This window comes from Lathamus discolor, unplaced genomic scaffold, assembly GCF_037157495.1.
Source record: "Lathamus discolor isolate bLatDis1 unplaced genomic scaffold, bLatDis1.hap1 Scaffold_204, whole genome shotgun sequence".
Classification (NCBI taxonomy): domain Eukaryota; kingdom Metazoa; phylum Chordata; class Aves; order Psittaciformes; family Psittacidae; genus Lathamus; species Lathamus discolor.
Window position 1 is genome coordinate 771 of NW_027069233.1, and position 70447 is coordinate 71217.

Sequence of the window (70447 nt, forward strand, 5' to 3'; positions counted from 1 at the left end):
AGGGTCTAGGGGGGATAAGAGGTTATATGGGGGGGTTATGGGGCGATAAAGAGGGGTTATGGGGTGATATGGGGGGGTTATGGGGTGATTGGGTTTAGAGGGGATATGGGATAATATAGGGGGGTTATGGGGCGATATAGGGGGGTTTGGGGGGATATAGGGGGGTTATGGGGTGATAGAGTTTAGGGGGGATATGGGGGGAGTTGGGGGTGATATAGGGGTGTTATGGGGCAATATAGAGTGCTTAGAGGGGATATGGGGTGATATAGGGGGTTTTGGAGGGGTTATAGGGTGATGTAGAGGGGTTTAGGGGGGATATGGGGGGGTTATGGGGTGATACGGAGGGGCTTAAGGGGGGGATATGGGGTGATATAGGGTGGTTTGGGGCAGATATGGGGGGGTTATGGGGCAACATAGAGGGGTTTATGGGGGATATGAGGTTATATGGGAGGGTTTGGGGAGGATATGGGGGGGGTTATGGGGCAATCTGGAGGGGTTTGGAGGGATATGGGGTGATATGGGGGGTTTGGGGTGGATATTGGGGGGGTTTGGGGTAATATGGGGGGGTCGGGGCAGATATAGGGGGGTTTTGGGGCAGATATAGGGGGTGTTGGGGCAGATATGGGGGGGTTTGGGGCAGATATAGGGGGGTTGGGGGCAGATATAGGGGGGTTATGGGGCAGATACAAGGGGGTTTGGGGCAGATATAGGGGGGTTGTGATGGATATAGGGGGGTTTGGGGCAGATATAGGGGGGTTGGGGCAGATATAGGGGGGTTGGGGCAGATATAGGGGGGTTGGGTCAGATATAGGGGTCTGGGATAGATATAGGGGGGTTTGGGACAGATATGGGGGGGTTGGGGCAGATATAGGGGGGTTATGGGGCAGATATAAGGGGGTTTAGGGCAGATATAGGGGGGTTATGGGGCAGATATAGGGGGGTTATAGGGCAGATATAGGGGGTTGGGGCAGATATAGGAGGGGTTGGGGCAGATATAGGGGGGTTATGGGGCAGATATAGGGGGTTTGGGACGGATATAGGGGGGGTTATGGGGCAGATATAGGGGGGTTTGGGGCAGATATAGGGGGTTATGGGGCAGATATAGGGGGTTATGGGGCAGACATAGGGGGGTTTGGGGTAATACAGGGGGGTTTGGGGCCATTGTAAGTGTGTTTTGGGGGGACGCAGGTGGGCATTAAAGAGATTTTGGGGGAAATTTGGGTGATTTTGGGACATTTTGGGGGGACTTTGAGGTTGTTTCGGGCTCAATTGGAGGTGTCGGTTTGTGGGGCGGGGGGGGGTCACTTCCCCCCCCCATCCCAATGGAGACACAGCCCAACTCCCTCGGCGGGGAGGGGCAGAATTCCCCTTTCCATGGAAAACCCGGGACCAACCTCAGGATTGGGGGGGGTGCGAAGGCGTCGATTCGGGGCTCGGCTCACGGCATTCCCATTGGATTCGGTGAGTTGGGGGGGGGATGTGGGGGTGTTAAACTCACCGGTTCAGGAAAGCATTCCCGAATGGATTGAGCTTCCGGAAGGGTTTGTTGGGATCCACGACGAGGGCGTTGCCGGGCGTGATTCCCTCTGTATCCCCGTGCATGATGGCCACGAAGGAATCGGTGGTGGGCTCGGGTCCGATGCGGCTTCCCGGGATATCCTGCTCCAGCAGGTAACGGATGAAGGTGGTTTTCCCGGTGGAATACTGCCCCATCACCAGCACCATGGGCTTGGTGTCGAAATCCGCCTCTTCCAAAGCCGGCGAATGGAAATCATGGAAGCGGCAGGCTTCTTCCATCGGGAATAACTTCTTCTTGTAAAGCCTCTTCAGGCCGGCCGCACGGTCCCCACCGCCTCCGGGCTCTTCTTGGCGTGTTTCTTCATCCAGCTGAACATTCCGGCCTTTGGGAATGACGGCTCCGGATGGCAAAGAGCGATCCGCAAACGCTCAACGGCGAGCGTCGGCCATGGGGTGCCAAGGGGGGATCCCTCCCTGTCGAACAATCCAAGGGGGAAAAAGTGGATCCCAATGGGATTTTCCAACGATCCCGCTTTGCCTCGGGAAAAAGGGGGGGGGGGGGGGGGGTTTAGCCCTAAAAAAAAAGTGGGATTTGGGGGTTTTCCCACCTCTCGCCCCCCACCTCCGGCTTGTTTTTCCCGTCGCGGCGTTCCCAAGTTCTGAGAGGGAACCGGGAAGCGGCCGGAGGAAAGGGATGGGGCTATGGGATACTGGGGGGGGGGGGGGGCATAAATTGGGTTAAATTAGCATAAATTAGGCTAAATTAGCATACGTTAATCATTGGAGGCGGAGCCAGCGGAAGGGAACCGAACCTCGGGATAACGGGGTGTTGGGAGCAGCGATTCCTGGGAATGCCAGGGGATCCCTAGGGATTGGGGGGGGGGGGGGGGGGTGTCCCGATGTGGGGCTCATCCAATGGGATCTGATCCCCCCCCCCCCGCCCCCCCAAACGTGTTTGGCTCACCTGGGATTTCCTGGGATTGTGGGATCCGCCCGGATTCCCCCCCCTTGGAATTTCCTGGCCACAGCCCCAGTGTGGGGCAGGCTCCGGCGCTCTGATTGGCTCCTGACCCCCCCCCCAGCCTCACTTGTGGGGCAGGGTCCGGGGCTCTGATTGGCTCCTGACCCCCCCCCCAGCCTCACTTGTGGGGCACGATCCGGGGCTCTGATTGGCTCCTGACCCCCCCCCCCCAGCCTCACTTGTGGGGCACGATCCGGGGCTCTGATTGGCTCCTGATCCCCCCCCCCCCCCCCCCCCAACCCCACTTGTGGGTGGGGGCCGCCCCATGGGACCAAGGCCCCTCCCTGCCCCCCCCCCCCCCTTGGGCTTCACCCGATTTTAACCCTTTTAACCCCGATTTTAAGGCTTTTCCTTGGATTTTCACCGTTTTCCTGGGATTTCACCCATTTTCACCGTTTCCTCATAATTTCGATGGGATTTTCAACATTTCCCCCCGTTTTCCTGGTGGTTTTAACCCGGTTTTTACCATTCACCGGATTTGAACCGTTTTCCTGCTTTTTAACCCGATTTGCACCATTTCCCCCTTGATTTTAACACAATTGCCACCCTTTTCCCTGGATTTTCACAACTTTTCCTGGATTTTTGCCATTTTCCCTGGATTTTAACCCTTTCTGCGTCATTTTACCCCAATTTTCACCATTTTCCTGGTGATTTTAACCCGTTTTCCTCGATTTTGATAGGATTTTAACCTTTTCTTACCTGATTTTCTCCATTTTCATGGCTTTTACCCATTTTTCACCATTTTCCCCGCATTTCAACCCGATTTTCACCATTTTACTTGTTTTTCACCATTTTCCCTGGATTTCAACCACTTTTCACCATTTCCCTGAATGTTAACAAATTTCCCTGGATTTTAACCCAGTTTTCACCATTTCGCCTGGATTTTAACCCGATTTTCAGCACTTTACCTGGTTTTTACCGTTTTCCCTGGATTTTCCCCTGATTTCCACCCTTTTCCTGGATTTCCACCATTTTCCCTGGATTTCGACCAACTTTCATCATTTCCAGGTGATTTTAACCCCGTTTTCGCCATTTTCCCTGGCTTTTCACCATTTTTCCCTGGCCTTTTCCTGGATTTTCACCATTTCCCCCGGATTTTCCCCAATTTCCACCCGTTTCCTGCATTTTCACCTTTTCCCCAGCATTTCAACCAACTCTCCTCATTTCCAGGTGATTTTAACCCATTGTCACCGTTTTCCCTGGTTTTTCACCATTTTCCCTGGATTTCCACCCTTTTCCTGGATTTCCACCATTTTCCCCTGGATTTCAACCAATTTGCACCATTTCCTGTTGATTTTAACCCCATTTCCACCGTTTTCCATGGATTTTAACCCATTTCCACCATTTTCCATGGATTTTAACCCCGTTTTCCCTGGATTTTCCCCCCCATTCCCAAGGGATCGGGGGGGGGGGGGGGGCTGAGTTTATAGAAAGCAAAAACCATTTTAATTTACAAAGTCCTAAATGTACAGAATTCCCGATAAAAAACGCCGTTATCCACAATAAATACAAGTACAAAACTATTTATAGGATGGATCATTCGGGATACCGGGAATGGGGGGGGGGGGGGGGGTTTGGGGGGGTTTGGAATGATTCTGACCTTCCCCCATCCCCAAATCCCACTAAAACCAGGATTAACCCCACTCCCGGCACCCCCCCCCCCCAATTCCATGGATTGGGATAAGGCTGAACCCCCCCCCTTCGGTGCCACATCCCATGGGATAAGGGGGGGGGGGGGGGTGTTCCTATGTAAAATGAAGGGGAAGCCCCGTCCTGCGCCCCCGGTTTGGGGGGGGGGGGGGGGAATAGGGAAAATCTCCCGGTTTTCCCGTTTTCCGGGTGGAAGGGAGGGAAAAGGTGGATTTCAGGATCCCGATGGCTGGAATAAAGCGAGATTCCCAAGCTAAAGAGCCCCCAGAAACCAGGATTTAATACACATGGATATATAGGGATAAGGGAGAGATCCAACAGGGAAGCGCCAAACAGTGGGAAAACGGGAATTGTCCCTTATTGCTGCCCTGATCCGGCTGCAAGGCCGGGAATGGGGCTCCGGAGAGGCGCCGGGAGCTGGGGAGCGTTTTCCATATGGAAAAGGGATTCCCTACATCCCCATCCCTCCCTAAGGCCTTTGGAAGGGAGGAAAACCGGGATGGGAGCATCCGGGGGCTCCCGGTATTCCCGAGCGGCTGCGGCTCCGTTTGGGATGAGGGAAGCAGCGGGAATGGGGGGGTTAAAGAGGAGGAATTGGGCGCTGGCGGTGAGCAAGCGGTGAGGAATGCCGGAATGCCGGAATGCCGAGAGCTCCGGAAAACGGGATTGATGGATCCCGCTTGGGCTCAAGCCCACCTCGGCAAGCGAGAGAATTCCCGCTTTTCCGCTGCAAGCGTCAAGTTTGGGATGGCTTCTCCCCAATTCCCAGGATTTGGGCCCCCAAAGCCCGGCTCCGCTTTGGGAGAACGGGAAAACTCCCGAATAATGCGACGGAAACACCTGGAAAACGCCGCTTTTCCGCCCGTTCCAGAGCGGGATCCACAACGTTTTAACCCCCCCCCCCCCAAATCCCGTTTTCCTGGGGTTTCCCATCGGGAAGCTCTGGATAAAGGATGGGGGAGGCTGAACTTTGTGCCTTGTATGGGAAAATAAGGAAAAGGCGAGGGAAAACCAGTGGGAAAACGGGAAAAGGCCCGGCCCCGGAGCGGGAATGACGAATCCTTCCGGATTGGGTGTTTTTAGGGAAGGGGTGGAGAATTCCTCATTGTTTTGGTGCTTCCCCCCTTCCCTTGGTGCTTTTCCAGAGGGAGAACAGGGAAAAGCAGAGCCCTATTCCCACCCCTTTTCCGCAGGGATTTGCCTCCCCCCCCTCTCCAGCATCCAACTGTTGCGCTTCCTCCTTTCCCTGCTTTTTCCCTCCGGACGATCCCAAAGCCTGGAATAACCCCACTCCACCGCTCCTCTTCCCTCTGGGGGTGGGGACACCATAGAAAAACGGGAATAATCCCGCTCTTGGGAATCCGGGATCCAAACGGGGGCTTCAACCCAAAGCACGCGGCGCCGGGAATTCCACCCCCCAAACCCCCCTGTATTTCCGGGGTTTCCATCCCGGAGTTTTCCCAACACCCCCTCTCCCCGCACCCCCCCCCCCCCCCCGCTTCCCCAACCCCCGGTCCCCATTCCCATCTTCCCAACCCTTTCCCATAGGATTCCAAGCCGGAGCTTCCTCTGTTATCTGGTCAACGTCCTGGCTCCAAGGCCACCGTTGTGGTTGGGGGCAGCGACGAAGGTGTCCGTGCGGTGGGCGGGCGAGGAAAAGGGGGAAGAGGAGGAATTGTAGGAAGAGGAAGGCGTCCGGATGCTTTGGGAAGCGCCGGGATGCTGCTGGAGGTTGAGGATGCTGTCGATGGCGCTTTGGAGATGCTCATTGAGGGCATCGTCTTGAGGGCTATCGCTGGAGAAGCTGGCGTTATCCACTTCCAAGGATTCCGACTTGCGGCGTTTGGCCGCCGGGAATGGCGCTTCCCAATGGAGTTCCGGCCCGGCGCTTTGATCCGGAGGTTCCGGTTTGATCATTCCATGGTAAAAGTCCTCTTCCACCTCCGCGAGCTCCTTCATAAGGCCACTGGTGGAGTCTTCGGGCTTGCTTGGCACCAAGAGCTTGGAGCTCTCCTCCAAGCGGCTCTTCTCCATCGGCTTCTCCCGGCTCCTATGGGATGTGATGACGCTCCGGGAGCCATCCTCCTGCTTCGCGTTGCTTCCGGAAGCCGGGATGGGCTCCGCTTTGGTGCCTTTGGAGGCAGGATCGGGGCCTTTCTCCCCTAGGAAAGCATCCACGTTCTCCCGATAGGTTTTCCGGAGAGGCAAACGGCAATAGGTGACCACGGGTTTCTTGTCGCTCATTCCCGACGTTCCATGGTCAATGGAGCCGTTCATGGTGGCTCCGGTGGCTCGGATAACCCGACACGTGCTGGGTGGTTGGTGCACGGGGTCCAGCGCCGTGTTATGGACCACTTTGCTTAACCCAGCCTCCTGTTTGATCTTCAGCTTGAGCCCAATCCTGCTCCGGGCTTCGTAGGTCTTGATGGGAGGTTTGCTCCGGGATGGAAGCGCATCCTCATCCCCATCCAATGGAGCCGGGCTGGCTTTGGCCCAAGTGACCGACGGGGAGCCCCCGCTGTGTTTGATGACCAGTTTGGTGGGGTGGACCATGGGGGTGGGCACCGGGGGGGCCTTCAGGCTCTCCGGGGTTGGGGTGGTGCTGGAGACCGAGGTGGAGGAAGAGGAGGAGGAAGAGGAGGAGGAGGAGGAAGAGGAGGAGGGAACGCCGGGAGCGCGGGAGGAGGAGGAGACGTATTCGTCTGGAAGGGAAAAGGGGGAGAGTCAGGAGCTCCGTTCCCATTGGGAATGCTGGGGGCTCTCCGTGGCTTTCTTGCCCCCACCATTCCCAAAGGAAAGGATTGGGAATGGCGTGTATCCCACCTGGCTTCTCCTTGGCCAGCTGCTTGTCGAGGGCCAACGTGGTCTTCTCCTCCTGGATGAACATGCGGTCGATCATCACCATCTCGGCTGATGGGCTGACCCTCTGCACGGGCGGCGGGGAGGAGGAGGAGGATAAGGGTAAGGGTAAGGATACGGATAAGGGTAAGGGTAAGGATAACGATAAGGGTAAGGATAAGGGTAACGATAAGGATAAGGGTAAGGATACGGATAAGGATAAGGGTAAAGATGCGGATAAGTGTAAGGATACGTGTAAGGGTAAGGATAAGGGTAAGGATAAGGGTAAGGATAAGGATAAGGGTAAGGATAAGGGTAAGGATAAGGATAAGGGTAAGGATAAGGGTAAGGATAAGGGTAAGGATAAGGGTAAGGATAAGGGTAAGGATAAGGGTAAGGATAAGGATAAGGGTAAGGGTAAAGATAAGGATAAGGGTAAGGATAAGGATAAGGGTAAGGGTAAAGATAAGGATAAGGGTAAGGATAAGGATAAGGATAAGGGGAAAGATAAGGGTAAAGATAAGGATAAGGGTAAGGATAAGGGTAAGGATAAGGGCAAAGATAAGGGTAAGGGTAAGGATAAGGGTAAGGATAAGGGTAAGGGTAAGGGTAAGGATAAGGGTAAGGATAAGGGTAAGGATAAGGGTAAGGATAAGGGTAAGGATAAGGATAAGGGTAAGGGTAAGGATAAGGGTAAGGATAAGGGTAAGGATAAGGGTAAGGATAAGGGTAAGGATAAGGGTAAGGGTAAGGATAAGGATAAGGATAAGGGGAAAGATAAGGGTAAAGATAAAGATAAGGATAAGGGCAAAGATAAGGGTAAGGGTAAGGATAAGGGTAAGGATAAGGGTAAGGGTAAGGATAAGTGTAAGGATAAGGATAAGGGTAAGGATAAGGGTAAGGATAAGGGTAAGGGTAAGGATAAGGGTAAGGATAAGGATAAGGGCAAAGATAAGGGTAAGGATAAGGATAAGGATAAGGGTAAAGATAAGGATAAGGGTAAGGATAAGGATAAGGGTAAGGATAAGGATAAGGGTAAGGATAAGGGTAAGGATAAGGGTAAGGGTAAGGATAAGGGTAAGGATAAGGATAAGGGCAAAGATAAGGGTAAGGGTAAGGATAAGGGTAAGGATAAGGGTAAGGGTAAGGATAAGGGTAAGGATTAAGGGTAAGGGTAAAGATAAGGATAAGGGTAAGGATAAGGGTAAGGATAAGGATAAGGGTAAGGATAAGGATAAGGATAAGGGTAAGGATAAGGGTAAGTGTAAGGATAAGGGTAAGGATACGGATAAGGGTAAAGATAAAGATAAGGGTAAGGATAAGGGTAAGGATAAGGGCAAAGATAAGGGTAAGGGTAAGGATAAGGGCAAAGATAAGGGTAAGGGTAAGGATAAGGGTAAGGATAAGGGTAAGGATAAGGGTAAGGGTAAGGGTAAGGGTAAGGGTAAGGATAAGGGTAAGGATAAGGGTAAGGGTAAGGATAAGGGTAAGGATAAGGATAAGGGCAAAGATAAGGGTAAGGGTAAGGATAAGGGTAAGGATAAGGGTAAGGATAAGGGTAAGGGTAAGGGTAAGGGTAAGGGTAAGGATAAGGGTAAGGATAAGGGTAAGGGTAAGGATAAGGGTAAGGATAAGGATAAGGGCAAAGATAAGGGTAAGGGTAAGGATAAGGGTAAGGATAAGGATAAGGGCAAAGATAAGGGTAAGGGTAAGGATAAGGGTAAGGATAAGGGTAAGGGTAAGGATAAGGGTAAGGATTAAGGGTAAGGGTAAAGATAAGGATAAGGGTAAGGATAAGGGTAAGGATAAGGATAAGGGTAAGGATAAGGATAAGGATAAGGGTAAGGATAAGGGTAAGTGTAAGGATAAGGGTAAGGATACGGATAAGGGTAAAGATAAAGATAAGGGTAAGGATAAGGGTAAGGATAAGGGCAAAGATAAGGGTAAGGGTAAGGATAAGGGCAAAGATAAGGGTAAGGGTAAGGATAAGGGTAAGGATAAGGGTAAGGATAAGGGTAAGGGTAAGGGTAAGGGTAAGGGTAAGGATAAGGGTAAGGATAAGGGTAAGGGTAAGGATAAGGGTAAGGATAAGGATAAGGGCAAAGATAAGGGTAAGGGTAAGGATAAGGGTAAGGATAAGGGTAAGGGTAAGGATAAGGGTAAGGATAAGGGTAAAGATGAGAAGAAGCAGAAAGAGGAGATGGAGGAGGAGAAGGAGAAGAAGGAGAAAGAGAAGAAGGAGAAGGAGAAAGAGGAGAAGGAGAAAGAGGAGAAGGACAAAGATCAGGATAAGATTAGGATTAGGATAAGGATAAGAAAAAGAAGGAGAAAGTGGAGATGGAGAAGGATAAGGATTAGGAAAGATAAGGAGAAGAGGAGATGGAGGAGGATAAGGATAAAGATAAGGATAACGACAAGGATAACGACAAGGATAAGGAGAAGGAGAAAGAGGAGATGGAGGAGGAAGAGGAAAAAGAGGAGGAAAAGGAGAAAGAGGCAAGGAGGAAGAGGAGCAGGAGCAGCAGCGGTTACACTCATCCCCCCATCCCACAGCCCATCCATCCCACGGCGCATCCCGCTCATCCCAAGGCGCCGGAGGCCGGGAATGCCGCGGCCGGGACTCACCCGGGACTCCTCGAGCAGCAGCAGCCGGTACTTGTTGAGCATGGCCTGGGTGCGCTTGAGCAGCTGCGTGGAGACCACCTCGAACTCCTCGTCCACTGCGGGCACAGAGCACAGCACCGCGCTCAGCACCGCGCTCAGCCCCGCGCCTACCAACGGCTTCCTACGGCGCTACTACGGGGGGGAAGGGGAAGGAGGGGGAGGAGGGTAAAGGTGAGGATGAGGAGGAAGAGGAGGAGGAAAGGAGGAGAAGAGGGAGGAGGAGGAAGAGAAGGAGGAGGAGAAGAAGGGAAAGGGGAAGGGGAAGGAGGAAGAGGAGAAGTGAAAGGGAAAAGAGGAGGAGGAAGAGAAGGAGTGGAAGGGAAAGAGGAAGGGGAAGGGGAAGGGGAAGGGGAAGGGAAAGGGGAAGGGGAAGGGGAAGGGAAAGGGAAAGGGGAAGGGAAGGGGGAAGGGAAGGGGGAAGGGAAGGGGAAGGGAAAGGGGAAGGGAAGGGAGGAAGAGGAGAAGTGAAAGGGAAAAGAGGAGGAGGAAGAGAAGGAGTAGAAGGGAAGGAGGAAGGGGAAGGGGAAGAGGAAGGGGAAGGGAAAGGGGAAGGGAAAGGGGAAGGGAAAGAGGAAGGGAAGGGGAAGGGAAGGGGAAGAGAAAGGGAAGGGGAGGGGAAGGGGAAGGGGAAGGGAAAGGGGAAGGGAAAGGGGAAGGAGGAAGAGGAGAAGTGAAAGGAAAAAGAGGAGGAAGAAGAGAAGGAGTAGAAGGGAAAGAGGAAGCGGAAGGGGAAGGGAAAGGGGAAGGGAAAAGGGAAAGGGAAGGGGAAGGGAAAGAGGAAGGGAAAGAAAACGGGAAGGGGAAGAGGAAGGGGAAAGGGAGGGGGAAGGAGAAAGAGAAGCAGAAGGAGGAAGAGGAGGAGGAGAACAAGGGGACCCCCTGAGGAAGGGGTTTTCAACTGCTCCACCACCAGGAAGCTGCCAGGGTTCACCATGGGCACCCCTCCAAGCATCCACTTGAACCAATCCAGGTCCCCAAGGCCCTGGAATCGCTTCCGATGTCCCCTTGGGAATGGCTGAAGCCGTAGGAAGAGCAAATCCCTCTTTTGTGCCGAGCTCCCCATGGATTTTCCCCCCTTACCCTTGCGGTAGTCGTGGGCCGAGGGCAGCATTCCCTGGTAGACGTGGTAGGGCAGGAGCCGCTGCAGGGCATCATCGAAGGAGCGGAATGCCGTCTTGTAGTCGGGATGCAGCACGGAGCCCTGGTGCTTGTGGAGCTGCTCCAGGAAACTGGAAGGAATGGGAAGAGCTGAGTGCTCCACGGGTGCAATTCCCGGTGTTCCGGAGAGGGATGGACGCGGGAAACCCACGGGGATGGACTCACCAAGCTTCTTTGCTGGGTTGGAGCGTGGGGGCTTTCTTCAGTCCCAGTTTGGTGTCGTACTGTGGGGAGGGAAAAAGATGGGATGAGGGGATGGGATTCACTGGGGTGGGATTCACCGGGATGGGATTCACCGGGGTGGGATTCACTGGGATGGGATTCACTGGGATGGGATTCACCGGGATGGGATTCACCGGGATGGGATTCACTGGATGGGATTCACCGGGATGGGATTCACTGGGATGGGATTCACTGGGGTGGGATTCACTGGGGTGGGATTCACTGGGATGGGATTCATCGGGATGGGATTCACTGGGGTGGGATTCATCGGGATGGGATTCACTGGGGTGGGATTCACTGGGGCAGATTCAGTGGGATGGGATTCACCAGGATGGGATTCACCGGGATGGGATTCACTGGGATGGGATTCACTGGGATGGGATTCACTGGGGGGGGGATTCACTGGGGGGGGATTCACTGGGATGGGATTCATCGGGATGGGATTCACCAGGATGGGATTCACTGGGATGGGGTTCAACACAATGGGATTCACCGCTCCAAAAGATGGGGAAAAGGGATTGAGAGGGAGAAGAGGGACTGAGATGGAAAAAGGGAATGAGACGGAAAAGGGGGAATGAGATGAGAACAGGGATTGAGATGGGGAAAAGGGATTGAGATGGAGAAGGGGGAATGCGATGGAGAAGAGGGATTAGGATGGAGAAGAGGGACTGAGATGGAAAAGGGGGAATGAGATGGAAAAGCGGGAATGAGATGAAGAAGGGAGATTGGGATGGGGAAGAGGGATTGAGATGGGGAAAAGGGATTGAGATGGAGAAGGGGGAATGAGATGGAGAAGAGGGAATGAGATGGGGAAGAGGGATTGGGATGCGGAAGGGGGATTGTGGAGGCAGCAAAGGGATTTAGGGATGGAGAATATGGCTCAAGGAGGGTTTGGAATGAAGGAATGCTGCAAGGGACTGGGAATGACGTGCCGCTTCCATGTCTCCTTGTGACCAGAGGGCTTTTGGGGGTGGAAAACACACCAGCATCCCAATGGGATCCATGTGGAGGGTGGCTTTATGGAGCTCCCACTCCAACGGGATGGGCAAACCAAGGGAACGATGGGAATGTCGCGCTGGGACAAAGGCGGAAGCGGGCCCCACGGATGGGGGGGGAGCTCACCAGCTGCTGGCCCTGCACAGGGCCCGAGGGCACGAGCTGCGGAATTCCCTTCCCGACCACTTGGATCTGCAAAGGGCCCTTCCCGAGGTTCAGGCCCGGGACGGAGCTGATCACTCCGGGCTTCGGCTGCGGGGAAGGAAGGAAGGGTTTAAACAGTGGGGGAAAGCTGGGAATGCTGTGGGGAGAGCTTGGGATAATGTAGGGAAACTTGGAGATGAAGTGGAAATACCTTGGGGAAAAAGATGTGGGGAAACCTTGAAATAATGTGGGAAAACCTGGGATAATGTGGGAAAAGCTTGGGATAATGTGGGAAAAGCTTGGGATAAAGTGGAAATACCTTGGGAAAAAAAATGTGGGGAAACCTTGAAATAATGTGGGAAAAAACTGGGATAATGTGGGAAAAGCTTGGGAAAAAATGTGGGGAAACCTTGAAATAATGTTGGAAAAGCTTGGGATAATGTGGGGAAAGCTTGGGATAAAGTGGGAAAACTTGGAGATGAAGTGGAAATACCCCAGGAGAAAAATGTGGGAAAACCTTGAAATAATGTGGGAAAACCCTGGGAAAAAAAATGTGGGGAAACCTTGAAATAATGTTGGAAAAGCTTGGGATAATGTGGGGAAAGCTTGGGATAAAGTGGGAAAACTTGGAGATGAAGTGGAAATACCCCAGGAGAAAAATGTGGGAAAACCTTGAAATAATGTGGGAAAACCCTGGGAAAAAAAATGTGGGAAAACCTTGAAATAATGTGGGAAAAACCTGGGATAATGTGGGAAAAGCATGGGATAATGTGGGGAAAGCTTGGGATAAAGTGGAAATACCTTGGGAAAAAAAATGTGGGAAAACCTTGAAATAATGTGGGAAAACCCTGGGAAAAAAAATGTGGGGAAACCTTGAAATAATGTGGGAAAAACCTGGGATAATGTGGGAAAAGCATGGGATAATGTGGGAAAAGCATGGGATAATGTGGGGAAAGCCTGGGATAAAGTGGGAAAACTTGGAGATGAAGTGGAAATACCTTGGGAAAAAAAATGTGGGAAAACCTTGAAATAATGTGGGAAAACCCTGGGATAATGTGGGAAAACCTTGGGAAAACATGTGGGGAAACCTTGAAATAATGTGGGAAAAACCTGGGATAATGTGGGAAAAGCATGGGATAATGTGGGAAAACTTGGAGATGAAGTGGAAATACCCCAGGAGAAAAATTTGGGAAAACCTTGAAATAATGTGGGAAAAACCTGGGATAATGTGGGAAAACCTTGGGAAAAAAAATGTGGGAAAACCTTGAAATAATGTGGGAAAAGCCTGGGGTAATGTGGGAAAAGCATGGGATAATGTGGGAAAAGCTTGGGATAAAGTGGGAAAACTTGGAGATGAAGTGGAAATACCTTGGGGAAAAAAATGTGGGAAAACCTCGAAATAATGTGGGAAAAACCTGGGATAATGTGGGAAAACCTTGGGAAAACATGTGGGGAAACCTTGAAATAATGTTGGAAAAGCCTGGGATAATGTGGGAAAAGCATGGGATAATGTGGGAAAAGCTTGGGATAAAGTGGAGATACCTTGGGAAAAAAAATGTGGGAAAACCTTGAAATAATGTGGGAAAAACCTGGGATAATGTGGGAAAAGCTTGGAATAATGTAGGGAAACCTTGGGATAATGTGGGAAAGCCTTGGAATAATATGGGAAACCCCTGGGATAATGAGGGAAAACCTAGAAATAATGTGGGAAAGCCTTGGAACAATGTGGGAAACCCCTAGAATAATGTGGGAAAACCTTGGGATAATGTGGGAAAACCCTGGGAAAATGTGGGAAAGCCTTGGAATAATGTGTGAAAACCCTGGGATAATGTGGGGAAGCCTTGGAATGAAGTGGAAAAGCCCCAAGATAAAGTGAAAAAGCCTTGAAACAGAGTGGAAAAACCTTGAGGTAAAGTGGAAATAACTCGGAATAACGTGCAAAAAACCTTGGAATAACACGGAAACCCTTGGAATAATGTGGGAAACCCTTGAAATGCAGTGAGAAGCCACGGAAACAGGTCCCTCACCTGCACTGGCTGCTGTATGGCGAGCGGCGTTCCCGGCTTTCCCTGGGCCACGGCCCCTTTCCCAGCAGGAATCGGGGTGGAAACACTGGCGAAGGTTTTGCTCTCGGCAGGCGCCGGGGCCGTGATTCCTGGTGCAGGGAAACCAAGAGAAGGGGTTCACGTTCCAGCAGGATAAGGAAGGATCTGGATCACCCAGTGCATCCCATCCCGATGGATCCATCCTGACGGATCCATCCTGACAGACCCATCCCAGCTCCCTTGCTTGCATCGCTTCAAGCCCCAAAACAAGGGGGGATGTGATGCTTGTGGTGCAGGATGCTCACGCACCGGGATGCTTATGGTCCAGGACCATAATACTCATGTACCATGATGCTTGTGCACCATGGTGCTTGTGGTCCAGGACACTTGTGCACCAGGATACTTGTGCATCAGGATGCTCATGAACCATGATACTTGTGGTCCAGGACGCTTGTGCACTGGGATGCTCAGGGTCCAGGATGCTTGTGCACCATGATAATGATGTACCATGATGCTTGTGGTCCAGGACACTTGTGCACTGGGATGCTCATGGTCCAGGACACTGGTACACCATGATAATCACGTACCATGATGCTTGCACACTGTGATACGTGTGGTCCAAGACACTTGTGCACCATGATACTTGTGCTTCAGGATGCTTGTATACCAGGATGCTCATGTAGCATGAAACTAGAGGTCCAGGACACTTGTGCACTGGGATGCTCATAGTCCAGGGTACTTGTGTACCATGATACTCATGTGCCATGATGCTTGTTCACCATGATACTTGTGGTCCAAGATGCTTGTGCACTGGGATGCTCATGGTCCAGGACACTTGTGCACCATGGCACTTGTGCACCTGGATGCTCGTGCACCTGGATGCTCATTCACTGGGATGCTCATGGTCCAGAACACTTGTGCACCAGGATACTCGTGCATCAGGATGCTTGTGCATCAGGATGCTCGTGCACCGGGATGCTCATAGTCCAGGACACTTGTGTACCATGATAATCATGTACCATGATGCTTGTGGTCCAGGACACTGGTGCACCATGATACTTGTGCATCAAGATGCTTGTGCACCATGATACTCATGTACCATGACACTGTGCACCATGATACCTGTGGTCCAGGACACTTGTGCACTGGGATGCTCATGGTCCAGGATACTGTGTACCATGATAATCATGTACCACGATGCTTGTGCACCATGGCACTTGTAGTCCAGGACATTTGTGCACCATAATGCTCATGTACCATGATGATTGTGGTCCAGGACACTTGTGCACCATGGCACTTGTGCACCTGGATGCCCATGGTCCAGAACACTTGTGCACCAGGATGCTCGTGCACCAGGATGCTCATAGTCCAGGACACTTGTGTACCATGATAATCATGTACCATGATGCTTGTGGTCCAGGACACTTGTGCACCATGATGCTTGTGCACCATGATACTTGTGGTCCAGGACACTTGTGCAGTGGGATGCTCATAGTCCAGGATATGTGTACCATGATAATCGTGTACCATGATAATCATGTACCATGATAATCATGTACCATGATGCTTGTGCACCATGGTATTTGTAGTCCAGGACATTTGTGCACCATAATGTTCATGTACCACGATGCTTGTGGTCCAGGACACTTATGCACCAGGATACTTGTGCATCAGGATGCTCATGCACTGCTCATAGTCCAGATAATTCTGTGTCATGATACTTCTGTATCATGATACTCATGTACCATGACATTGTGCACCATGACACTCATGGTCCAGGACACTTGTGCACTGGGATGCTCACGCACTGCAGTGCTCATGGTGCAGGACACTGGTGTACCATTAATGCTCATGTACCATGATGCTTGCGGTCCAGGACCCTTATGCACTGGGATGCTCATGGTCCAGGACACTGGTGTACCATTAATGCTCATGTACCATGATGCTTGCGGTCCAGGACCCTTATGCACTGGGATGCTCATGGTCCAGGACACTGGTGTACCATTAATGCTCATGTACCATGATGTTTGCGGTCCAGGATCCTTGAGAACCGGGATGCTCATGGTCCTGGATACCAGTGTACCATGATAATCATGTACCATGACGCTTGTGGTCCAGGACACTTGTGCACCAGGATACTTGTGCATCAGGATGCTCATGCACTGGGATGCTCATGGTCCAGGACACTGGTGTACCATTAATGCTCATGTACCATGATGCTTGCGGTCCAGGACCCTTGTGCACCAGGATGCTCATGGTGCAGGACACTGGTGTACCATTAGTGCTCATGCACCATGATGCTTGTGGTCCAGGAGCCTCGAGCACCAGGACCCTCATGCACCAGACCCCCCTTTCATGTGCCCCCCCCTACCTGCAGTGGCCGTGGTGGTCGTGGTTGTCACCGTCACCGTCACTGGCTGCCCCGGGCCACTCACCAGCACCGAGGGGGCCGAGGTGCCAAACGGGGCGAGCGCGGTGGGGGCCTGGCTGGCCGGGGGCTGCTTCGGCTGCAGGATGATGCCCTGTGGGGGAGAGGCGACAAACACCATAAAGCACCCCAAAACCACCCTAAACCACCCCAAATCCAACAGAAACACCATAAAGCACCCGAAAACCACCCTAAACCACCCCAAATCCAACAGAAACACCATAAAGCACCCCAAAACCACCATAAAGCACCCCAAAATCCACCAGGAACCACCCCAAAATCCACGAGGAACACCAAACCACCCCAAAAATCCAACAGAAACACCATAAAGCACCCCAAAATCACCATAAACCACCCCAAAATCCACCAGGAACACCATAAAGCACCCCAAAACCACCCTAAACCACCCCAAAATCCACCAGGAACACCATAAAGCACCCCAAAACCACCCTAAGCCACCCCAAAATCCAACAGAAACACCATAAAGCACCCCAGAAACACCCTAAACCACCCCAAAATCCACCAGGAACACCATAAAGCACCCCAAAATCCAACAGAAACACCATAAAGCACCCCAAAACCACCCTAAACCACCCCAAAAATCCACCAGGAACACCATAAAGCACCCCAAAACCACCCTAAACCACCCCAAAATCCACCAGGAACACCATAAAGCACTCCAGAAACACCATAAACCACCACAAAATCCACCAGAAACACGATAAACCGCTCCAAAACACCATAAAAACCACCCCCAAATCCACCAGGACCACCATAAACCATCCCAAAATACACCATAAACCATCCCAAAATCCATCATAAACACCATAAAGCACCGCAAAACCCACAACAAGCACCATAAACCACCCCAAAATCCACCATAAGCACCATAAAACACCATAAACCACCCCAAAATCCACTACAAAACATCATAAACCACCCCAAAATCCACCAGAAACACCATAATCCACCCTAAACCATCCCAAAATCCACCGTAAACCACCCCCAAATCCACTATAAAACACCATAAACCACCCCAAAATGCACCATAAACACCATAATCCACCAGAAACCACCCTAAATCCACCCCTGGCACCGGAAAACAGGCCCAAGCCTGCGGAATCCGATGCTTTTCCCAGCGGGAGAGGCCGGCGAAGCCAAAAAGCTGCCCCTGAGCCCCAGGCACAGGGTCCCCCCCTTCCCAAACCCACATCCAAGGCGGGGGCGGAATCAAATTCCAGTCGGGAAAAGCAGCCCCGGTGCTGCCCTCGGCATTCCCGGCTTTAGGAATACCGAATAAACCCCCCTGGATCCAGTTAATTCCTGGTACTCCACGGGCAAACCTCAGCCCACCCCCCATCGGCGAGGCTCTGCTCTCTGGAGCCATCCCAGAGCATCCCAGCGGGAATGCCACCCCCAACCCGCACCCAGGGGCTGGGAATGGGGCCAGGAGCGGCGGCGGCACATGCCAGACGTTATCCCAAGGGAAACCATCCCGAAGAAGAGCAGGAATGAGCGGAGGAAGCGGCGCCGGCTCCGCTCTACATCCCGGCGGGGTTTTGCTTCCCATTTAGGCTTCAGCATCCCGATTTGGGGAAGTTTGTGGCCACATTCCGGCCTCAACCCCCTCGACGGCGCTTATTTACCTGCTGGAACCTGTCCAGTATTTGCTTCTGTTGAGGAGCGGGATTGGGAATAGCCGGGAGGGTTTGGAATTGGCTCGGGACCATCGGGAAGCTCCTCTGCTGCTCCGTGCTTAGGTGCAGAGTGTGGCTGGGAGCGGGGGGCTTGAGCTGGCTTTGGGCTTGGAATTGCAGCTGGAAGTGGGGGGAATGGGAATGCGGGATCTCGGCGTCGGGCTGTGCCGCTGGGAATGCCGCTTGGGGTTGGGATGGGGGCCGCAGCGGGTGCTGCCCCCCCGCCAAGGGGGAGGAGGAGGAGGAGGAGGAGGGTAACTGGTTGGGAATGAGGTACAACGGGGCTTGCGGGGTGCAGGGCCGGGCGAGCGGCTCCGAAGGGGGCCGGGAAAGGGATTGGGGTTGGGAAGGGGGTCGGGAAAGGGGTTGGGGTTGGGAAGGGGGGCGGGATGGGATTTGGGAGAGGTGGGAAGCCGGGAGCTGCGGGGTGTCCCCAAGGGGAGGATGAGGTAGCGAAGGGGACGGGGATGCTCCAGGGAGCTTCTGCTGCAACAGAGAAGGAAAGAGGAAGACGTTAGTCCAAGCTGAGGAAGGAATTCCGGCTCCATCGGGATCATTCCCGCTTTGAAAGCGGCTCCCGAAAGCTCCGGGATAATCCGGAAGGCTCAGGAATGCTGCCGGAGCTTTTACAGCTGCTTTGAGGGTGAAGCAGGGAGGGATGTACCAGGATTCCCACCAGGAATTGCGCTCCGCCTCCAAACCCCCCCACCCCCCACCCCGGATTAATAAATCCCGATTTCCATGGAAAAATGAAGGATTTGGGAGGGGAAAGGAGGGATAAAGGCTTTGGAATGGGAAGAGAAGGAAAAGCGGCAGCTTTAGGGTTAGTCTTGCAAGCAAGCGGGAGCAGCCGGAGCTTGGGATACATGGAGGGGATGGATGGAGGGATGGACAATGGGAAGGGAAAGGATTTTGGCCCCACTTCGGTTGCAGCTCGCCCATTTCCATGCCCCCCCCCCCCCCCCCCCGGGATATTGGGAATTCCCAATTCCACTGGGAATTGCGCTTTGGGGTGACCCCATGCCCACAGAGCAGAAAATTCCCAACAAATTCCAGCTGTGGAGGGAGCATCCTGCTTTCTCCTTCCTGCTTTGGTAAAATCATGGGTCTTCCATTGGCTACACAGGGAAAAGTGGGATTGGAGGAATAGCCGAAGTGTGGCCCTGTGCTCTTCCCACTCCACTCACTGGGAATGCCACGTGGAGAAAGTGGCACCGGGTTGGGATTGGGGCTGTTCAATGGGGACAGTGGGATCCATGGACAAGGGGGATCCAGAGGAACATGGAGAGGTGGGACCAGGAGAACCTCATGGAGCTCAAGCAGTTCCAAGGGCAAGGGAATGCCCATGGGGCAAATCCAATTCCAGGAGACCGGGAATTTTTGGACACGGGATGGAGGGATGGGATGAGGAGGAACGGGATGGGCTCTTGGAAGGAAGCTCTTCCCCATGAGGGTGGTGGGACACTGGGATGGGTTGGATGCAGAAGGCCTGGATGCTCCATCCCCATTAAGGCAAGCTTGGAGCACGGTGTCCCTGTGGGTCGGACCCGGATGATCTCCAGCTCCTTCCCAACCCAATTCCATGATTCCCAACATCTCCGGGGGGTCTGAGCGCTCCTGCAACCCCAGCAAGGTCAAAGGGGGAGCTGAAGCTTCCCACCGTTGAGATGCTGCGATCACCAAAGAGAGCTCCTGCTCTCATCCCATTGCTTCCTCTCACACCTCAAGCACTTCCAAAAGAGGAGTTTAGGGATCAAATCCGGTATCCAAGACATCCCCAAAGCCCTTCCCAACGCAGACGCCCACAACCACCACTGGACCCACCTTGACCTCCACACGGCCCCCAACCCATCCAACGGTGGGGCCCATCCACCATCCCTCCTAGAGCCAAGCCAACCACTTGGGACGCGCTCATGGAGGTGGAAAACCGTAAGGAAAAGCCCAACGCTGTGGGGTGGGATCAACCCCGAGCTGCACACGGAGGAGAACGGGGGTGAGGGACACCCCATCAGTGAGGTTCCTCCTTCCAGAAACAAGGCACCGGCCTCAAGCCCTACTCCCAATCCCATCCTTAATAGTGGGAAGACACCACAGCAAGGACCGGGATGCCGTTGGGAGACCGTGGCGGAAGCAAACCTCAACGGGAGCTGGAGGCCAGCACCAGCTTCTCCTTACCTGCTGCAGGAACATCTGCATGGAGTCCTGGTTGATGACGGCGCCGGGGGCTGCTTGTCCTAGGATGATCTTCTCCGGGCTGGAAGCCAACGTGGGGCTGGCTTGGGAAGTGACGGGCGGTTGGCTCGGAGGTGCTGGTGGGACGTTGAGCTGGAGAGGAGCAGCTTGGGAGGTCTGCACCGTCAGGATGGACGCCTGCTCGGTGCTGGCCAAGAGGTTGGTGCCCGTGCTTGCCTGCGCTTGCCCAAGGCCAGGGCTTTGGCTGGTGGTGGCAGCAGAAGGTTGGATGCTCACCGCTTGGCCCATGCTCTCGGTGGCGTTGAGCATGGCCACTTGGTTGGGCAACGTCACCCCTTGGATCACCGGTTGGCTTTGGGTGCTCAAGCTGCCCGCTAAGGAGACGGGCATCTGGAAGAGGGCCGGTTGGCCCACCTGGCCAGCCTGGAGCTGGATGGGAGCCGAGAGGATGTGAGCGGTGCCGTGGGCGCTCTGCGACGTCAGGACCTGGCCCAGGTTCAGCGGACTGGTGATGTTCTGGTTGGTGAGGAGCTGCGCCGGCAACGCTTGGTTGGTCAAGAGTTGCCCACCGGGCCCTTGGCTGGTTATGATGTGGGCTTGGCCACCAGGATGGGAAGCGGTCAGAATCTGGCCGCCCATATTGGCCTGAAGAGCCGAGAGCTGCTGCGGGAGCTGCACGGTGGAGGCACCGGCCAGTTGGCCGGGGAGGAGGAACTGGTTCTGGCCCTGCAGCATGGCCTGAGGGACGTGTTGGGCCGGGATGACGATGCTGCTGCCCTGGTTCAGCAAGTGGACGCTCATGGGTTTGCTGAGGGCTTGCTGCTGGGGTGGGGGCTGCTTGAAGACGTTGGCTGGGAGGCCTTGGGGGAAGCCCGAGAGGACCACGTTCTGCCCCGGTTTGCTGGCCATGAAGGTGAGGTTCTGCTGGGCCTTCTGCTGCTGGAGGGCGGCTTCGTTCTGGATGGTCAAAGTGGTGTTGTTGGAAGCAAAGGGCTTGGGGGTGATCTGGTAGAGCTTCTGCTGGAGGACCCCGGCAGGTTTGGGTTGGATGGGGGTCGGCGTCCTATGGATGATGACGTTCTGGGCTTGCACCAAAGGGCTGCTCAGGTTGGAGGTGACCGTGAGAGGTTGGGAGCCTTGAGCGCCGGCGACGCTTCCGAACATGGAATTGCCGTTGAGCGTCGTGGTGGCCACCGTGGGCAGGTTCTTCTGGATGACGAGACCGGCACCTTGAGGAGAGACCCCCGTTGAGGCCAGGGTGACCTGCTGCTGCTCGGGTGCCGGCTGGGTGATGTAGCTCCCGACGGGCATGGTGGCCACTTGGGACGGTTGGACCTGCTTGGCGATGATCTGCTGCGCCGACTGGTTGATGGCCATCACTTGCTGCCCCACCACTTGGATGGGCCCGATGCCCAAGGTCCCGCTGGGGCTGCCGTTGGGCAAGCCTTGAAGGTTGGAGATGGGTTGGATGGTGACGTTCCCCAACCCGACCTGCTGCAGGAAGGGCTGGACGCTGATAGCCTTGTTGACCACATCAGCCCCCACCGACTGCTGCACCAGCGCTTGGTGGGTGAGCACCGTGGGTTGCTGCAGCCCGATGAGGTCGGCCCCACCGGAGAAGATTTGGGGGGTGCCGTCGGACGTCGCCTGCACCACGGGTTGGAGCGTGGGGAGCTGGAAGGAGCCCAGGTCCAGTTCAGCTTCTGCTTCCAGGGTCTGCTCGGTGATGTTGGCCTCTTGGAGGCTCTGCTGGAGGATGTCGCAGGGTTGGTCCGAGTTGGCCAGGTTGGCCCCGGTGCTGGATGGGGACCCCAAAATGTCATCTTCTAAGAAGTCCAGGTCCACGCTGGCCGCCGGTTGGTTCTGCTCCGTGCTGAGGTGGTTCCCAGAGGCCTCCTGGACGTGGAGCTGAGAGGGAAGGCAACGCTGAGCTCAAGCATAGGGAGATGCCTTCAACCCGCATCCGGCCAACCACGTCCCATCCAAGGGGAAACCATCCCCTTCCTCATGGAGGGGAGGGGATAGGAAGAAGACACCACCCCCCCCCCCCCGGAAGGGAATGGAAAAGCTCCAGGAAGCCAAACTGGGATCCCATTTGGGGAGCAGGGCTGGGAATGCCACGGGGAGCTGGTGGGAATCCAGCCCAAGTGATGAGCGAAGGGGAAGGGAATGGAAGCGGCGCAAGGGTGAGGAATAACGGGAAGAACCACATTAATTAATCATAATAATCAATTAACCAATTAATTATTAATTAATAATTAAGTAATTATTAATTAAGCCAAGATTTCGCATAATTGGGAACATAGAAATTAAAGGGGGAACCAAAAAACTCGGGAATTTCGTGCAGAATAACCCAAATTTGGGGGGAAAGCACCCCAAAAAATAGGATTTGGAGGCTCATTGTTTCCTTATGGAATAATCCCATTCCCAGGAAAATAAAGATAGGAGATGACCAAACCCCCCCGCCCCCGCCAAATGAAAGGGAACATTCCTAAAGGGAATATTGTGTCCATGGAAGTACATACCCCAGCACCTTCAAAGAAGGAGCTGGCTGCATCTCCGGTGTTGTCCAGGAGATCATCACTGTCAATCTGCAATGGGAAAAGATGGGATTTACTCTCCTGGGACAAAAGATGGATCCCAAAATGAGGAAAACTATGGAAAAATGGCTCAATGTGGCTGTCTGGGAAGCACCAAGCGCTTCCCGGCTCCGGATCAGCTCCAAGTGATCCCAAATCCCTCCAAGAGGTGCCAACCAATGGGCTCCCCCCAGGTCCTAAAAATTCCAAGGATCCTGGATTTGGGAATGACTTTAGGAAAATCCCCTTGTTTTAAGGAAGGAAAACCACCTTTACAAAGGGAGGTTGGTGGGAAAGGGTTTGGGAATGGGTTTGGGGAAGACTGGGTTTGGGAATGGATTGAGAAGAGTTTGCGGAAGGGATTGGGAAAAGGGTTTGGGGAATGGATTGAGAAGGGTTTGGGGAATGGTTTGGGATGAATTTGGGCAGGGGTTGGACAATTCCAGGTTTGGGAATGGATTGGGAAGGGGCTGGGAATGGAACCTTCCATCTCTCACCTTTTCAGATCCATGGAGGAAGTCGTTCAAGGCCTGAGGATCGCTGTAAAACAAGACACCGCATGGACACGGGACCACGCTTCCAGCCCCAATTCCCAACAACTTCCTGGATCACCATAAATCCCAGTGGACCATCCGCTGACCAACAGTTTGGCATCATCTTAATGTGCAGAGATCCCCAAAAGTCCTTATCTTATGGCAAAAGAGCGGAGAAATGGGATTGATCCATATTGGAAGTGGCTCAAGGGATGAGCGGAGCCATGAAAAACTCCAGCCCAGGAAGCAAATCCCATCAATCCAGGAGGGATTTTGGGATCTCAGGATGACTTTAGGGGAGGTGCCTATGGACCAAGGGTGGTGGAATTCCCATCCCATTCCATATGGGAAGCTGAGGGAGCTACTCACCAGATTACATCTAGCAGGCACCGGCCGTCTTCATCATCCATGTCAACTGCAAAGAGCAAAGGCACCACGTTACATCCCATGGGATTCCCTCATCCCAAACACCCCATCCCAGTGCCCAACCAAGCCCCAGCCTCCTCTATGGTCACTCAACCCATCCCCACTTGGATTCCGTCACCAGTTCTCCCAGTTGCATCCATAGAATCCAAACTGGAATGCCCACAGGGCTTGGTTTCACCCACATGGACCCACACCATGGTCCTGAATCCTCCAGGATCTGGATCCAGCCACATCCCAGCATCCCCAGGCCCATCTTATGGTTTGATCCCTCAGTTTTCCCTATGCCAAAGCATTTGGAAGCATTTTCCCTTGGGAAGGTGGGACTGAAGGTGGAATTCCATAAGCTGAGCGCTGGACCCATCAATGCAAGTCAAGGAAGTGGAGAACCCCATTGAAGCTCCACTCGGATGAAATTCCTGCCTTTGGAAAACCCAACTTCCATTCTAATTATGTTCAGGATAAGCTATGGAATTCCATGGATAATGGGAATGGTGGAAGCTCCAAGGCTGGAGAATTCTGCTCCTATGAACAGTTTCTTGCTCCCAATTCCCAAATTATCCCATTAGGAAAACTGAACCATAGACAAGGTGACGGCACCGAGAAAGGGAACAGGGTTTAGGGATTCCAGCCCACGGGATCTGGATGCAGTAACAGCAACCCTTGGGATAATCCTTTGGGATAATGATTGGAATGTGGGGTGTGTGACAGCAACTTTGGGATCACTCTTGGGAAGCTGAGGCCATCCCATAGCACCCGGACACAAGGAGCTTCCCCATTCCAGGAGTGAATCCAAAGCCCAAATCCCCTCTGGAAAGGGGCTTCCATGCCCAGATGCGGTTCATGGAGACCCAACCGGAACATTCCAAGATCATGGAAGAGCCAAGCAGGACACTCAAGTGAGGGCCCCACAGCACATCATTGGGAATCCATCCCACCTGGAGCAGCTCATGGAGCTCAACCGGCTCCTGCTCCTGAGGGAATTCCAAGGCCAAGGAGAAGGGATGGAGCAGCCCCGAGGAGAAGGATTTGGGATGCTGGGTGAGGAGAAGCTCAATGGGAGCCACCAACAGCCCATTGTGTCCTATGGGAGCTCCCCACTGTGTCCTATGGGAGCACTGGGACCAGTTCTGGGCTTCCCAACATCAGGAGACCTGGAGCAAGGCTTTGGACATGGGATGGATGGGATGGGATGAGGAGATGATGGAAGAGCTGGATGGGCTCTTGGGATGAAGCTCTTCCCCATGGGGATGGTGGCACACTGGGATGGGTTGGATGGAGCAGGTTGGGATGCTCCATCCCTGGCTGCGTCCAAGGAGCAGCCTGCCCTATGGAAGGTGTCCCCGTGGGGTGGATCTGGATGATTCCAGCTCCTTCCCATCCCAGCCCATCCCAAGATTCCTCAGGCTTACCAAGGCCATGGATAAAACCACCCAAGAAGCCACCAAAGACCAAGAGCACCAGCAGAAGCCTCCATTTCTCTTCCCATTCCCATTATCCCAACATCCAGACTCATTCCAGGTCCAAAGATGTGAAGCTTCTATTCCAGAAAGGGGGGAAAAATGGGAATTCCCTGGTTTTTGACAGCTCCGGGTGGTGCTAAAGCGCATCAGCATCACTCAGACACGGAATGACAAGAACAAGGGAATAGGGAATTCCCGGTATTCCCTTCTTTTTTCCACCATTCTGATGGGTAAAGCGAAAGAAGGATGAGAAGGACAAACCTCCCGACAACAAAAGCATCTTCCAGCAGGAAAAGAAGCTGGGAATTCCCATTTCCCTGCAGAAGGAAGCTGGGAATTCCCACTTCCCGCTTGAGGGATGTGCAGAGTCAGCAGGAATCCCACCTGGAATCCCACCAGGAATGGAGGAAGTCTCCATTTCAATGTGGGACGAGCTGCGGGAATGCTGTGGCCTCAGCTTCTCCCACTGGGATTGAAGGAAAGGATCCCTTTGGAAACCCATCCAATGCTCACATTCCTATGGGAACAACACACACACCCCCCCATTCCAGAAACTGGGAGCTATTTGAGGGATAAGCAGTGGCTGGGTCTGTTTTCCAGCACAAACTTCCAAAAGGATCCGGCTGGATTTGGGAATTCCTGGCTATTTTGAACCACTAATGCTCAAATCCGGGCTCCCACATTCCGTTGTTCTCCCGATGGGATTTACTTCCATGTCTCCATCCCGACAATTCCATCATTCCTCCTAGCACCATCACCAGAGTGGGAATCAGGTTACACACAGAATTCCTCTTTGGAATAACCCTCACTGACATCGGGTAAGAGGAAAGCGCTTGTATCCAATGGAACATCCCGGTTTTCCAGGCTTGGGAGGTGAGAGAGCGAATCTGGAACAGGGAAAACCATCCCCATCACCTCATCCAGAGATCCATGAACAGGGAATAGCAAGAGAGATAAGTTCTGGAATACAAGACAGAGCTCCATAGGGAAGCACAAATCCATCGCCGCACTCAAACCCGGCACCTGAACCAGCATTCCCAGGTGCTGGAATTCCTTAAGCCCCCTCTTCCCACTGGGATATTCCTCCTCACCAGTGCCTCTCTTAGTCCTGAATTATTCCAGCTGCAAGGATTTTCCCTCTTCCTGGACAAACTGGAACCGTAAGGATTGGAAAGGAGACAGTTAAAGGCTTAACATGGGAATTCCATGGGATCGAGATGCCCTAAAGAGAGGGAAATCGCTTCCCAAAGAAGCGCTTCCCTATAAACCAGCTCCGGTTGCACATCCCAGGAATGATTTGAGCCATTCCTAGAACAAAACGACCCCGAATCCTCTGGATGTTGGGAATATTGCACCCATTTGACAGCTTGAAGATTCCAGCCCTGAGGAATTCTCGCTTGATAACACGAACGGAATCCAGGAATTCCGACCCCAGTTTGTTACAGGCAGGATTCCTAGAGGAAAACACTGTCTCCAGCTGCTCCTCCTCCATTCCCATCGGCATTCCCACATCCTGGCATCACCGTCATCCCAGCTTCTTATTCCTCATGGCAGTGAGTAGCTGAGGTTTGGGAAGCTTCCATGGCACTTCCAGCCCGCTGGATCCCATCCGTAGGGATGGAAAGACGGACACCCCTTATTCCTTGCTCCTGGAGAAGCCAAAAGCCACCCACATTCCCTTTAGGAATTCCTCCTTGATTTGTACGCAACAACCATTCCGTGCAGCAGGAAAAGGCTTTTGGATGCATCGATTCCCTCAAAATCACTTCCAGACTCGCATTCCCTTGGGAGGAGGAAGACAATGGGAAGCAAAGCGCTGGATTTTCAAGTGGGAAACGCTGTGCCGAGGAGGAATGTTATTCCCGAGCTGGAAACGCCATTCCCGGTTCAGCCGGACACCAAGGAGCAGCTCCCGGTGCTTTTCCAGCCCTAACTCCTTGTTTTCCCTGTTTTGGGATCAGAACAGCGGTTTTCCAGCAGGGAAAACCGGAGTCTAGGGGAAATCCGGCATGTGCCAGGGGGGAAAAGCCTCTTTCCCACCACAGAATTCCAAGTTCTTGGCATACAGAGGCTGATCGAGGGGTGGGATTGGGAAAGCAAACGGCAGGAAGAAAGCAGAGGGAAAACGAGGAATGTGCCCAAATCCAGCCGGGAAAGGGGGTGGAAGCTGTCAATCCCATCGCCAAAACCCCAGCACTGGGAAGGGGCTGGGAATCACATCCCTTTTGCTATGGGATTTCGGGAGGAAGCACTCTCTCCTGATGGGAATTCTGCCAGGAGCGCATCCATATGGATGGGAGACAACAGAGGTCTATGGGCTCCATTCACTTACTCCATGGATACAACACATTCCTATGGGCTCCATCCACTTACTCCAAGGATACAACCCATTCCTATGGGATCCATGCCCTTGCTCCAAGGATACAACCCATTCCTATGGGCTCCATCCACTTACTCCAAGGATACAACACATTCCTATGGGCTCCATCCACTTACTCCAAGGATACAACCCATTCCTATGGGATCCATTCACTTACTCCAAGGATACAACCCATTCCTATGGGCTCCATCCACTTACTCCAAGGATACAACCCATTCCTATGGGCTCCATCCACTTACTCCAAGGATACAACCCATTCCTATGGGCTCCATCCACTTACTCCAAGGATACAACCCATTCCTATGGGCTCCATCCACTTACTCCAAGGATACAACCCATTCCTATGGGCTCCATCCACTTACTCCAAGGATACAACCCATTCCTATGGGCTCCATTCACTTACTCCAAGGATACAACACAGGCCTCTGGGATCCATTCACTTATTCCATGGATACAACACATTCCTATGGGCTCCATCCACTTACTCCATGGATACAACACATTCCTATGGGCTCCATTCACTTACTCCGAGGATACAACCCATTCCTATGGGCTCCATCCACTTACTACAAGGATACAACACATTCCTATGGGATCCATGCCCTTGCTCCAAGGATACAACCCATTCCTATGGGATCCATCCACTTATTCCATGGATACAACCCATTCCTATGGGCTCCATTCACTTACTCCAAGGATACAACACAGGCCTCTGGGATCCATTCACTTATTCCATGGATACAACACATTCCTATGGGCTCCATCCACTTACTCCAAGGATACAACACAGGCCTATGGGCTCCATTCACTTACTCCAAGGATACAACCCATTCCTATGGGATCCATTCACGTACTCCAAGGATACAACACAGGCCTATGGGCTCCATTCACTTACTCAGAGGATAATAGCAGGAATCACAGTGCTAATAGCGGGAATAACGGTGCTAATGTACTAATAATGACACTAATACTGCTACTAGCAACGACATACCAGTAGTAATGATGAAAATACTATTGATAATGATAAAAATATTATTAATAATGATGGAAATACTACTAATAATGGTGGAAATACTGCTAATAGCGATGGAAATACCAGTAATAACGATGGAAATAGGAGTAATAATGGTGATAATACTGCTAATAGCGATGAAAATACTAATAATAATGATGAAAATACTGGTAATAGCAGAGCAAATACTGGTAATAATGAAAACACTAGTAATAAAGATGGAAATACTGCTAATAATGATACTAATATGGCTAATAGCCACAGAAATACTGCTAATAGTGATAAAAACACTGGTTATAAGGATGAAAATAACGCTAATAATGATGGAAATACTGCTAATAGCGATGGAAATAATGGTGATAACAACGAAAACACTGATAACAGTGATTATAATACTGCTAATAATAATAGGAATACTGCTAGCAATGATGGGAATACTGCTAATAATGATGGGAATACTGCTAATAGTGATAACAACACCGGTTATAAGGACTTAAATACAGCTAATAACGATGGAAACACTGCTAATAAAGATGGAAATACTGCTAATAATGATGCTAATACAGCAAAGAGTGATGGAAATACTGCTAATAATGATGCTAATACAGCAAAGGGTGATGGAAATACCACTAATAGTGATAAAACCACTGTTGTAAGGATAGAAATACAGCAAATAACAATGGAAATACTGCTAATAGCGATGGAAATACTGCTAATAGCGATGGAAATACTGCTAATAGCGATGGAAATACTGCTAATAGCGATGGAAATGGTGATAACAGCAAAAACACTGATAATACTGATGATAATACTGCAAATAACAATGGGAATACTTCTAATAGCGATGGATATACTGCTAATAGTGATAGAAACGCTAGCTGTAAGGATGGAAATACGGCTAATAATGATGGAAATACTGCTAATAATGATGCTAATACTGCTAATAGTGATGTAAACACTGCTAATAGTGATAACAACAATGGTTATAAGAACGGAAATACATCTAATAACAATGGAAATACTGCTAATAATGATGGAAATACTGCTAATAACGACGGAAATACTGCTAATAGTGATAAAAGCACTAGTTATAAGGATGGAAATACGGCTAATAACGACGGAAGCACTGCTAATAACGCTGGGAATACTGCTAATAACGATGGGAATACTGCTAATAGTGATAACAACACTGGTTATAAGGATGGAAATACTGCTAATAGCAATGGAAATACCAGTGATAACAACAAAAATACTGCTAATAGTGATGCAAATACTGGTTATACCAATGAAAATGCTGCTAATAACTACAGAAATACTGCTAATAGTGATGAAAATAGTACTAATAATGATGCAGATACACCTAATAATGCTAAAATATTGCTAATAATGCTGCAAATACTGATGTAAATACTGCTAATAATGATGGAAATACTGCTAATAATGATGGCAATACTCCCAATAATGCTGCAAATACTGCAAATAATGATGTAAATACTGCTAATAATGATGCACATACTGCTAATACTGATGCAAATACTGCTAATACTGATGCAAATGCTCCCAATAATGCTGCAAATACTGCTAATAGTGATGGAAATACTGCTAATAATGCCGCAAATACTCCCAATAATGATGCAAACGCTGCTAATAATGATGCAAATACAGATAATAACAACGATGACAGCGATAAGGACACTAATAATAACTACCAATAGCTAATAACTGACAAATAATAGCTAATAGCACCTAATAATAGCTAATAATAGCTAATAAACCCAAAGATCAGCCCAATCCTTGATGCTCCAACCCAGCCGGCAGCACCAAAGCGGCTCCTTTCCCCATCCCAGCGGGATCACAAACCCTGGAGCTGCCTCAGTTTCCCTGGGGATCCGAGAACCCCAACTCATGGGCACAACAGAGCCAGGCGGCATTCCAAGAGGAAAAACCCACTACGAAGGGAGGGGGGAGACAGGGAACGACGGGCGAGCAAAGAAGAGGGAAAACCGCCGGGAATTTGGGAATCACGGAGCCTACGGCCGGGATTATCCATGGGGAAAGGTGGAATACTTGGAAGCGGAGCAGGGAAATGACAACTAGAAGAAGGGTTTGAGGAGCAGCCAATGTCCTTTATTCAGCTCGGGGAGGGGGGGGGATTTAAGCATCCCAAAAGCCACGTCGATCCCAAAATCCCACCCAGGAGCACCCCATTCCCATGATCGGGAATGGCTCCGCTTGGCACTGCTAGGCCGGAGCGCGGCATTCCCGGTTTTCCAGTGACACCCCGGTAATAGGGGGGGTGGGGGGGGGTTTAATCCCGATCTTCCCCTTCCCACCCGTGTGCATCCCATGGGAAGAGGAGGAGCGGGGTGGGGGGCACCCAACCGATCACACCCCCCCCTTTCCTTATCCTTATGCTCCTCCAGGATAAGGCGCTTCCCGGTGGGATACGGGGGGGGAAGTGGGAGGGGGTGCGGGGTGGAATAGGGGGGATTTTGGGGTGGAATAAGGGGGATTTTAGGTTGGAATAAGGGGGATTTTAGGTTGGAATAAGGAGGGGTTTGGGGTGGAATAAGGGGGATTTTAGGTTGGAATAAGGAGGGGTTTGGGTTGGAATAAGGAGGATTTTAGGTTGGAATAAGGGGGATTTTGGGGTGGAATAAGGGGGATTTTGGGGTGGAATAAGGAGGGTTTTGGGGTAAAACACGGGGGATTTTGGGGTGGAATACGGGGGTTTTGGGATGGAATACGGGGGTTATGGAGTGGAATAGGGGGGTTTTGGGGTGGAATACGGAGGATTTTGGGGTAGAGTAAGGAGATTTTGGGTCGGAATAAGGAGGATTTTGGGGTAGAATAAGGAGATTTTGGGTCGGAATAAGGGGATTTTGGGTCGGAATAAGGAGGATTTTGGGTCGGCATAAGGAGATTTTGGGTCGGCATAAGGGGATTTTGGGTCGGAATAGGGGTTTTTTGGGGTGGGGGTGTGTGGGCCACACAACCGTGCCCGCACCGGGAGGAAGAGGCAGGTCCGGGAGCGTGAGGAAGGAGGAGCGGGATGGAGGTTGAGGGGGGGGGGGGGGTGTTGAAGCGGCGGGGCCGGGCCTCAGGGCTGAGGCTCGGAGGGTGCGGGGTGAGAGGCGCAGGGAGCGGGGAGCGGCGGCGGCGGCGGCGTTGTCCGTGGCCGGGGGGAAGCGGCCCCGGTGTCGTCGGCCGCGGTTAAAGCGATTTAAGGCGAAATCGCTGCATTGTGAGGGACTCACCGTGGTGTCTGAGCAGCGCCCGGCGCGGGGTCTCCCGGACATCCCCGCACGGGCGGCGCACGCAAGGACCCCGCCGGGCACCGACACTTAGAGGTTCAACGCGGTGCCTGATCCCAGCGCCGCTGCCGAAAGGGAGGGCAGGGGAGGGAGGCGCGGAACGGGGCACCCCTGGAAGTACCGGAGGGGGGGGGGGGTTCAGGAATGGGGCGGGGGGGGCAAAGGGAAAGGGGGGGGGGGAGAAATACACACACAAACACCGCCCCCCCCCCCGCACCCCAACACTGGGCGGTATTAGCATAAGGCACGCCCACACGCCATATATGGAGAAGAGCACGCCCATATGCTATATAAAGGCAGGGCACGCCCCTCCGCGCTCATATTAGCATACGCCACGCCCCCTCAGGCCTTTATAGGCGCGCGCAAGCACCTCAGCGCCTCTATTAGCATAAGCCGCGCCCCCTCTGAGTCTTATGAGCCTGCGCCGCGCCCCTCCGTGCCTGTATTAGCATAAGCCACGCCCCCTCAGGCCCTTATAAGCGTGCGCCACGCCCCTCCGTGTCTATATTAGCGTATGCCACGCCCCTCCGCGGCTATATTAGCATACGCCACGCCTCCTAAGTGTATTTGAGCGCACACCATGTCCCCGTAGCAATGTGTGGGCATAAACCACGCCCTTATGTACATTCATTAGCATAAAACACACTCTGTGTGTGCATATTAGAAGAAGCCACGCCTACCAGATCATGTATTAGCATAGACCACGCCCCCACGTCTGGTTGGGCACACAACACAGGCCCATAGCAATGTATTAGAGTAAGCCACGCCCCTATTAGCTTAAACCACGCCTCCACCATACATTACCGTACCCCTGTATTAGCATAAACCACGCCCTCTCCCCATCTATGGCCAGAGGCTTTGCCCCATGCCAACTGACTGGCACTCACCCCCTCATTAGCATACACCATGCCCACTTACCAATAGAGCTGCATTCACACCGCCTTTATTAGCATACACCACACCCCCTCCACTCCTCATTTGCATTGACCACGCCCCCACCCCTGGCCTGACCCCCATCATCCCCCCTTGAGGGGTCCCTGCATTTCCCCCCCCCCCCCATTCCATCCTTTAGGGCCACCGGATCATTTCCTCCCATTCATTCCCGACTCCCCATGACCACGAACGGGATAACGTTGGGATAAACCCCAGGATGGAAGGGATACCCCCCCCCCATTATCAATCCCGCAGTGGGGCTGATCCTGGTTTAAGGCACACAGAGATGAACTTCCTGGATTTCCCCCTGATTCCACACAAGATTTCCTTGGAAAAGGGAAAACCCTATTTAAAAGGCATCAGGATTGCAGCAAAACGGGAAGAAACCACCCCAAAAATAACCCAAATTTGCCCGATTTAGACCGGATTTCGCCCTCGGTGAAGCCCGAAGCGGCGCCGGCGCCACCGGGCAGCCCGAGGCCCGGCCCAGCCCAGGGTCCTCCTCATCCCAGTTCCAAACTGGTTGAGCCGGGGAGGAGGCTCCGCTTGGGATTGGCGAGGAGCAGGCAGGAATAGGCAGGGCCGAGCGCCGTCATTGGGCGCGTTCCATAGGATTGAGCAGCGAATTCCAGGGCGAGGGGCCGGGCTTGGGGCTTTGTTGATAGCCCGGGATTGGCTGGATTGGGATCGCCGAGACGACATTCCCTATGGATATGGCAGGGGTGAGCTTTGGACCATTTCGCTCTCCAACGCCGCTCCTCTTCGCTGCCGGGTTCCGGGGCTGGAAGCGCATCAGGATATGGATCTGGTTAAGGAACAGGGAAGCGGGGAAGGAGAAGAACCCCAAGCACTTCCCAGTTGCTTTTAGGGCTTCCCAGTTATTCCCAGTAGCTCCTAGGGACTCCCAAAGGCTCTCGATAAGGTCCCAGCGTCCTTCAGGGCTTCCCAGTTACCCCCAGTAGCCCCCAAGGACTCCCAATGGCATTCCAGGGGCTCCCAGTTGACCCCCAAAGGTTATGGGCTGCCCTCAGGGCTCCCCAGTAGCCTCCAGTTAACCCCCCCACAAGGCTCTGGCATATTCCCAGTTCCCCTTCAGGGACTCCCAGTCGCTCCCAAGTGATGCCAGCCCTTCCCAAGGGAGCCACAGCAGCTCCCAGTGCTCCCAGTACCTACCTTATAGAGAGCATCCCAGTAACCCATAGAGACACCCCCCAACCACCATAGGGTCCAATGGGGCTAAAAGCGGTTCCAATGGGGCTAAAAGCCGGTCCAATGGGGCTAAAAGCCGGTCCAATGGGGCTAAAAGCCGGTCCAATGGGGCTGAGCCCCACCGCACTCATCACGCCCACCCTTTTCCCCGCGGGACCCTTTTCCCGTCCGCGCCCTTTATGCAAATCCCCATCCAATCAGACGCCAGCGTGGGCGGAACCCCGCCCACCCCCACCCGCGACCGCGCCCCTCCCTTCCCCTATGCAAACAACATCCCCGTTCCCGTCTCTGATTGGCTACACGGCGGACGGAGAAGCCCCGCCCTCCACGCCCCTCCCTCCGCCGCCGCCGCCGCCGCCGCGCGGTGCCCTCCCGCGCCGCCGCCTCGCCGCCGGCCGCCGATTGGCCCGTGCGCTCGCGCCGCCGGGTGAGAGACAACCCCTTCCCCCCACCTTTACCCCCTCAGTCCCCCCCTGAGGCTCGGGGGGACGGACGGGGAAGGGGGGGCTGCTCTGCCGCTGAGCTCCGGATCGGGCCTGCGCCCCCTTTTTGGGGCCTGGAGGGTAACGGGAGGTGTCCCCGGTTCAACCTCCGGGTCCCCGGCTCAACCTCCGGGTCCCCGCTTATGGGGCTGCCGGGAGTTGTAGTGCTGGGGGACGGCCTGAGGCCTAGGCCGTGGGGAGGGGGGACTACAACTCCCAGCAGCCTTCGCGCTGGGGGGGGGGGGAACTGGGCCTTTTGGGGGGGGGTATTGAGTGCCCCCCCCCCCATGAGGATGTTTCCCAACTTTCCTGCTGTTTATGGATCGATTCCCTCTTTTCCTCCCTCAGCACTGGACCAGGAGGGGCTGCGGCAGGTAAATCCATAGGGATCTGTGTATGGGGGGGGGGGTTTGGGCCGGGCCTCAATGGGAATCGTAGATTGAGCCCTTTGTTGGGGTGCAGGGGGGGTTGTGGCTCCCAAATGCCCCTTTCCAAAGCATCCCGATGGAATTCCGGCGTTGGAAACACCCGGAACTGCCCCAAATACCCCCCGGAACTGCCCCAAATACCCCCAGAACTGCCCCAAATACCCCCAGAACTGCCCCAAAACCTCATTTCTGCCCCCAAGGACCCCCCCGAACCCTCCCCAAACTCCCATTTCACCCCCAAAACCCCCATCTCCCCCCTAAAAAACCCCCATTTCCTCCCCCAAAAAAACATTTCCCCCAAAAGCCCCCAATTTCCCCCCAAACCCCAATTTCCCCCAAAAGCCCCCATTTCCCCCCAAAATCCTCCATTTTCTCCAAAAAATACCCATTTCTCCCCCAAAACCCCCATTTACCCCAAAAAGTCCCCATTTCCCCTCAAAAAAAACATTTCCCCCCCAAAATCCCCCATTTTCTCCTGCCAAAAAACCCATTTCCCCCTCAAAACCCCCAATTTCCCCTCCAAAACCCCCATTTACCCCCCCAAAACCCCCCATTTACCCCCAAAATCCCTCATTTTCTCCCCAAAAAAACCCATTTCTCCCAAAAAAACCCCATTTCCCCCCAAAACCCCACATTTCAACCCAAAAAAACCCTTTTCCCCAAAAAAAAACACTTTCCCCCCCCCAAAAAAGCCCCATTTCTCCCCCAAATCCCTCATTTTCTCCCCCAAAAAGCCCCATTTGCCCCCCCAAAACCCCCATTTCACCCCCAGCACTGGGGGAACACTGAGATTCCTGAAGGTGGGAATTCTTTGGCCTTGTTTTGGGCTCAAAATGGGGCTTTTTGGGCATGGAAAAGGGCTTGTTTTGGGGGGGGGGGGCACCCGTGAGGCAGGTATGGAGCTGGCAACGCTTCCCACTGCCTCCTGCACGTTGGGACTTGCCTTTTCCTTCCCTTTTATCCCGGTTTTCCTTGGCTCTTGGGTTATTTAATGGGATTTGAGGGGGGGGGGGGGTTGGGGGCTCTTTAACAGCTTCCAGCCGCACGCGTGGCCTTTTCCCTTTGGATTTCATGGAGCGGCAATCCCGACTCCATCCCGACTCCATCCCGACTCCCGATGTGGTGGAGGCTGTCGAGGTGGCCCTTGGGTCTGTTGGCATTCCATTGGGAGCAGGGCGATCCCAGCGCTTTAAACCCTTCTGCTCTTCCTTCTCCCAGGATTCCTCCTCAAGCTTGGAGCTGGGAATGCCGTAGGAGCCTCCTCTTCCTCCTTCCCATCCCCGTTCTTCATCCCGACATCCAGGCCTCACCGGACTTGTTTGGACGTCAACAGGCAGGGATTTATCCCAAGGAAAGGGATACGCGAGGGGATGTGACAAGCTCCTTCCTTCGGGATCATAATTCCTTTGGAATTAGCCAACCTCATCCAGAGACGCTGCTATCCCAGAGATCCTGGCCTCCGGAATCCAGGCAAGTAGGAATCGGTTCCTATTCCCAACTGTGTTGGTGCTGGAATAGTGTTCATTATCCCGTCTTCATCAGATAATACCGGGATCAAGGTCCGGGTTGGGATAGATCCCTTCTTGTATTCCTGTTTTCCCTCTGGGATAATGAACGGTGTCCTCATTGCTCACTAATGATTATTGGGCTTTAACTACCCCCTAATTAAGCCCAGAATTCCCGACCTTTTCCTTTAATTGCTTCCCTAATTGCCCTTGCCTTTCCCTTTGGATGAGCATTGGGAAAACCAGGAAACACCTCCCCCCCATCCCAAAGAGTCTTTCTGGGGCTGTTTCATTCCAAAAGGAGCCTGGGATGGTGCTTTATTCCCTGTGGGAAGCACTGAGGAAGGGAGGAGAAGGTCATGGTGGATTCGGGAATGAGTTGGGATCGAGCTGGAAGTGGAAAGACCCCTTTGGTGGGGGTTAAATCCCAGGTTTTAGTGGGAATTGGGTGGGATAAGGCTGGGAAGGGGTTAAATCCCATCCCACATCCCAAAGCAAAGCCTGTGGTTAACCATTAAAACCAATCTGGTTATTCATTAGCAGGGAAAGGGTTGGGTCCTGCTCCTGCAAATGCAGCAGGATTGGCCTCAACATTCCCAACTTTGGGATCAACTGGAGGAGCGGGATCAGCTGCAGGAGCAGGATCCATCCCAGGGAGGGGGGTTTTGAAGCCTTTTCCCTCATTTCTTATCCCAAAGGACATCCCAAGGGGGTGATGGAGCAGCTGGGGGGGTGCTCATCCCCTCCACTGGGATCCCTTGGAATGCTTTGGGATCCATCGGTGCCAGTGAATCCGGTGTCAGAGCCACCAGGATTCCCCTTAAATCCCTGCAATGAATCCTTACGGCTCCTTCTGCTTCCCTTTGGCACGCAGAGCCTGCAGAGGGAGAGGCTTTTCCCATATTTCCTAGGGAATAGGATGAGATTCCCGCTTGGATGGATTCTTGCTGGATAACAGAGGCGTTCCGGTGCTTTTGGTCTTCCCAAACTTGATAGTGGAGAATGGAAATGCCAAGTTGGGGGAGATTCCAGGAAGGAAAAGAGGGGGGGGGTGGTATTCCCAAAACATGGAGCTGCTGCTGGGAAATGCGAAACTGCTCTTGGTTTTCCATCAAAAGTAGCTCCAAATCCATTAGAAAAGCAGGGGAATGACAAGTTCTTCTATAGGGAAGGAGAAAGTTACCCTGAATCCTTCCCATTGGGATCGTACTATATGGGAAGGGGAATCCCATCATCCCTGGCTGCAGGTTTATGCTCCCGCATCCTGTGTTTTGGGAAGAGCATCCCGGGAATTCCGTAACCTCATGGGTACAAAACTCCTCCTGATGCTTCCTCTCCATGTCCATCGAGACCTCAGAGCAGCTCCCAGTGCCTAAAGGAGCTACAGGAGACCTGGAGCGGGGCTTTGGACATGGGATGGATGGGATGAGGAGATGATGGAAGAGCCGGATGGGCTCTTGGGATGAAGCTCTTCCCCATGGGGATGGTGGCACACTGGGATGGGTTGGATGGAGCAGGTTGGGATGCTCCATCCCTGGCAGTGTCCAAGGAGCAGCCTGCCCTATGGAAGGTGTCCCTGTGGGGTGGATCTGGATGATTCCAGCTCCTTCCCATCCCAGCCCATCCCATGGATCCAGTTACAACCCATGGATCAGAGGGACCATTAATGATCATTCCCAACCCAAACTGCTGCCCCCCACCTCCAACCCCACCTCCCTCTCTTGTCTCTCTCCCCACCCCAGGATGTCCCATCAGCTCTGAGCACCACCACCATGCCCCGCGGCATTCCCAGCCCTCCCGGCATTCCCAGCGGCGGCATCCCAGCGGCATTCCCGGCATGGCAATGAGTGGCTTCATCCCCGTCACCGGACCATGAGCTCCCACCGCCCGCCGCGCCATGAGGACACCGACGGCTCCCCAGCACCCTTTTGGGTGCCCAACGGCAACGTGGTGCCAGCACCCCCCCCACCGGCACCCCCCATGGTGGCACCTCCCGGGGGTGACCCCCCCCGCGTGGTCCCTGTCCCCAAAATGGGGGTTCGTGCCCGCATCGCCGAGTGGCCCCCCAAGAGGGACCCCCCCAAGGAGCCGCCTCGGGAAGCAGTGGGAAGCCGGGATGCTCCTTGGGGCCGGAATGTGGCCCCCATCGGGCAGCAGCCCCTGGCGGGCGTCGCGGGCTTTAAAGCTCTGCAGCGCCTGGCGCGGCGGCGTTCCAAGGATGTGGAATTCCAAGAGGGATGGCCTCGATCCCCGGCCAAGGGGTTGGCCCCGCTGCGGCACCGGAGCAGCAGTGAGGTGACGTTGAGTGAGTGTGATCCCGAGGAGCCAACGGAACCCCGAGGAGCCAAACTGGGAGGAGGAGGTGGGATATTCCGGGAATACGGCAGCACCTCCTCCATTGACATCCAGGGAATCTCGGAGCAAAGCTTCTTTGATATGCTCAATGAATTCCGCACCAAGAAGCCGGAGCGGCGGGCGGCGAGCCCGGAGCGTCTCGGAGAGGCCGGTTTTCCTACGGGATCATACCCCGGCATCAAAGCAGATGGCAGGAATGGAGCCCGGGATGAAGCATCGACCCAATCCAAGGAGAAACCGCGCCGGAGATACCCCAAAGGCGACGCCGGCGCCGAATCCATCTTCAGGAAGCTCCGGAGCGCCCGGAATGACGCGGAGCCGGAGGAGCCGCGGGCGCCGGAGCCGGGCAGGAGCTGGTGGTGCCAGAAGAGCTTTGCCCATTACGACGTCCAAAGCATCTTCTTCGACCTCAACGCCGTGGCCACCAACCGGGTGGTGGTGGCCCAACGCCGCAACACCACCACGGGCGCCTCGGCCGCCTCGGCTGCCCCGTCGGGAATGGGCTCGGATCCGGCCTTTCCCGGCACCGAGGATCCCAACTCGAAGGAGAACTTGGAGCACGACCTCGGCGACAACACCAGCAACGAGCTGCTCCTCAGTTGTCCCCATTTCCGCAATGAGATCGGCGGCGCCGGCGAGCGCAACGTCAGCTTCTCCAAAGCTTCCGGGGGTTCTCCGGTCATCCCGGTATCCGATGGGAACTTCCCGGAGCCCATCCTGGATCTCCGGCCCACCAACGCTGCTATCTCGGTGCTGGAGGTGCCCAAGGAGCTGCAGAGGAACCCCAACCGCCTCAAGCACTACAGCGTGGAGCACGTGGACCTTGGTGCCCGCTACTACCGCGACCACTTCCATGGCAAAGGTGGGGTCTTGGCGGGGGGGGGGGGGTGTCTCAAGGGGGTTCCCAGCTCATCCCGATGCTCCTGATCCCAATTTTCTCCTCCATCCCTGTTTTATTCCCGGTAGAGCACTCGAATTACTTCGGAGTGGATGAGAAGCTCGGCCCGGTGGCCGTCAGCATCAAGCGGGAGAAGCTGGAGGACCACAAGGACCACGGCCCCCAGTACCAGTACAGGATCATCTTCCGCACCAGTGAGGTACCGCATCCCGCTGGGATACCACAAACCCAGGATTGGGAAGCCGGATCCATCCCTGCTTATCCCGTTTCGATCGGTTTTTTTTTCCCAGCTCATCACCCTCCGTGGCTCCATCCTGGAAGATGCCACCCCCACCACCACCAAGCACGGGACGGTGCGGGGCCTCCCGTTGAAGGATGCTCTGGAATACGTCATTCCCGAGCTCAACATCCACTGCTTGCGCCTGGCCCTCAGCACGCCCAAGGTCACCGAGCAGCTCCTCAAGCTGGACGAGCAAGGGGTGAGTAGAGGTGGGAATCGGCGCTCCCGGAGCCGCTGGGTGCCGGCGCGGGTTGATTCCCCTCGTCCCGCAGCTCTGCCGCAGGCACAAAGTGGGGATTCTCTACTGCAAAGCCGGGCAGAGCTCGGAGGAGGAGATGTACAACAACGAGGAGGCCGGTCCCCCCTTCGAGGAGTTCCTCATGCTCCTGGGGGAGAAGGTTTGCCTCAAGGCCTTCAGCAAGTACGCGGCCCAGCTGGACACCAAGAGTGAGTGACACGGGGTGGCACCGTGGGGACACCGGAGATGCTGCCAGCACCGCTCACTTGTCCCCTCTGCCTCCCTCGTAGCCGACTCCACCGGGACCCATTCCCTCTACACCACGTACCAGGACTATGAGATCATGTTCCATGTGTCCACCATGCTTCCCTACACTCCCAACAACAGGCAGCAGGTAGCCCCCTCCATCCCCAGCAGCGCCTTGGTTGGGCTTCCCCCTCCTCTCCATCCGTATGGATTTGCGCCTCTCCCTTGTCTTCTCTCTTCCAGCTGCTGAGGAAGAGGCACATCGGGAATGACATCGTCACCATCATCTTCCAAGAACCCGGAGCCTTGCCTTTCACCCCTCAGAACGTCCGTTCCCACTTCCAGCACGTCTTCATCATTGTCCGAGCCCACAATCCCTGCACAGAGAACGTCTCTTACAGGTGAGCTTCCAGCTGGATTTGGCCACCACATCCCAAATTCCCCCTCTTGGAAGAGGAGACGTGGAGCTTCTCCCTTCGGAACGGGCAAGAAGGGACCTAAATCCCAACCCTGAGCGGGATTCCATGCTTTTAGCCACCTTAACCACCTTCCTTTCTCCATTCCTTCCCAAGCGTGGCCGTCACCAGATCCAAGGACGTCCCTTCCTTCGGTCCCCCCATTCCCAACGGCGTCACCTTCCGCAAATCCGACGTCTTCCGAGAGTTCCTCTTGGCCAAGGTGATCAACGCGGAGAACGCGGCTCACAAATCGGACAAGTTCCACACCATGGCCACCAGGACACGCCGGGAATACCTGAAGGACCTGGCCGAGAACTGGGTCACCAACACTCCCATTGACTCCACCGGGAAGTTCAACCTCATCTCCTTGGCTTCCAAGAAGAAGGAGAAGACCAAAGCCCGCGTTGGGGCCGAGCAGCACAGCGCTGGGGCCATCTCCTGGCGCGTTTCCGCATTGGATTTCGCCCGTGGAGCCGAGATCTCTTGTGCTTTGGGAATCTCCAATGAGTTCGTGGTCCTCCTGGATCTGGGAGCTAAAGAGGTGGTCTTCAACTGCTTCTGCGGGGACGTCATCGGATGGACCGCGGACGCGGCCACCATCAAGATCTTCTATGGCCGAGGGGACCACATCTTCATCCGGGCCGGGGAGGGGGGTCCTGAGGACATCAAGGAGATCGTGCAGAGGTTGAAGGTGGGTTTCCAGGTGGAAAAACCACGGGCGGAGGTTGTGGAAGTGCTGCGTGGATGAAGGGTGGTGGGGTGGAGCTGGAAGAGGGGAAGTTGGGGTTGGATATAAGGAAGCTCTTCCTTATGAGGGCGATGGGAAGTTGGGATTGGATATAAGGAAGCTCTTCCTTATGAGGGTGGTAGGAAGTTCAGGCTGGATGTAAGGAAATTCTTTCTTATGGGAGTGGTGGGAAGTTGAGGTTGGATATAAGGAAGCTCTTCCTTATGAGGGTGGTGGGAAGTTGGGGTTGGATATAAGGAAGCTCTTCCTTATGAGGGTGGTGGGAAGTTGAGGTTGGATATAAGGAAGCTCTTCCTTATGAGGGTGGTGGGAAGTTGAGGCTGGATATAAGGAAGTTCTTCCCTGTGAGGGCGATGGGACACTGGAACAGGGGAAATTCAGGTTGGATATAAGTAAGTTCTTCCTTGTATCCAACCTCAACTTCCCATGACCCTCATAAGGAAGCTCTTCCCTGTGAGGTCAGTGGGACTGGGAATGGCTTGAATGGAGACGGTTTGGCTGCTCCATCCCTGGCTCGGAGCAATCCTCCTCTATGGAATGTATCCCTCCCTATGGAACTGGATCATCTCCAGTTCCATTCCAGCCCTAAACCTGGAGGCTGTCTCCTGCTGGGATGTGGATCCAGGACCACCACGAGGAGGCTTTTAGGCCTCCAACCCCGTCCTTTCCCCCTTGCCAAGGTGATGACGGACGGCTGCGAGACGGTGGACATGACCCTGAGGAGGAACGGGCTGGGCCAACTGGGCTTCCACGTCAAGTACGATGGGACAGTGGCCGAGGTGGAGGACTACGGCTTCGCCTGGCAAGCGGGCCTGCGGCAGGGCAGCCGCCTGGTGGAGATCTGCAAGGTGGCTGTGGTCACCCTCAACCATGACCAGATGATCGACCTGCTCCGCACCTCCGTCACCGTCAAGGTGGTCATCGTCCCACCCCACGAGGATGGGGCTCCTCGGAGGTGGGTGGTGGTGATGGTCCTCTATGGAGCCCATGCCTTCCAGTTAGGTTTGCGATGGTCCTCCATGGAGCCCATGCCTTCCAGTTGGTTGGCGATGGTCCTCCATGGAGCCAGTGCCTTCCAGTTAGGATGGCGATGGTCCTTTATGGAGCCCATGCCTTCCAGTTGGTTGGTGATGGTCCTCCATGGAGCTCGTGTCTTCCAGTTAGGTTGGTGATGGTCCTCCATGGAGCCCATGTCTTCCAGTTAGGTTGGTGATGGTCCTCCATGGAGCCCATGTCTCCCAGTTAGGTTGGTGATGGTCCTCCATGGAGCCAATGCCTTCCAGTTAGGTTGGTGATGGTCCTCCGTGGAGCTCATGTCTCCCAGTTAGGATGGCGATGGTCCTCTATGGAGCCCATGCCTTCCAGTTGGTTGGCAATGGTCCTTCACAGAGCCCATGTCTTCCAGTTAGGTTGGTGATGGTCCTCTATGGTGCCAATGCCTTCCAGTTAGGTTGGTGATGGTCCTCCATGGAGTCCATGCCTTCTAGTTGGTTGGTGATGGTCCTCCATGGAGCTCGTGTCTTCCAGTTATGTTGGCGATGGTCCTCCATGGAGCCCATGTCTTCCAGTTAGGTTGGTGATGGTCCTCCATGGAGCTCGTGTCTTCCAGTTAGGTTGGTGATGGTCCTCCATGGAGCCCATGTCTTCCAGTTAGGTTGGCGATGGTCCTCCATGGAGCCCATGTCTTCCAATTGGTTGGCAATGGTCCTCCATGGAGCCCATGCCTTCCAGTTAGGTTGGCGACGCTCCTCCATGGGGCCCACATCTCCCAGTTGACACCAGTGGGAGAACATCCCCTTTGTGTTGGGCAATCGAGTGCCCAAAGTGTATGGAGCCTTCCCAGTGGGATTTGAGGGTGGGGTATCCCAGTTTTCCAGTGCTGGTGACCACCATGTGCTGGTCACTGGTAATGGGGACTTAAAGACCTGCAGGAAAGGCATTGCTTGGGGGGCTAAACCTCTGCCCATGGCACTGGCCGCCTTTGGGTCCCCCATAAGTGCTGATCCCCATGGCTCTGTGCCCCTTAAGTGCTGATCCCCATTCCTTCCTGCCCCATAAGTGCTGATCCCCATGGCTCTTTGCCCCATAGGTGCCGATCCCAGCGGCTTCATGGCCTTTAAGGCTCAATTACCACTGGCCTCATGCCCCATAAGTGCTGACCCCTGTGGCTCCATGCCCCATAAGTGCTGATACCTGTGGCTCCATGCCACATGAGTGCTGATCCCCATGGCTCTATGCCCCATAAGTGCTGATCCCCATGGCTCCGTGCCCCATAAGTGCTGATCCCCATGGCTCCATGCCCCATAAGTGCTGATCCCCATGGCTCTCTGCCCCATAAGTGCCTCTTGCCACCAGCTCCCTGCCCTGAGCCCCGCTCCCTGTGCTTGGCAGGGGCTGGTCTGAGTGTGTGTCCCTGGGCAGCACAGAGCCCAGGGAGGAGCCGGAGCGGGGGGGCTGCCCGGCGCGCCCCCCGTACCGCAGCAGCGCCGCGTGGCAGTGGAGCTCCTCGGCCTCCCACAGCACCAGCCTCGGCCCCACAGCGCCCCATGGCCGCCCCGGCAAGCAGGCAGTGCTGCCGCCCCACGGCAAGAGGTGAGTGACCGCAGCACCACCACCATGGCACCATTGCCATGGCAGCACCACCATGACACCGTCACCATGATAACATCACCATGGCACCATCGCCATGGTAGCATCACCATGACACCACCACCATGGCACCATCGCCATGGCACAATCACCATGACATCACCATGACATCATCACCATAGCACCACCACCATGATGCCATCACCATGACAGCACCACCATGGCACCATCGCCATGACACCATCACCATGGCACCACCTCCGTGGCACCACCTCCATGGCACTATCACCATGACACCATCATCATGATAACATCACCATGACATCATCACCATGGCACAGTTGCCATGGCACCATCACCATGACACAATCACCATGGCACCACCACCATGGCACAATCACCATGACACCATCATCGTGACACCATCGCCATAACAGCACCACCATGGCACCATCGCCATGGCACAATCACCATGACACCATCACCATGATACCATCACTGTGACACCATCACCATGACAGCACCACCATAGCACCATCACCATGACACCATCACCATGGCACAATTACCATGGCACAATCACCATGGCACCATCGCCATGACACCATCACCATGGCACCACCTCCATGGCACTATCACCATGACGCCATCGCCATGACACCATCACCATAACAGCACCACCATGGCACCATCGCCATGATACCATCAATATGATACCATCACCATGACACCATCACCATGGCACCATCACCATGACGGCACCACCATAGCACCATCACCATGACACCATCACCATGGCACCACCTCCGTGGCACCACCTCCATGGCACCATCGCCATGACACCATCGCCATAATAACATCACCATGACATTATCACCATGGCACAATTGCCATGGCACCATCACCATGACACAATCACCATGGCACCACCACCGTGGCACAATCACCATGACACCATCACCGTGACACCATCGCCATAACAGCACCACCATGGCACCATCGCCATGACACCATCACCATGATACCATCACCGTGACACCATCACCATGACAGCACCACCATAGCACCATCACCATGACACCATCACCATGGCACAATTACTATGACACCATCACCATGGCACCACCTCCATGGCACCATCGCCATGACACCATCGCCATGACACCATCACCATGGCACAATTACCATGGCACAATCACCATGACACCATCACCATGGCACCATCGCCATGACACCATCACCATGGCACCACCTCCGTGGCACCACCTCCATGGCACTATCACCATGACACCATCGCCATGACACCATCACTATAACAGCACCACCATGGCACCATCGCCATGACACCATCACCATGATACCATCACCATGACACCATCACCGTGACACCACCACCATGACAGCACCACCATAGCACCATCACCATGACACCATCACCATGGCACCATCACCGTGACACCACCACCATGACAGCACCACCATAGCACCATCACCATGACACCATCACCATGGCACCACCTCCGTGGCACCACCTCCATGGCACCATCGCCATGACACCATCGCCATGACACCATCACCATGATAACATCACCATGACATCATCACCATGGCACAATTGCCATGGCACCATCACCATGACACAATCACCATGGCACCATCACCATGACACAATCACCATGGCACCACCACCGTGGCACAATCACCATGACACCATCACCGTGACACCATCGCCATAACAGCACCACCATGGCACCATCGCCATGACACCATCACCGTGACACCATCACCATGACAGCACCACCATAGCACCATCACCATGACACCATTACCATGGCACAATTACTATGACACCACCTCCATGGCACCATCGCCATGACACCATCGCCATGACACCATCGCCATGACACCATCACCATGGCACAATTACCATGGCACAATCACCATGACACCATCACCATGGCACCATCGCCATGACACCATCACCATGGCACCACCTCCGTGGCACCACCTCCATGGCACTATCACCATGACACCATCGCCATGACACCATCACCATAACAGCACCACCATGGCACCATCGCCATGACACCATCACCGTGACTCCACCACCATGACAGCACCACCATAGCACCATCACCATGGCACCATCACCGTGACACCACCACCATGACAGCACCACCATAGCACCATCACCATGACACCATCACCATGGCACCACCTCCGTGGCACCACCTCCATGGCACCATCACCATGACACCATCGCCATGACACCATCACCATGATAACATCACCATGACATCATCACCATGGCACAATTGCCATGGCACCATCACCATGACACAATCACCATGGCACCACCACCGTGGCACAATCACCATGACACCATCGCCATAACAGCACCACCATGGCACCATCGCCATGACACCATCACCATGATACCATCACCGTGACACCATCACCATGACAGCACCACCATAGCACCATCACCATGACACCATCACCATGGCACAATTACTATGACACCATCACCATGGCACCACCTCCATGGCACCATCGCCATGACACCATCGCCATGACACCATCACCATGGCACAATTACCATGGCACAATCACCATGACACCATCACCATGGCACCATCGCCATGACACCATCGCCATGGCACCACCTCCGTGGCACCACCACCATGGCACTATCACCATGACACCATCGCCATGACACCATCGCCATAACAGCACCACCATGGCACCATCGCCATGACACCATCACCATGATACCATCACCATGACACCATCACCGTGACACCACCACCATGACAGCACCACCATAGCACCATCACCATGACACCATCACCATGGCACCATCACCGTGACACCACCACCATGACAGCACCACCATAGCACCATCACCATGACACCATCACCATGGCACCACCTCCGTGGCACCACCTCCATGGCACCATCGCCATGACACCATCGCCATGACACCATCACCATGATAACATCACCATGACATCATCACCATGGCACAATTGCCATGGCACCATCACCATGACACAATCACCATGGCACCACCACCGTGGCACAATCACCATGACACCATCACCGTGACACCATCGCCATAACAGCACCACCATGGCACCATCGCCATGACACCATCACCATGATACCATCACCGTGACACCATCACCGTGACAGCACCACCATAGCACCATCACCATGACACCATCACCATGGCACAATTACTATGACACCATCACCATGGCACCACCTCCATGGCACCATTGCCATGACACCATCGCCATGACACCATCGCCATGACACCATCACCATGGCACAATCACCATGGCACCATCGCCATGACACCATCACCATGGCACCACCTCCGTGGCACCACCTCCATGGCACTATCACCATGACACCATCGCCATGACACCATCACCATAACAGCACCACCATGGCACCATCGCCATGACACCATCACCATGATACCATCACCATGACACCATCACCGTGACACCACCACCATGACAGCACCACCATAGCACCATCACCATGACACCATCACCATGGCACCATCACCGTGACACCACCACCATGACACCATCACCATGACACCATCGCCATAACAGCATCACCATGGCACCATCGCCATGACACCATCACCATGATACCATCACCATGACACCATCACCATGGCACAATTACCATGACACCATCGCCATGGCATCATCACCACCAACCCTTCATAAAGTCACAGAATGGATTGGGTTGGGAATAACCTTAAGCTCCTCCTGCCCCAACCCCTGCCACGGGCAGGGACACCTTGCACTAGACCAGGTTGCCCAAGTCCTGTCCAACCTGGCCTTGGACAGTGCCGGGGATGGGGCATTCACCACTTCTCCATTCAACCCATTCCAGTGAAGAACTTCCCTATCTCCAGCCTGAGCTTCCCTGTTCCAGTTGGAACCCATCACCCCTTGTCCTACCACTCCATTCCCTGTTGATGGTCCCTCTCCAGCATCCTTGTAGGCCCCTTCAGACCCTGGAGGTCTGAAGGTCTCCATGCACCTTCTCTCCTTCAGCCCCAGTGTTCTCAGCCTGGCTCCCTATGGGAGCTGCTCCAACCCCTGCTCCTCCTCGTGGCCTCCTCTGGGCTTGCTCCAACAGCTCCGTGTCCTGATGTTGAGGACACCAGAACTGGAAGCAGCATCCAGGTGGAGATATTGGGCTGCATCAATAGCACCATGAGCAGCAGGTCATGGAGGGGATCCTGCCCCTCTGCTCCGGAGGGATCCCGCTTGGATACTGCATCCAGTGTCCTCAGCGTAAGGACACGGAGCCGTTGGAGCGTGCCGTGTCCTTGCCCATGACAGGGGGTTGGAACTGGAAGATCTTAAGGTCCTTCCCACCCCAACCCATTCCCTGCTTCCCCGCCTTTTCCCACATGGATCCACGGAGCCAGGCCGCTGAGCTTCCCAGAGACGCCGCATCCCTCCTCCTCATCCCCATCGGAGCGGCCGCAGCCATACCGGCAGCCATCGGGCAGCTTCTCCGCACCGGGCAGCACCTTCACCCGCTATAAACCATCCCCAGAGAGGTGGGTGGCACCGTGGGGACCCCCGCTGTGCCCCATAGGGGTGGGTGGCACAGTGGGGACCCCATGGCGGGGGGGTTGGCACCGTTTTGGGCTGGATTAACCCCATTCCCATTGCAGGTTTGTGGCAGCACCGGAGCCACCCGATGGTGACTCCTCGTCGGGGGGGGTCAGCAGCCACGAGAGCACCATGGAGCGGCACAACCCGGGTACGGTGACCCCGGTGTCCCCCCATGTGGCCACCGCGGTCCCTATGGTGACACCAACACAACGGGGACTCATTGCAGAGCCCCTCTGGCACGTCCCAGCGCAGCCCCGCTTGCCGACAGGCAGGAGAAGCAGCAAACAGGAGTCGGCCGGGATGGATTCTCCCAAGCGGCATTCCAAGGTGAGGCACTGGGGTGATCCCAGTGCATCCCAAGGGGGGGGGGTTAGGGAACCCCAAGATGATGCTGTGGGGGTGTCCCGCAGGGTGAGGCGCCGTACTCCAGCCATTCCAGCACCACCACGCTCTCCAGCACCACCTCCAGCGACGAGCGCTGGTTCGACATTCCCGATCCCAACGACGGCACCGAATTCCCAGATCCTTTCCCCAAAGGCAGCTCCAACGACAGCGGCATCGACACCCCCAAACCCCCCCGCCCGCTATCCCAAAGGGATAAGGGCCCCAAACCCATAGTGGCTCCAGGGGACGATGCCACCACCACCACCAAGGGGGACCCATCGCCCCCCAGCACAAGCTACAGGCACAAAGCAGGGACCCCCCCACAGCCCAGGTGAGCCCCCCCAAAAAGGGGTGTGTGTCTGTGTGTCCCCCATATTGGGCCACCCCATCTTTGTGGAGGGGGTGTACCCACATCCCCATCCTAACCATGAGCTTCCATCCTCTTCCTCATAGCTCCAACCCACGGATGGGGCATCCTGGCTATGGCACCCCCACAACTGAAGCCCCCCGGGGGGGGCCCCAGCTCTCGGCTTCCATCCCCAAATCCTTCTTTTCCAAGCAGCCGGTCAGGAATAAACAAGCCACAGGCTGGAAAAGGGCTGAGGAGAAGCCTGAGCCCCAAAAGTGGGTGATGGGGGGGGTAGGACCCGTAAAAGTGGGTGATGGGAGGAGCAGGACCCAATAGTAGGTGCTGGGTGGGGGGTAGGACCACGAAAGGGGGCGATGGGGTGATGATGTTGGGTGATGATGGGGATGACGATGATGATGATGATGGGGTGATGTTGGGTTGATGATGTTGGGGTGATGATGATGGGTGATGTTGGGGATGATGTTGGGTTGATGTTGAGGTGATGTTGGGATGATGATGATGTTGGGATGATGATAAGGTGATGTTGGGATGATGATGTTGGGGTGATGATGATGGGTGATTTTGGGGGTGATGATGGGGATGATGATGTTGGGGATGATGGGGTGATAAAGTGATGTTGGGTTGATGTTGAGGTGATGTTGGGATGATGATGGGGTGATGTTGGGGTGATGATGTTGGGGTGACGATGATGGGTGATTTAGGGGGTGATGTTGGGGATGATATTGGGGTGATAATAGGGTGATGTTGGGTTGATGTTGGGGTGATGATGTTGGGATGATGATGTTGGGGTGACAATGATGGGTGATTTTGGGGGTGTTGATGGGGATGATGATGTTGGGGATGATATTGGGGTGATGATAAGGTGATGGGTTGATGTTGAGGTGATGTTGGGATGATGATGATGATGATGGGATGATGTTGGGGTGACAATGATGGGTGATTTTGGGGGTGTTGATGGGGATGATGATGTTGGGGATGATATTGGGGTGATGATAAGGTGATGGGTTGATGTTGAGGTGATGTTGGGATGATGATGATGATGGGATGATGTTGGGGTGATGATGATGGGTGATTTTGGGGGTGATGATGGGGATGATGTTGGGGATGATATTGGGGTGATGATAGGGTCATGTTAGGTTGATGTTGAGGTGATGTTGGGATGATGATGGGGTGATGTTGGGGTGATGATGATGGGTGATTTAGGGGGTGATGTTGGGGATGATATTGGGGTGATGATAGGGTGATGTTGGGTTGATGTTGAGGTGATGTTGCGATGATGATGATGATGGGGTGATGATGTTGGGGTGACAATGATGGGTGATTTTGGGGGTGACAATGGGGATGATGATGTTGGGGATGATATTGGGGTGATGTTGGGATGATGTTGGGGTGATGATGGTGATTTTGGGGGTGATGATGGGGATGATGATGTTGGGGATGATATCGGGGTGATGATAAGGTGATGTTGGGTTGATGTTGGGGTGATGTTGGGATGATGATGATGTTGGGGTGATGACGGGGTGATGTTGGGGTCCAGGGGGGGTTCCATCTCCGTGTGCCCCCCCAGGCAGGTGGAGGCCACCCCCAAGAACGTCTTTGGGCAGCCCCGGCTCCGGGCGTCGCTGCGGGACCTGCGCTCCCCCCGCAGGAGCTACAAGTCCACCATTGAGGATGACCTCAAGAAGCTCATTATCATGGACACCACCAGCCCGGAGCCGGAGCGCGCCCCGGTGAGCCAGGAATGTCGTGGCCAAGGGGCCTCCAAACACAACCAGGGGGGCCGACCATGACCAGGGGGGCCGACCATGACCAGGGGGGCCAACCATGACCAGTGGGGTCCAACCATAACCAGTGGGGGTTCAACCATGACCAGTAGGGCTCCAAACATGACCACTGAGGTTCAACCACAACCAATGGGGGTTCAACCATGACCAGTGGAGGTCCAACCATGAACAGGGATGGTCCAACCATGACCAATGGGGGTCCAACCATGACCAGTGGGGGTCCAACTACAACCAATGAGGTCCAACCATGACCAATGGGGTCCAGCCACAACCAGTGAGGGTCCAACCATGACCAATGGGGTCCAGCCACAACCAGTGAGGGTCCAACCATGACCAACGGGGCTCCAACCACAACCAAAGAGGGTCCAACCATGACCAATGGGGTCCAACCACAACCAGTGGGGGTTCAACCATGACCAATGGGGCTTCAACCGCAACCAGTGAGGGTCCAACCATGACCAATGGGGTCCAACCACAACCAGCGAGGGTCCAGCCATGACCAATGGGGTCCAGCCACAACCAGTGGGGGTTCAACCATGACTAATGGGGCTTCAAGCGCAACTAATGAGGGTCCAACCATGACCAATGGGGTCCAACCACAACCAGTGGGGGTTCAACCATGACTAATGGGGCTTCAGGCACAACTAATGAGGGTCCAACCATGACCAGTGGGGTCCAACCACAACCAGTGGGGGTTCAACCATGACTATTGGGGCTTCAAGCACAACTAATGAGGGTCCAACCATGACCAATGGGGTCCAACCATGACCAGGGATGGTCCAACCATGACCAGGGATGGTTCAGCCATGACCAATGGGGCTCCAACCACAACCAGTGAGGGTCCAACTATGACCAATGGGGTCCAACCGCAACCAGTGGGGGTTCAACCATGACCAATGGGGCTCCAACCACAACCAATGAGGGTCCAACCATGACCAATGGGGTCCAGTCATGACCAGGGATGGTTCAACCATGACCAATGGGGGTCCAACCATGACCAATGGGGCTTCAACCACAACCAGGGGCTCACCCCTGCTCTTTTCCCCCCCAGACCCCCCCAAAGGGGCTCCAGAGGACCCTGTCAGATGAAAGCCTCTGTGGTGGGCGCCGGGACACCGCGTACACCAGTGGGAGCCCAGTGCTGGAGCCCGAGGGGGGCTTTGGCAGCACGTACCCCTCCAGCACCCTGCCCAACCGCCGCCAGCACCCAGCCACCACCAACGGGGGCCTCCATGACAAGAAGGGTGAGTGCTGGGATCATGGGATGGGTTGGGATGAGATGGAGCTGGAATCATCCAGATCCACCCCACGGGGACACCTTCCATAGGGCAGGCTGCTCCTTGGACGCAGCCAGGGATGGAGCATCCCAACCTGCTCCATCCAACCCATCCCAGTGTGCCACCATCCCCATGGGGAAGAGCTTCATGCCAACAGCCCATCCAGCTCTTCCATCATCTCCTCATCCCATCCCATCCATCCCATGTCCAAAGCCTTGCTCCAGGTCTCCTGATGTTGGGAAGCCCAGAACTGGTCCCAGTGCTCCCATAGGACACAGTGGGGAGCTCCCATAGGACACAATGGGCTGTTGGTGGCTCCCATTGAGCTTCTCCTCACCCAGCATCCCAAATCCTTCTCCTCGGGGCTGCTCCATCCCTTCTCCTTGGCCTTGGAATTCCCTCAGGAGCAGGAGCCGGTTGAGCTCCATGAGCTGCTCCAGGTGGGATGGATTCCCAATGATGTGCTGTGGGGCCCTCACTTGAGTGTCCTGCTTGGCTCTTCCATGATCTTGGAATGTTCCGGTTGGGTCTCCATGGGCCGCCTCTGGGCATGGAAGCCCCTTTCCAAAGGGGATTTGGGCTTTGGATTCACTCCTGGAATGGGGAAGCTCCTTGTGTCCGGGTGCTATGGGATGGCCTCGGCTTCCCAAGAGTGATCCCAAAGTTGCTGTCACACACCCCACATTCCAATCATTATCCCAAAGGATTATCCCAAGGGTTGCTGTTACTGCATCCAAATCCCGTGGGCTGGAATCCCTAAACCCTGTTCCCTTTCTCGGTGCCGTCACCTTGTCTATGGTTCAGTTTTCCTAATGGGATAATCTGGGAATTGGGAGCAAGAAACTGCCCATGGAAGCAGGAAACTGCTGGTTTTGGGGTGGTTTTAGGGTGTTTTGGGGTGATTTTGGGGTGCTGAGGTTGCTTTTGGGGTGTTTTGAGGTGGTTTTAGGGTGTTTTGGGGTGCTTTGGGGATGCTGAGGTCAGTTTTGGGGTGGTTTTGGGTGGATTTAGAGTTCTAGGATCAGTTTTGGGGTGGTTTGGGGATGTTTTGGGCTGGTTTTAGGGTGTGAGTTTGGTTTTAGGGTGGTTTTGTGGTGTTTTGAGGTGGTTTGGGGTGGTTTTGGGTGTTTTTAGGGTGTTCTGGGGGCATTTTTTGAGTAGTTTTGGGATGGTTTTGCGTGGTTTTAGGGTGTTTTGGGAGCAGTTTTGGAATGTTTTGGGATGGTTTTGGGTGGGTTTAGGGTGGTTTGGGATAGTTTTGGGTGGGTTTAGGGTGTTTTGGGGTGATTTTGGGGTGCTGAGGTCAGTTTTGGGGTGTTTTGAGGTGGTTTTAGGGTGTTTCAGGGTGGTTTTGGGATACTGAGGTCAGTTTTGGGGTGGTTTTGGGTGGATTTATGGTTCTGGCATCAGTTTTGGGGTGCTTTGATGTGGTTTTGGGGTGGTTTTGGGTGGATTTAGGCTTTTGGGATCGGTTTTGGGGTAGTTTTGGGATGGTTTTGGGTTGGTTTAGGTTGTTTTGGGATGGTTTTGGGTGGTTTTAGGGTGTTTTGAGGTGTCTTGTGATGGTTTTGGGTGGTTTTAGGGTGTTTCGGGGGCAGTTTTGGGATGTTTTGGGATTATTTTGGGTGGTTTTAGGGGGTTTTGGGTTGTTTTGGGATGGTTTTGGGTGGTTTTAGGGTGTTTTAAGGGCAGTTTTGGGTGGTTTTAGGGGGTTTTGGGTTGTTTTGGGATGGTTTTGGGTGGTTTTACAAGGTTTTGGGGGCAGTTTTGGGGTGTTTTGGGTGCCAATGGTCCCCATGTCCCTGCAGGCCCCATCTCTGCCTCGGAGCTCTCCCTGCGCCGCGTGGATCCCGGGATGATGCCGCTGCCAGACACGGCTGCGGGGCTGGAATGGGCCAGTCTGGTCAATGCAGCCAAGGCCTATGAAGGTATCAGCCCCCCCCAACAGCACCCTCAGCACGGGGTCGGGTTTTGGGGGGTTTGGGGGTGCTGTGTTGGTTTTGGGGGTGTAAAGGGGTGGGCTTGGGGTGTTTTGGGCTGGTTTGGGGGTGTTTTGGGATGGTTTGGGGTTGTTTTGGGGTGGTTTGGGGGTGTTTTGGGCTGGTTTGGGATGGTTTTGGGGGTGTTTCAGGCCGGTTTTGGGGTGTTTCAGGCTTTTTGGGGTGTTTCGGGCTGGTTTGGGGGAGTTTTGGGGTGTTTTGGGGTATTTAGGGCAGTTTGGGGGGTGTTTTGGGCTGGTTTGGAATGGTTTTAGGGGTGGTTTTGGCTTTTTTGGGTGTGTTTTGGGGAGTTTCAGGCTATTTTGGGGGTGTTCTGGGCTGGGTTTGGCTGTTTTGGGGTGTTTCAGTCTGATTTGGGGTATTTAGGGCAGTTTTGGGGGTGTTTTGGGCTGGTTTTGGCTGGTTTGGGGATGTTTTGGGCTAGTTTTGGCTGTTTTGGGGGTGCTTTTGGCTGTCTTGGGTGTGTTTTGGGTTGTTTTGGGGGGGTTTGGGCTGGGTTTGGGGTATTTGGGGCTGGTTTGGGCTGGTTTTGTTGTGCTGATGTGCCCCCCCCCGCCAGTGCAAAGGGCCGTGTCCCTGTTCTCCCTCACGGAGCCGGTGCTGAGCCCCGACCCCCCCCAACCCCCAGAGAGGCCGCGGGGGGTTCCCCCCGCCATCAGGTACAGGGACCCCCACTATATGGGGACCCCCCCATGTGCCCCTTGTATGTGGGGCTGGAACCCCCACATGTGGGTCTGGGACTCCCCCCCCCTCCAAATATGGGGACACCCCAGGGCCTGCCCCCCATTGCCCTTTGCCCCCCCCCACAGCCCCCCCACAGCCTTGGACCTACCCGAGAAGGTGTCGCAGCTCGAGGCCATGTTAAAGCAGCTCCACAGCGACCTCCAGAAGGTACCGTTTTGGGGTGGTTTTGGGGGGATTTGGGGCTATTTTGGGGTTCTCACTGGGTGCCACCCACAGGAGAAGCAGGACAAGGTGGCTTTGGGGTGGTTTTTGTGTGCTTTGGGGGTATTTTGGGGCTGTTTTGCGCTGTTTTGGGGCTCTCAACCTGTCTTCCATAGGAGAAGCAGGACAAGGTGGTTTTGGGGTGTTTTTTGTGTGTTTTGGGTCTGGTTTGGGGCTCTGACCCTGTATCCCAGAGGAGAAGCAGGACAAGGTGGTTTTAGGGTGGTTTTGGGGTATTTTGGGGGTGTTTTGGGGCTGTTTGTGGGCTCTGACCCTGTATCCCGTTGGAGAAGCAGGACAAGGTGGTTTTGTGGTTTTTTGGGGTGTTTTTGGGGTGTTTTGGGGCTGTTTTGGGGCTCTGACCCTGTATCCCATAGGAGAAGCAGGACAAGGTGGTTTTGGGGGTGTTTTTGGGGCGTTTTAGGGTGTTTTTGGGGTGTTTTGGGGCTGTTTTGGGGCTCTGACCCTGTATCCCATAGGAGAAGCAGGACAAGGTGGTTTTGGGTGTTTTGGGGGTGGTTTTGGGGTGTTATGGGGCTGTTTGGGGGCTCTACCCTGTATCCCATAGGAGAAGCAGGACAAGGTGGTTTTAGGGTGGTTTGGGGGTGTTTTAGGGTGTTTTTGGGGTGTTTTTGGGCTGTTTTGGGGCTCTGACCCTGTATCCCATGGGAGAAGCAGGACAAGGTGGTTTTGGGTGTTTTTGGGGTGTTTTGGGGGTGTTTTTGGAGTGTTTTTGGGCTGTTTTGGGGCTCTGACCCTGTATCCCATGGGAGAAGCAGGACAAGGTGGTTTTAGGGTGGTTTTGGGGTGGTTTTTGGGTGTTTTTGGGCTGTTTTGGGGCTGTTATGAGGCTCTGACCCTGTATCCCATAGGAGAAGCAGGACAAGGTGGTTTTAGGGTGGTTTTGGGGTGTTTTTGGGCTGTTTTGGGGCTCTGACCCTGTATCCCATAGGAGAAGCAGGACAAGGTGGTTTTGGGTGGTTTTGGGGTGTTTTGGGGGTGTTTTTGGGGTGTTTTTGGGCTGTTTTGTGGCTCTGACCCTGTATCCCATAGGAGAAGCAGGACAAGGTGGTTCTCCAGGCGGAAGTGGCCAACCTGCGCCACAACAACCGGCGCCTGCAGCAGGAATCGCACTCGGCCGCGCGCCAGCTCCGCCGCTTCGCCCGCATCTTCTCCGGCACCGTGGACAAGGAGGAGCTGTGACCCCCCCCCCCCCAGGACCATGGCATTCCATAGGGAACAATGTGATTCCATAGCGAATGCTGAGATTCCATAGGGAGATGCTGCAGTTCCATAAGGGACACTGAGGATCTCGCATCTTCTTCAGCACCATGGACAAGGAGGAGCTGTGACCCACCCCGGGACAATGGCATTCCATGGGGAACAGCGTCATTCCATAGGGAACACTGTGATTCCATAGGGAACACTTCCATTCCATAGAGAAAGCTGCGATTCCATAGGGAGATGCTACGGTTCCATAAGGGACGTTGGGGATCTCGCATCTTCTTCAGCACCATGGACAAGGAGGAGCTGTGACCCCCCCCCGGGACCATAGCATTCCATAGGGAACACTGTGATTTTATAGGGAATGCTGGGATTCCATATGGAGATGCTGTGGTTCCATAAGGGATGCTGAGGATCTCGCATCTTCTCCAGCACTGTGGACAAGGAGGAGGTGTGACCCCTCCCCGGGACAATGGCATTCCATAGGGAACAGTGTCATTCCATAGGGAATGCTGGAATTCCATAGGGGGACACTGTGGTTCCATAAGGGACACTGACGATCTCGCATCTTCTTCAGCACCATGGGCAAGGAGGAGCTGACAACCCCCCCCGGGACAATGGCATTCCATAGGGAACACCGTCATTCCATAGGGAATGCTAGGATTCCATAGGGAGATGCTGCGCTTCCATAAGGGACACTAAAGATCTTGCTTCTTCTCCAGCACCATGGACAAGGAGGAGCAGTGACCCCCATTGGAATGCTGGGATTCCATAGGGAGAGACACTGGGATTCCATAGGGAGAGACGCTGCAGTTCCATAAGGGACACTGAGGATCTTGCGTCTTCTGTGGCACCATGGACAAGCAGGAGCTGTGACCACCATCGGGATGCTGGGATTCCATAGGGAACGCTGCCATTCCATAGGGAACACTGGAATTCCATAGGGAGACCCCGCTGTTCCATAAGGGACACTGAGGATCTGGCATCTTCTCTGGCACCGTGGACGAAGAGGAGCTGTGACCCTCATTGGAATGCCTGGATTCCATAGGGAACACTGTGATTCCATAGGGAATGCTGGGATTCCATATGGGGACGCTGTGGTTCCATAAGGGACATTAAGGATCTTGGATCTTCTCCGGTACTGTGGACAAAGAAGAGCTGTGACACACCCCCCCCCCCCCCCCCATAGGACACTGGGATTCCATAGGGAGACACTGGGATTCCATAAGGGACACTTGGCATCTCCAGTGCCTGGAGTGGATGGAGCCACAGGAGATGCCTCATGGGACTCATATAGGGGATGCTGTGTCCTCCTATGGACCACCATATGGGGCTGAGGGGGTCTGTATGGGACCAAGGGTATCCATGTGTGGTTAGGAGCATCCTTATGGGGTTAGGAGCATCCTTATAGGGTTAGGAGCATCCATACAGGACATGGGGCTTCCATATGGGACCACCAGCATCCATCTAGGGCTGAGGGCCTCTATATGGGGCTGAGGGGCTCTATATGGGCCTACAAGCAGCATCCATATACAACATCGGACCAGCAGCATCCATATCGGACCAAAGGCCTACACATGGGACCACAAGCATCCATATGGGATTGAGGGCCTCTATATGGGGCTAGGAGCATCCATATGGGGCTAGGAGCATCTATATACAACATGGGACCTCCGTATGGGACCACAAGCATTCATTTAGGGCTGAGGGCCTCCATATGTAGCTATGGGCCTCTATATGAGACTGAGGACCTCCATATAGGACCAAGGGCCTCCATATGGGACTATGAGCTTCCATATGTGACATGGGACCATAAGCATCTACACTGGGCTGAGGGCTTCCATATGGGGCCATGGGCTTCCATATGGGGCCATGGGCTTCCATATGGGGCCATGGGCTTCCATATATGACCAGGGGCCTCTGTATGGGACCAAATGCAACTCTATGGGACCATATGTGTGTCCATATGGCACTGAGGACCTTCCCTATAGGGCAGAGGGCATCCATATGGGGCTGAGAGCATCTCTATGGGGCCAGGAGCCTCCCTGAGGGGCTGAGGACCAGCCCTTATGGGGCCACAAACCTCCATAGGGGACTGAGAATATCCATCTCTATGGGGTTCAGGCACTCCTTATAGGATTCAGCCTTCCCTATGGGGCTGAGGCTTTCCTGTGGGGTTCAAGCTTTCCCTATGGGGCTGAGGCCTCCCTATGGGGTTCAGGCTTCCCCTATGGGGCTGAGCCTTCCAATAGGGCTGAGCCTTCTCTATGGGGTTCAGGCTTTCCCTATGGGGCTGAGGCCTTCCTATAGGGCTGAGGCTTCCCTATAGGGCTCTCCCCCACTCCTATACATGCCCTTTGCCCCCCCCCATAGCCCTGGGCGGGGGGGGGGGGGAATGGGACGATACCATTCAAGGCAATAAGGGGGTGCAGGAGCTCCCCCCAGCCCCTCATTTAGGGGCCAAATCCTTAATAATAATAATTAATAATATGCTAATTAATAATTAGGCTCTTCCAGCACTTTCTCCCCCCCCCTAAATTATTTCCAAGTGGAAACCAATGGGTTTTAACCCCCCCCTTGAACACCCCCCCCCCTTTATAAATCACTATATTTGTATAAATGGCGCCTTTCCAACCCCAAATCCTGCCTTTTTCTACCCATTTTCTCCACGGGGGGGGGAGGGGCCTCACTGTGACCCCCCCATTGGGCCCCCCCCAATCATTCCCCCCCCCCCAATTGTGTATATTATTTTATACGTCCCCATGATCTTATTTAATCCCCCCCCCCCCCCCGGTTTTGATGCTGATGGGAATAAAACTGCTGCCCCCCCTCCGGTCCCTATAGTGGTTTGTTCCATAAGGGAGGGGTAGAAAAGGGGGGTCGCGACCATTTTTTTTGGGGGGGGGGTCCCATTTTGGGGTGCTGGAATCCCATTTTGGGGTGCTGGGGTCCCAGTTTGGGGTGCTGGGGTCCCAGTTTGAAGGGGTTTCCCCCCATTTTGGGATGTCCCCCCCCCATTTTGAGGCATTGGGTGCCCCCAGTTTGGGTACTGGGGGGGGGTGCCCCCCCCCCCTTTTAAGGATACTGGGGTCCCCCTTTCATGCCCGATGAACACGCCCACAGGAGGGGCGTAGCCAAGCCGGATGGGGCGGGCTCTGATTGGGTGCGCCCGCTTGGGGGGCGTGGCTTTACCCAGTGGGCGGTACCAAGAGGCGGAGCAAGGGGGACCGGGTGCGCTCAATGGAAGCGGGGGGGGGGGGATTGCGATGCTGATGCGTGACTTTTGTCGTTATAATGGACCAAATTCCTTTGGAAGCACCGTTTCCTTCCACAGTGGCACCCCCTTTGCTGACCCATGGAAGCAGGGAAGCTCGGAAGGAATCACTGCATCTTCATTGCGGGATAACAGGGAATCAGGGTTGGTGGCCGTACTGCCCGGATGCTATTGATGGAGATGGAGAGCAGGGAACGGGGCGGTGGAGGTGCTGCCCTTCGGTCTGTGGAGCTCCTTGGTCCGGGTTTGTCTCCGCCATCCTTTTCCCTAAGGAAAACTGCGCCATTCCCAGCAGCAGAGCGCCTGCAGGCGGCGTCCCAGGCTCCGCCGCTCCGGTAGAGGATGAGCAAGGTCTGAGCCGCCAGGGAACGGAGGCCGGGATTGCCCTCATCCAGCAGCGCTTCCATTGGGATCCAGCAGCACCCATCGGGATCCAGCAGCACCCATCGGGATCCAGCAGCATCCATCGGGATCCATCAGCATCCATCGGGATCCAGCAGCACCCATCGGGATCCATCAGCACCCAGCGGGATCCATCAGCACCCATCAGGATCCATCAGCACCCATCAGGATCCATCAGCATCCATCGGGATCCAGCAGCACCCAGCGGGATCCATCAGCACCCAGCGGGATCCATCAGCATCCATCGGGATCCAGCAGCACCCATCGGGATCCATCAGCACCCAGTGGGATCCATCAGCATCCATGGGGATCCATCAGCATCCATCAGGGATGCAGCAGTGGGGGCCGGGATGGGGACCGCAGGGGCTCACCAATGAACCTGACGGCTGCCTCTTGCAGGGGGACCTGAGCATCCTGCAGGTACTGCAGGCTCTGGTACAGGTATCCCTGAGTCCTCTTCCTGCTCCGCTCCACCTGCAGGGGGAATGGGATGATACCGAACCCCCGCATTGGCTGGAGCACTCCCAGCTCTCCCTTTCCCATCCCAATGTGTGATGGGCAGAGCGGTCCAAGGGGTTCCAGTGGGAATAGGGATGGATGCAGGGCCCATACCAAGCACTCCGCAACCCTCCACATCTGCCTTCTCTCCAATAGGCGCTGGAGCTCTTCCCATCCCAGGAGCATCGCCGCAGCAAGGAGAGCTTCCCGGGAAGCCTGCACAGGATGGGATGGGAGACGGCACCTTGGGGATGATCCCACCCTCAGGAATGTGGGATATGGGGCGGGTCCGTACCTGGGCCACGCTGTGGCTTTGGTCGCTCATGCGGAAGAAGAGCGGGAGCAGCAGATCCCAGGTTTTGCTCCGCATCCTCCTCCTGTCACAGCCAAGCACCAGCTCCAGGAGGAACCGGAGCAGGCGGATGGAGAGCTCTCGGATCCGGCTGCATCCCTGGAGGCAAGGAGGAAAAGGGGGGATGTGGGGCAGATCCTGATGGGATGCGAAGCCCTGGAGCCATCCCCATGTGAGCTCCAAATCACTGCATGGGGCCCACGCAGCTCTTACTCCATCAAAGTGGGGCCGGAGATCCTGCACCAGCCCCACGGCAATGGGGCTGGCCTCTGCCCTTGGTAGGTGACCCATCACGTTCCATAGGATCATCAGGGCCTTTATCCTGAGCTCCTCATTGGCATCCCGGATACTGCCCATGATGTGGGGCAGGAGCCGCTGCAGTTTCCTTGCCTGCAGGAAGAGATTGGGGCTCCTTGTGGGGAAGCCTTGACCTAAGGCTGTGGTCACCAAGGTCATGGCCAAGAGGGGTCCCCATGACCCATGGCCAAGAGGGTTCCCCATGGCCATTCCTTGACCCACAGCCAAGAGGTTTTGGGGTACAAGGTGGATTTTGGGGTGGTTTAGGGCTACCATGTGGATTGGAAGGGATGGAGATGCCTGGGGTTGGTTGGCTTTTGAGGTACCATCTGGTTTTGGAGTGGCTTAGGGCTACTGGGATGGACGGAGATGGCTGGGGCAGGGTGTGTTTCTGGGTACCAGATGGGTTATGGGATGCTTTAAGGGCACCAGGGCTACTGGGGGAGTGGGAATGTTGGGAGTGATGCAGATGCCTGGGACTGAGGTGAACCAAAACCCTCACGTGAAGACACGGAAGCTGTGGGTCTGGGGGAGTGGCAGAGCTGCAGGGTGGGCATCAGGCCCCGTATGTCTGTGCTGGCCATAGAGGGTGTTGCACCAGCAGAGCTGCTGCAGGTGATGGAAGCCCCTTGAAGGAAGCTGCTGAGAGACAGGCTGAGAACGTTGGGGCTGGAGAAGGGACCTTCGAGCAGCTTCCAGTGTGTGAAGAGGGGTTACAAGGATGCTGGAGAGGGACTTTCCTTCAGTTGGTTCTGAAATGTTCATTACCTTGAAGAACCAGCCTCATCTTGCTCTCAACAGAAGTGGTCCCGATCTACAGCTAGCAATGAAGCGTGGTTTTGATTTACAGCTTACGATTCCCCCCTTTGAGCCTCACGGGGTGCACGTAGATCCCATAAGCCTCATCTCCTATTAGTTTCCCATCTGTAATGCTGAAACCCCATTGTGAAGAGCAGCATTGAACCGTTGAAACCCTCGTAGGGTCCAAACACAAATCATTCTATTACAAAGAGCTGCTTTAATCATGGCCAACTGAATAAAGAGTCCCAGTCCAGTTCCTCGCAGCAATCAGTCAACCCATGGACAGTCCAGGCTCACTGCAGTTCAGTCACTCACAAAGGGATGGGGTGGAATGGGATGGGGTGGGAAGGGGCAGGACAGAATGGGATTGGGATCAATGAGGTGCGGTGGGATGGGATGGAGTGGGACTGGGTGGGGTGGGATGCAAGGATGAGATGAGATGGGATGCGATGAGATGCGTTGAGATGCAATGGGGTGTGATGGGATAACAGATAACGGGATAGAGGAGAGAAGAGAGGAGAAAGAAGAGAGAAGAGAAAGGAGAGGAGAGGAGAGGAGAGGAGAGGAGAGGAGAAAAAAGAAAAGAGAAGAGAAGAGAAGAGAAGAGAAGAGAAGAGAAGAGAAGAGAAGAGAAGAGAAGAGAAGAGAAGAGAAGAGAAGAGAAGAGAAGAGAAGAGAAGAGAAGAGAAGAGAAGAAGAGAAGAGAAGAGAAGAGAAGAGAAGAGAAGAGAAGAGAAGAGAAGAGAAGAGAAGAGAAGAGAAGAAAGAGAAGAGAAGAGAAGAGAAGAGAGAGAAGAGAAGAAGAAGAGAGGAGAGGAGAGAGAAAAGGAAGGGATGAGGAGGATGAAATTCAATGAGATTACATCGAATGGACATGAAATGAAATAACATAAAATGAAATTAAATTAAATTAATGATATGACAGGAAATGGTCTATTTTCGGAGAGGAGACCAGACGAGATGGTATGAGGTGATACGAGATTCAATGAGATGAGAGGAGTTGAGATGAGGTGTGATGCAATTCGGTGAGATGCAGTGGGATGGGATGAGATGAGATGTGATGAGAGGAGAGGAGAAGGATGAAATGAAAATGAAATGAAATTAAATTAAATGAAAGGAAATGATATTATGATATGATATTATATGATTATGATAATGATATTATATGATAGGATACGTTTCCAGAGAGGAGAAGAGACGAATGAGATGAGATGAGATGAGATGAGATGAGATGAGATGAGATAAGGTGAGATGAAATGGGATGCGATGAGTTGAGACGAGATGCGATGAGAAGGATGAACGGACACGCACTGATACGATGCTATAACGTAACATGGTTCGGTATAGCCTGAGACGATGTGAATGGCAGCGAAATGGAAATGAAATGAAGTTAAATTCCATCAAAGTAACTTATGATCTAACGTGAAATGATACGACATGAAAGGGGAATGAGGTGAAATAAAATGATAGGATAGGATATGGTATGATATGATGGGTTATGACATGATATATGGTATATGATATATATGATATATATGATATATGATATATGATATATGATATATGATATATGATATATGATATGTAATGTGATATGGTATTACATGATACAATATTTTTGGAGAGGAGAGGAGTGGAGAAAATGAGGAGGAGAAAAGAAACCAAATGCAATGAAATGGCAGGTAAATGGCATTATATGATATGACATGATGCTGTGACATGATGTAACCTGATATAACATGATAAAACATAATACGGTATATGATATGATACAAGATAAGCTATGAGATGAGGAGGATGAAATGAAATTAAATGAAATGACATCAAATGGACATGAAATTAAATGAAATATAATCAAATTTATATCATATGATATGGTATGGTACAGTACGGCATGGTATGCATGGTATGCTATGATAAAGAAGATATGCTATGATATGCTTTGATAAGGTATGGTATGGTATGCTATAATACGAGATGTGATACGATGGTGTGGTGTAGTGTGGTATGACATGATCAGATATGATAGATTATGATATGATAAAATATGATAAAATATGATGCAATATAAGATACGATACGATATGACATGACATCATATTTTTGGAGAGGAATGAAATTAAATGCAATGAAATGGAAATTATATGTTATGATGCTATAACATGATGTATCATGATATAACATGATAAAACATGTGATATACAAGATAAGCTATGCTATGCTTTGATATGGTATGAGATGCTATGAGATGCTATAATATGCTGTATGATACAATATCGTATTGTACAGCATATGGAGAGGGGAAGGGAGGGGAGGAGAGGAGAGATGACATGGATTGGGATGGGATGCGTTGGGATGGGATGGGAAGGGATGCGATGCGATGCAATGAGTTGCAATGGGACGCGATGGGACGAGATGCGATGATATGAAAGAGATGCGCTGCGATGACATGAGATGAGGTGCAATGGGATGCGATGCAATGCGATGAGATGCGATGCGTTGAGATGAGACTTGAGATGATGTGAGAAGAAGTTGCAATGGGATGAAGATGAGCTGACCTGTATGATGAAGCACACGGAGATGAGGTTAGGATGCGATGAGATGCAATGGGGTGCGATGCGATGCAATGAGATGAGATGCGATGATATGAAAGAGATGCACTGCGATGAGATGAGATGCAATGAGATGAGATGCGTTGAGATGAGACTGGAGATGGTGTGAGACAAACTTGCAGTGGGATGAAGATGAGCAGATGAGCAGACCTGTGTGATGAAGCACACGGAGATGAGGTTAGGATGCAATGAGATGCAATGGGATGCGATGCAATGCGATGAGATGCGATGCGTTGAGATGAGATGATGTGAGAAGTTGCAATGGGATGAAGATGAGCTGACCTGTATGATGAAGCACACGGAGATGAGGTTAGGATGCGATGAGATGCAATGGGGTGCGATGCGATGCAATGAGATGAGATGCGATGATATGAAAGAGATGCACTGCGATGAGATGAGATGCAATGAGATGAGATGCGTTGAGATGAGACTGGAGATGGTGTGAGACAAAACTTGCAGTGGGATGAAGATGAGCAGACTGTGTAATGAAGCACACGGAGATGAGGTTAGGATGCGATGAGATGCAATGGGATGCGATGCGCTGCGATGAGATGAGATGGGATGATATGAAAGAGATGAACTGCGATGACATGAGATGAGATGGGATGCGATGCGATGCAATGCAACGAGATGAGATGGGATGTGATGCGATGATATGAAAGAGATGCGCTGCGATGACATGAGATGCAATGGGATGCGATGCAATGCAATGAGATGCAATGCGTTGAGATGAGACTTGAGGTGATGTGAGAAGAAGTTGCAATGGGATGAAGATGAGCTGACCTGTATGATGAAGCACACGGAGATGAGGTTAGGATGCGATGAGATGCAATGGGGTGCGATGCGATGCAATGACATAAGATGGGATGCGATGCAATGAGATGAGATGGGATGATATGAAAGAGATGAGCTGTGATGACATGAGATGAGATGGGATGCGATGCAATGCAATGAGATGAGACTTGAGATGGTGTGAGACGAAGTTGCAATGGGATGAAGATGAGCGGACCTGTGTGATGAAACACACGGAGATGAGATTAGGATATGATGAGATGCAATGGGATGCGATGCGATGAGATGCAATGATATGAAAGAGATGCGCTGCGATGAGATGCAATGGGACGCGATGCAATGCAACGAGATGAGATGCGTTGAGATGAGATGATGTGAGTCAAGGTTGCAATGGGACTGTATGATGACACCCACGGAGATGAGGTTAGGATGCGATGAGATGCAATGGGATGTGAAGTGATGCAATGAGATGAGATGTGATGATATGAAAGAGATGCACTGTGATGAGATGAGATGAGATGAGATGCAATGAGATGAGATGCACTGAGATGAGACGAGATGGTGTGAGATGAAGTTGCAATGGGATGAAGATGAGCGGACCTGTGTGATGAAACACAGGGAGATGAGGTTAGGATGTTGATGAGATGCAATGGGATGCAATGCAATGAGATGCGATGATATGAAAGAGATGCGCTGCAATGAGATGCAATGGGATGTGATGCAATGAGATGAGATGCGATGGATTGAGATGTGATGGGATGTGATTCATTGAGATGAGATGAGATGCAATGAGATGAGACTTGAGATGAGATGGGATGCGATGAGATGGGTTGAGATGAGACTTGAGATGATGTGAGTTGAGGTTGCAGTGGGACGAAGATGAGCGGACCTGTGTGATGAAACACACGGAGATGAGGTTGGGATGCGATGAGATGCAGTGGGATGCAATGCGCTGCGATGAGATGAGATGGGATGCAATAAGATGCGATGCAATAAGATGCGATGATACGAAAGAGATGCGCTGCGATGAGATGCAATGGGATGCGATGCAATGCAATGAGATGAGATGCGTTGAGATGAGATGATGTGAATCGAGGTTGCAATGGGATGAAGATGAGCTGTCCTGTATGATGACACCCACGGAGATGAGGTTGGGATGCGCTGAGATGGGTTCACCCCCCCACACGCCCCATCTCATGAGGAGGAAAATGCACTTGGGGAGAGCAGGGCAGGATTTTCCACACGGACTTGGTCTTCCTGCAGCTTTCCCTCTGCATCCGCTGAGCTTTGGGTACCACCAACGCAGCTCCCTCTCTGCATCCGCTGAGCTTTGGGTACCACCAACGCAGCTCCCTCACGAGCGACCCAAGCAGCCGCAGGGCTCTTCCTGCATTTACTCTGCTTTGATGGATGCCTCCCTCCGAGCAGCCCCAGAGCTCTTGATCCTGCATTCCCAGGTGGACGTTGGCAGCGGAGGAGCCTCCAGCCCCTTCGCTTGATGGACACCGCTGATGTTGGAGCTGCGCCAGCATGCAGCGATGGGGATGCAGCAGGATCAGGCTCAGCTCTATGAGGCTGCCCCGTGGTGCTGCCCCTTTGCCTCCGCACGTACCTGCAGCGCCCATCTGATGGGTGCGAAGAGATGGGCTTGGATGGAGGAACCCGGCTGCATCCGTGGTGCTGGGGGAGCAGAGCAGCCCCCATAAGCGTGGGGCACTTGGTGTCCCACTGTCAGAAGCTGCAGAGGAGGTGGGGCCGTGCCCCATAGCAAGGGGGAGCCTTTCCTGTGCCCCACGGGATGGGTGTTGTGAGGGCAAGCAAAGGGTTGTTGGGTGCACCGAGAGCGGCGCCTTCCCCACCCAAAGGGAGTCATGGAATCATGGAATGGTTTGGGAAGGGCCTGAGCTCATCCGGTTCCACCCCCCGCCATGGGCACGGATGCCTTGCCCTGGACCATAGCCCCCTGCCTGTCCCCATTGCCCCTCCCTGTCCCCATTGCCCCCTCTGTCCCCATTGCCCCCTCCCCATTGCCCCAATTGCCCCCTCTCTGTCCCTATTGCCCCCTCTCTATCCCCACTGTCCCCATTACCCCCTCAGTGCCCCCATTTCCCCATCGCTGTCCCTGTTGCCCCCATTGCCCCCTCACTGTCCCCATTGCCCCCTCTGTCCCATTGCCCCAATTGCCCCCTCCCTATCCCTATTGCCCCCATTGCTCCAATTGCCCCCTCTCTGTCCCCATTGCCCCCTCTCTGTCTCTATTGCCCCCTCTCTGTCCCCATTGCCCCCTCACTGTCCCCATTGCCCTCACTGTCCCTATTGCCCCCTCTCTGTCCCCATTGCCCCCTCTCTGTCCCCATTGCCCCCTCACTATCCCTATTGCCCCCTCTCTGTCCATCTAAGAGGACGCATCCTCATCATGGCCATGGGGCATCGTTGTCCCCTTGCACCCCTGGGGAGGCCAGAAGGACAAAAGAGGCCTTGGGTGCCCCATAGGGACACGTGGGTGCCCCAAAGGGGACCCTAGGGTGCCCCATAGGGACACGTGGGTGCCCCAAAGGCACCCCCATCCCCGTTGAGCGCTAGGGGAGCCCCGGAGCGCGGCCCGCACGCTGCGAGCTCCCCCGCTCCGCCTCTTGGTACGGCCCCCGACGTCCACGCCCCCTTAGGGATAAGCCCCGCCCCTCTCGGGCCCAGCCAACCAGGCTCCGCTCCGTCCCGCTTGGCCACGCCCCTCCCCTGGGCGGGCCCATCCGGCCGCTCCGCCGGGGGGGGTTTCCTGTTCCTGTCGGTCCGGACTCGGAAGGGACTCGTGAGGGCGGTGCGCGGGAGCGGAGCCACCATGTGAGAACGGGAACGGGAACGGGAACGGGATCGGGAACGGGAGCGGGATCGGGAACGGGAACGGGAACGGGAACGGGATCGGGAACGGGAACGGATCGGGAACGGGATCGGGAACGGGAACGGGAACGGGATCGGGAACGGGAACGGGATCGGGAACGGGATCGGGAACGGGAACGGGAACGGGATCTGCATCGGGAACGGGATCGGGAACGGGATCGGGAACGGGAACGGGAACGGGATCGGGAACGGGATCGGGAATGGGAACGGGACGGGATCGGGATCGGGATCGGATCGGGATCGGGAACGGGATCGGGAATTGGGATGGGGATGGGAACGGGAATGAGAATGGGGCCGGTAAAGGAACAGGACCGGTAGCAGGGACGGAACGGGAATAGGAGCCGGGATGGGGAGAGGGGCGACAGCGGCGTCCCCGTCCCGGTGTCGCGGCCACCGCATTCCCCATCTGAATCCCCCTCCCTCCCTATCCTCATTGCCCCCCATTCCCCCCATTCCCCTCATCGCCCCCATTGACCCCCATCACCCCCATTAACCCTCATTGCCTCCATCACCCCTATTCCCCCATTCCTCATCCCTCATTTCCCCCCACCCCCATCCCCCCCATTCCTTCCATCACCCCCATTCCCCCCACCCACCCATCCCCCCTACTAACTCTCATTGCCCCCATCACCCCTATTCCCCCATTCCCCCTGATCCCCCCATCACCCCCATTCCCCCCATCACTCCCATTAACCCTCATCCCCCCCATTCCCCTCCATCCCCCCATCCGCCCTATTAACCCTCATTGCCCCCATCACCCCATTGCCCCCATTCCTCATCCCCCCGTTTCCCCCCACCCCCCATTCCCCCATCACCCCTATTCCTCCCATCACCCCCATCCCCACCCCCATCCCCCCTATTAACCCTCATTGCCCCATCACCCCTATTCCCCATTCCTCATCCCCCATTCCCCCCATCCCACCCATTAACCCTCATTACCCCCATTCCCCCCCATCCACCCTATTAACCCTCATTGCCCCCATCACCCCTATTCCACCCATTCCCCCTGATCCCTCCATCACCCCCATTAACCCTCATTGCCCCCATTCCCCCCCATCCACCCTATTAACCCTCACTGCCCCCATCACCCCCATGCCCCCATTCCTCATCCCCCCATTTCCCCCCACCCCCCATCCCCCCCATTCCCCCCATCCCCCCATTCCTCCCATTCCCCCCCATCCCCCCATTCCTCCATCACCCCCCATTACTCCATGCCCCCATTCCTCATTCCCCCC

At 54.1% G+C, this 70447-nt stretch overlaps 3 protein-coding genes and 2 long non-coding RNA genes across 9 annotated transcripts in view; 3 read left to right on the forward strand and 2 right to left on the reverse strand.

Moving 5' to 3' along the window:
- The first annotated feature begins 2419 nt into the window (after positions 1–2419).
- Positions 2420–4062, forward strand: LOC136006458 (uncharacterized). The gene is made up of 2 exons (XR_010609142.1): positions 2420–3547; positions 3710–4062. It is a non-coding gene; the product is annotated as an uncharacterized LOC136006458 (long non-coding RNA).
- Positions 4063–5703: 1641 nt separating this feature from the next.
- On the reverse strand, positions 5704–32327 carry BICRA (BRD4 interacting chromatin remodeling complex associated protein). Of its 3 annotated transcripts, none has more exons than XM_065664489.1 (14): positions 32222–32327; positions 24056–24101; positions 23651–23693; positions 23100–23165; positions 20557–22482; positions 18331–18864; positions 16628–16778; positions 14239–14366; positions 12194–12319; positions 11015–11073; positions 10772–10920; positions 9653–9747; positions 7013–7115; positions 5704–6891 (listed from the first exon to the last, which is right to left on the reverse strand). In XM_065664489.1, exons 2-14 carry the CDS (start codon positions 24094–24096, stop codon positions 5762–5764), a joined length of 4551 nt encoding a protein of 1516 aa, XP_065520561.1. In that variant the 5' UTR covers positions 24097–24101; positions 32222–32327; the 3' UTR covers positions 5704–5761. The 3 variants fall into 3 exon arrangements, with proteins under 3 accessions (XP_065520561.1, XP_065520560.1, XP_065520562.1); XM_065664488.1 differs by having other exon boundaries at positions 18331–18867; XM_065664490.1 differs by lacking the exon at positions 18331–18864 and having other exon boundaries at positions 32222–32325.
- Positions 32328–33534: 1207 nt separating this feature from the next.
- LOC136006460 (uncharacterized) lies at positions 33535–34471 on the reverse strand. The gene is made up of 2 exons (XR_010609143.1): positions 34385–34471; positions 33535–33992 (listed from the first exon to the last, which is right to left on the reverse strand). It is a non-coding gene; the product is annotated as an uncharacterized LOC136006460 (long non-coding RNA).
- A 293-nt stretch (positions 34472–34764) lies between these two features.
- On the forward strand, positions 34765–59239 carry SIPA1L3 (signal induced proliferation associated 1 like 3). Of its 3 annotated transcripts, none has more exons than XM_065664486.1 (23): positions 34765–34847; positions 35251–35276; positions 36549–36800; positions 38578–40052; positions 40157–40287; positions 40379–40567; positions 40641–40815; positions 40897–41000; positions 41096–41253; positions 41425–42001; positions 42739–43013; positions 44450–44650; positions 49110–49244; positions 49362–49450; positions 49529–49629; positions 49713–50017; positions 50140–50310; positions 51594–51786; positions 52892–53084; positions 54926–55045; positions 55677–55776; positions 55927–56008; positions 57116–59239. In XM_065664486.1, exons 4-23 carry the CDS (start codon positions 38708–38710, stop codon positions 57263–57265), a joined length of 4794 nt encoding a protein of 1597 aa, XP_065520558.1. In that variant the 5' UTR covers positions 34765–34847; positions 35251–35276; positions 36549–36800; positions 38578–38707; the 3' UTR covers positions 57266–59239. The 3 variants fall into 3 exon arrangements, with proteins under 3 accessions (XP_065520558.1, XP_065520559.1, XP_065520557.1); XM_065664487.1 differs by having other exon boundaries at positions 51624–51786; XM_065664485.1 differs by lacking the exon at positions 57116–59239 and adding an exon at positions 56078–57096.
- A 9812-nt stretch (positions 59240–69051) lies between these two features.
- Positions 69052–70447, forward strand: part of SNRPD2 (small nuclear ribonucleoprotein D2 polypeptide) — a 4272-nt gene continuing 2876 nt past the window's right edge. The window contains 1 exon segment of the mRNA XM_065664492.1: positions 69052–69155. Within this exon segment, the coding sequence (XP_065520564.1) occupies positions 69154–69155 (2 nt within the window). The 5' untranslated portion in view covers positions 69052–69153.

Bases quoted from the DNA above. Each gene is read 5' to 3' on its own strand.
- SIPA1L3 (XM_065664485.1), top strand. From the start codon at position 38,708: ATGAGCTCCCACCGCCCGCCGCGCCATGAGGACACCGACGGCTCCCCA. The intron at 43,014-44,449 runs GTGGGTGGTGGT...TGTGCTTGGCAG, and splicing joins GAGGATGGGGCTCCTCGGAG to GGGCTGGTCTGAGTGTGTGT. The intron at 56,009-56,077 runs GTACCGTTTTGG...TGCCACCCACAG, and splicing joins TCCACAGCGACCTCCAGAAG to GAGAAGCAGGACAAGGTGGC.
- BICRA (XM_065664488.1), bottom strand. From the start codon at position 24,096: ATGGATGATGAAGACGGCCGGTGCCTGCTAGATGTAATCTG. The intron at 23,166-23,650 runs GTGAGAGATGGA...TTCCCATTGCAG, and splicing joins TCCTCCATGGATCTGAAAAG to ATTGACAGTGATGATCTCCT. The intron at 22,483-23,099 runs GTATGTACTTCC...CTTCCCTCTCAG, and splicing joins CCTTCTTTGAAGGTGCTGGG to CTCCACGTCCAGGAGGCCTC.